We start from the raw sequence: 72,089 nt of genomic DNA on the forward strand, positions 1-72,089 counted from the left end.
ATAATGTTAATCAACCATTGGTACTAGCACCCATAGTAATTTACCTATCTGTTAATGTCATCCCCTAACCTCCCTATATAATAAACCAATCAGCTGCTTGCTCCCACTAGTGTAGGATATGTGCATATTCTTTTTCAGCAAGGGATACCAAGAGAACAAAGCACATTTGAAAATAGAAGTGAATTTAAAAGTGTCTTTAAATGACATGCTCTATCTGAATCATGTAAGTTTTTTTAACATTTACCTGCAGTTTATTTGCAAACATTGAATTGTTTTATTAAAACAGTATATTGCTACAGGTATTCTTTTTTGGGTAACTGCCTCAAGGACTGGCAATTTGCAGCATCTAAAGGATCCAGTTTGAAGCATACATTTGTTATTTCAGTGTAATTAAACATTTGAAAGGGTATGTTTTCTCACAAACCTTGCAAATAATAGCACAGGTAAACTATGAGTTATTTCAATAAAATTTCCCAAAATGATGCTTAATTCTATTTACATCCTGGTATAATGATTATTTGTGTATTATTCATTATTTTATTATTACAAGTTACTATGATAGTTTGTACAAAGATGGATAAATGAACCGGTTCCTTTATTTGGAGTCTAAGAATATTGCCTGAGAAACACAAAACACACAAACAGGGTGTTACAGTGTAGTATGCACCCAATAGACTGTCAGAGTGAAAGTAAAACAGTAATTAGTTCAGCAAATGAGAAAGGGAAAGGCAAGGAGGGGATAACATTCTGGGTGGAGACAAATTTCAGGAAGTGCCTGAAAAAATACACTTGAACAAGTCTTTAACATAATCAGAGTGACACGGTTATTGTTACTTTACCAGCTACAATTAAACAGCAGTGAATATCATTTACACAATAAACCCCTGGGCAGGAAAACTAAGAAAATACAAAGTTGGGGAACAGATCATCGTGACCATGGCAAGCTCACCACAGCAAGGCACAGAAGGTGAGTGAATCTTAGCACTGCTAGCAGGCTGGAAAACAAGCTTGGGTCCTGGGGGAAGACAAAGGAACAAAGGATAACACTGCTGTAACGTTTATAATCTAAGCAGCAGAGGGGGTGCAGTGTAATTTATAATCATAGTATTTTTTAACTCTAACAAGTTGTATATATATCTATGTGTCTCATGTATTCATAATCAGAACACATGTAACGATGTCTTCTTATAAAATAAGCTGCCTTATCATTGTGTGCAACGGAATAATTGAGGAAAAGTATTTCTTTGCTTTACAGTCACTAACTCGTGACTTGTCGTTATGCCAAATTCTTAGCTGGAAATACCTTGTTTTTCAGTACTCAATATTGTTACTCTGCTGCTAAGGTTATCTGTAATGTGTGTTTGTCTATGACATCCTGATAAACCAGTTGCTCAGTATTTTTCATTGTTGTAGGGTAAGCACTTGTGCAGGCTTGTATATGCCTCTCACCAGTAAATATATCAATCATATATGATTGTAGAACACTGGCCATGTACACAACACTATACTATACAAAGAATATAGGTAGATTTCACCTTTTTGCTGGTGATCAATTTGACACCCCTGTGCTAAAATGGTTTTTTAGATGCTTGCACTCATCGAATTAAAGGGATAGTAAACAACAACAATTTTATTGTTTAAAAAGATAAACAATACCTTTATTTACCATTCCCGAGTTTTGCATAACCAACACTGTTATCGAAATATACTTTTTACCTCTGTGATTACCTTGTATCTAAGCTTCTGCTGACTGCCTTCTTATCTCAGATCTTTTGACAGACTTGCAGTTCAGGCAATTAGTGCTGACTCTTAAATAACTCCATGTGCATAAGCACAATTGTTATCTATTTGAAATGCATGAACTAACACCCGTTAGCTGTGAAAAACTGTCAAATGCATTCAGATGAAAGGCGGCCTTCAAGGGCTTAGAAATTCGCATATGAGCCTACCAAAATTTAGCTTTCAACTACGAATAGCAAGAGAAGAAAGCAAATTTGATGATACAAGTAAATTAGAAAGTTGTTTAAAATTGCATGCCCTATCTGAATCATGGAAGTTTAATTTAGACTTTACTATCCCTTTAATCATTTTTAGTGCTTGTTTGTAAGTTACATAAATCATATTGATTTTTTTTCCAGTAGACCAAGCACTTTTACATTTAGTTTATGTAAAAACAAATAAATACATAAAAAACAAATTAGTAGAAATAGACTACTAACTATACAATTATTGGATACATTTTAAGTGACCCAATACTCTTAATAGGGACAGTGTACTTACTGTAAAATGTTCTCCCCTTTCATGTGTTCTAAGTAATTTATTTACTAAAGTTTATTAAAGTATTTACACATAGCACACTTATCTTTATTTTGTCACTTGAAATAGCCAATTTTGCCTGTTGTGCCCACCATCTATGCTGAAATTTTTTATATTTAAAGGGACATTTGTACTCTGAAATTTTATCCTTTGTAGTGTGTTCCCAAAGGTCAGTTTTACCTGCTAGAGTGTATTTAATTATTTGCAAACAGCTCATTTACCATTAATTGTTATTAAAAATAGCTGATTGTGTCTTTGTATATCTTCCAATACTAAAAATATGAGTAAACATTTTTTTCACTGTAGGAAAACTATGTAAAGACAAGACAACAGCACTGATAAATGTCGGAGGGGGGATATGAGAGAGAGATATTTTGTATGTGAAATAGCTGCTTATTCAACCCCCCAGCCATAATTAACATTTCAATAACTAACATTAATAACATTAGTAGGTCTGCTTTACTTACAGGCTCAGCCCATCTTATCGACATGTCATGTAGATGGTTAGAAGTTGTGTAAACATAGTCAGCAGAAGAAATAACCCTCCCAGTGAGGGGTGAGAGTAAAATGTACTAGAATGTTACCTTGTGAGCTGTTTATCCTGCTTTGCAAGATTCTTAGTGCAAAGGAAAGACACATACATTTACAATATAATGCTATAAAAAAAACGACACATATTTGGCATAATTTCTCTGCATGCTGGCGAGTTTTTGATCATCAGGCCCTAAGTACTGGGCATCGCTATACAGATAAGTCAAGTAAGCATTTCTGTTTGTAGAATGTTATAAGATTATGAGGATGTCTGATTTCTCTTCATGTTCAGTCCCTTTTAATGGGTTGTGGTTTAAGAGTACAACTACTATTTCATATACATAAATAAACATAATGGGATATTTTCCCATACATTTTTACTCTGCAGCTGATATAACAATTCATTAAAAACACATTAAGGGGAAAACTATTTTACAGTACGCTGCTCCTTTAATTCACAGAAGGGTAACAACTTTGATTAGGTATGTATATTACCTTCCCTTTCAAAGCTCAAACACCAAACATTTGAAAGTGTGGTCACTTGCCCCATAGTGTTTATATGGGGGATCTATGGTCCACTTTAGAGTTCAGACTACCCAAAAAGTCACTTAGTAGACTGGTTATTAGCATCATGTGCTACCTAGATTGGCACGAGACCCCTCATTTAAAAGAGGGTAATGCCCTATTTCACATGAGGGATATTGTGTGTATGTGTTGTCTTTAGATAATAGAGAGCCCTTATTCCATAGGTAGGTTATTTGCCATTTTCACGGCAATCACCTACCAGTTAGAGGTAGGATTTTTTCAAGTACCCCAAATGTTAGTACCCCAAATGTTTATATATATATATATATATATATATATATATATATATATATATTAGCTTTATATTGATTTAAGGCACTCCTTGTATAATTTTGTAGCAATTTATTATCTGAGTTTTTTTTTTATTTTTTATTAAACAGATAGTAAAGTAGTCCAGGCTTGCTGTTGTTATTTTGTCTATTCCATTGCTTTTTCCCATTGTTTTGTAGTTCCTTATTATCTCAACTAGGGGCAATTAGGGACAGGTATGTGGTAGGGATAGGCTTGTGGAATATGCAGTGTGCACTTCTCAGAAGTGGAAAACCTACATTACAGAAACAGGTCAAAAATAGCAAAGGTTGACTGCAAAGCTCATATCTCTAAAAACAATCTTAAAAATGTTTTAAAAGTTAGTTTTGTCTCCTATGGTTATTCCATATTACACAATGAACATATTGAAATTTCTGATTTTCAGAGAAAGACTATGCAGATAGTTTACAGGAAGCCTAAATGATTTATCAGTTATATTATGACAGATAAAATTGCCCTAAGCTATAAAGTCTTCCAGTCACCTAATAATTATTACATTGTAACATTACTCAACTGTTTTTATTATTTAGATGTTGCTGACTCAAGAACAAGTCTTTCAAGTTAATTCCAGGTTTATTTCTATTCACTAACATGACACAAGCACAACTTGTAAGATCTATCTATATTCACTCTTACGTTAGTGGAAAGAGCATTATTCCTGCACAGGACGCTATTCATATTAATTTAGTAGAAATGTCTACCATGTTTGCCTTTGTTTAAAAGAATTCACCATTTTGAAAATGAAAATAAAACTTATATAGAGCAGGATACAAAGTATCTCTCTGTGGAAAGATTGTACACACACACAAGTACTAAAGTAGAAAGTAGGAGATTGGAGGGGGCACTTTTGTGTGCATACAGTCTACTGCAGCAGTGTTTCTCAACCGTAGTCCTCAATTACCCCCAACAGGCCAGGTTTTCATTATAGCTGAACTAGAGCACAGGTGAAATAATCAGCTGATCGATAACCATGGTTACTAACCTGCTCTCACCCATCAGCTGATTATTTCACTTGTGCTCTAGTTCAGCTAAAAAGAAAATCTGGCCTGTTGGGGTTACTTGAGGCCCCCAGTTGAGAAACACTGTACTACAGAATTATTGCTTAAAAAGATAGATAATCCCTTTATTACCATTCCCCAGTTTTACATAACCAACACTGATATAGTAATACAGCTATACCTCACTATACAGCGCTTCGCTTTGTGAAGCTGAAGTTCAACCTCCAAAGATTTTGAAACGGTGCAGTAATCATCGTGAGATTGTGAGAAAAGTGACTGGCACCATTGTGTTATGATTAGTTCACTCCATTTACAGCATTACAGTGCAATCTGTGTCTCAGTGTTTGGAAAATGTTACTACAGTAATTGTCACTATTTTACAGGTACAGTATTTATTGAATACTAATTGAATTGAACAGTGCTGTGCTAGTGTTAAACTAAACGTAGCACTATTGCACCCCTGATATATGTTAGTTCAAACATGTTCTCAAGTTCTTAAACAGACTGGCAAGTGAAAAGAAACCTAAAACCACCTTGTTTCACTTTACAGCGGGGCTCCGGTCCCTAACCCGCTGTATGAGTGAGGTATACCTGTATACTTTTTACCTATGTGATTACCTTGTCTTTAAGCTTCTGCAGACTGCCCCCTTATTTCAGTTCTTTTGACAGACTTGCATTTTAGCCAATTGGTGCCCTGTCATAAATAAGTCCACGGGTGTGAGCGTAATGTTATCTATATGGCACACATGAACTAATGCCCTCTAGCTTTGAAAAACTCTGTCAAATGCATTCAGATAAGAGACAGCCTTCAAGGGCTTAAAAATGTGAATATGATTCTCAACCTACCTAGGTTAGCTTTCAATAAAGAATACCAAGAGAGCAAATCAAAATTTATGATAAAAGTAAATGGGAAAGCTGTTTAAAGGGACAGTCTACACTAGAATTGTTATTGTTTTAAAAGATAGATAATCCCTTTATTACCCATTTCCCAGTTTTGCATAAAAACACACTTTTTACCTCTCTGATTACCTTGTATCTAAGCATCTTCTGACAGCCCCCTGATCACATGACTTTTTATTTATCTATTGACTTGCATTTTAGCCAATTAGTGCTGTGCCCACTCTTAACTCCATGGGCGTGAGCACAATGTTATCTATATGGCCCACATGAACCAGCAGTCTCCTGTTGTGAAAAGCAAATAAAAAAAGCATGTGATAAGAGGCTGTAGTTGCTTAGAAACAAGCAGAAATTTAGAGGTTTAAATGGTATAAAGTATATTAATATAACAATATTGGTTGTGCAAAGCGGGGAATGGGTAGTAAAGGCGTTGTCTATCTTTTTAAACAATAACTATTTTAGTGTTTACTGTCCCTTTAATGGTATTGATATTTCTCCTTATCCTATTAAATAAAAGGCCAAGTGTGTTTGTCCGAAGCTGTCATGCGCAGTAGAGACAGCACGAGGAAAAACACACCTGGCCTTACCTGACAATCCAAGCTGTTTGCGGCGAAAGTGGGCATGGCCGGGCGTGGCCGGACGGGACCGGGGCGAGGTCGGCGCAACAGAGAGGGGAAAGTGTAGAAGATAGGGGGGAGAGAGAGGGGAGAGAGACAGAGCAGAAGAGAAGGGGAGAGAGACAGAGCAAAAGAGAAGGGGAGAGAGACAGAGCAAAAGAGAGGGGGGAGAGACAGGGCAAAAGAGAGGGGGGAGAGACAGGGCAAAAGAGAGGGGGGAGAGACAGAGCAAAAGAGAGGGGGGAGAGACAGAGCAAAAGAGAGGGGGGAGAGACAGAGCAAAAGAGAGGGGGGAGAGACAGAGCAAAAGAGAGGGGGGAGAGACAGAGCAAAAGAGAGGGGGGAGAGAGAGCGCAAAAGAGAGGGGGAGAGAGAGCGCAAAAGAGAGGGGGGGAGAGAGAGCGCAAAAGAGAGGGGGGAGAGAGAGCGCAAAAGAGAGGGGGGAGAGAGAGCGCAAAAGAGAGGGGGAGAGAGAGCGCAAAAGAGAGGGGGGAGAGAGAGCGCAAAAGAGAGGGGGGAGAGAGAGCGCAAAAGAGAGGGGGAGAGAGAGCGCAAAAGAGAGGGGGAGAGAGAGCGCAAAAGAGAGGGGGAGAGAGAGCACAAAAGAGAGGGGGAGAGAGAGCGCAAAAGAGAGGGGGAGAGAGAGCGCAAAAGAGAGGGGGAGAGAGCGCGCAAAAGAGAGGGGGAGAGAGCGCGCAAAAGAGAGGGAGAGAGAGAGAGCGCAAAAGAGAGGGAGAGAGAGAGAGAGAGAGCGCAAAAGAGAGGGAGAGAGAGAGAGCGCGCAAAAGAGGGGAGGTAAAGAGAGAGTGTAAAAGAGAGGGGGAGAGGGAACAAAAGAGAGGGGGAGAGAGAGGGCAAAAGAGAGGGGGAGAGGGAACAAAAGAGAGGGGGAGAGAGAGGGCAAAAGAGAGGGGGAGAGGGAACAAAAGAGAGGGGGAGAGAGAGGGCAAAAGAGAGGGGGAGAGAGCGCAAAAGAGAGGGGGAGAGAGAGAGCGCAAAAGAGAGGGGGAGAGAGAGAGCGCAAAAGAGAGGGGGAGAGAGAGAGCGCAAAAGAGAGGGGGAGAGAGAGAGCGCAAAAGAGAGGGGGAGAGAGAGAGCGCAAAAGAGAGGGGGAGAGAGAGAGCGCAAAAGAGAGGGAGAGAGAGAGAGCGCAAAAGAGAGGGAGAGAGAGAGAGCGCGCAAAAGAGAGGGGGAGAGAGAGAGAGCGCAAAAGAGGGGGGTAAAGAGAGAGTGTAAAAGAGAGGGGGAGAGGGAACAAAAGAGAGGGGGAGAGAGAGCGCAAAAGAGAGGGGGAGAGAGCGCAAAAGAGAGGGGGGAGAGAGAGCAAAAGAGAGGGGGGAGAGAGAGGGCAAAAGAGAGGTGGAGCGAGAGAGAGCACAAAAGAGAGGGGGAGAGAGAGAGCAAGGGGTGGGACCGCTGTACTGCAAAAAATGGCCCGTGGGGGGCGGAGCTAACCGCCAAGGAGACAAGATGCATATGACAATAGCTCCTGTCTTTGCCTTATGTTTTTTAGGGGTTAATCTTACCCTATGAGCTCACAAATACTGAGGATGTGATTTACCCCTAACTGAGACCCTGCTATACGAGGTGGAGAAAGACTGAAGATTAAGGAGCGCTTCCCCAGTTTTCTATCTGCCACGAGGCGGTATAAATATAGAGGTCTCTCGCATGGGTATATTGGCCCTTTTTTAGGAACACCACCGTAATCTACTATGCAGACTGGACCGGCTAATATTGATTAGCAGACGCTCGGGCTCGGAGGGAGATAGGCCTCCTGTGACTCCCAATATCTGTGAGGGCCCTACCCAAGAGAATACCTCCAGCCACTATGCGTTAGAGATGGAGTTTCCCGGGCCCCAAAGAGTGGTTGGTGTGAGACCGGATGCTTGTGAGCCTTCCCTGCTCCCCTTAGCCCTCACCCGAGAAGCTGCTGCGGACGCTTTTGATGATGGAGGCAGTCCGAGAGCGGAGATGGCAACTGGGGAGGATCTGCATGCTCAGCCTGACCTGATGCCGCTGCAACACTTCTCACCTCATACTAGCGCTGCCTGGTCCCTATACGGGGGTGAGGTCATCTGGCTGGATGCGGGAACTTGCCTTCGCGACCCATCTGTGTTACATGCCGACCAGCTTCCCCAGGACGTATCCGTCCTCCCAGCTGTTCAGACGGGAATTAAAAGCTGGCGAGTAGGAGTGGGTTAGTTTGAGTATTTTACCCTGGGACCCAAGACATCCATTTACCCGGTCCTTTTCAGATATATATACCTTAATACAGTCTTGGCTACCGCTATGTACAATATTAATTGACTCCAGAAAAAGAACTGTTTTTTACTCTTAGGGATGTCTTTTCTACCTGGCAATTTGAAGCAGCATAAGAGAGTCCTCCTACTTTAACTCCACTACCTATCTTATGCTAAGAGACCATATATGCATAAATCTACTGTCACTATGCCTCTTAATGGGGTAATACATGCTATAGCCCGTCTATTTTATCTTTAAACGCACGCAGCTGGACACATAACTTGCAAATGCCTTGTGAATGTTTATTTATCTTACAATGTCTGTATCTTGAGTATTATACTGATCGATGCTGGGAAGTCCTGTTCTTTTGAAACTATATTGTAGTGGGGAAAGGGGCATTTTATCTTATGCTTGTTGCGCAAATTAAGCCCGACTTACCTATATGCGGCCATGTACTGAAACCTTCTTGCTTCTCTTTTAAAAGTGGCATCCTAGAAACAGTTGGATGTATTGTTTTAGTGGTTGTGGGTATGCTGGGTACTGAAGAGGCAAGGGAGGAAGATAAGGGTGACACTGGTTGGGTACCCTCACACCTGCGCATATATTTAGTGGGTTGGTGAGTCTGATATGCTCCTGGGGTGCTCAAGACTGCTCTATATTTTATCATACTTTTGTTAAGCCATCTAGTGAGAGCTGTGGCTCCTTCCATGGATTGGGGCCCACATTTTACTTGTCCAGAAGCTCTGTTGGCTCCTAAATTTTCTTCTACTTAGTGTCAACAAAGGAATGTATGTCAGTCTGTGGGCTGCCTCTCTTGAAGTATACACTAATTACTTGAGGTACTAACCTACCCCTATCAGGAATAAAACACCCCCTTCTATATTTTTACTGAGCCCTTATGCATCTGATTAGTATCTCATTTCTAATGAGGCTTCCAATTACTGCCCTATCCCACTCTCTCAAATTTTATTAAAGATTAAGTATACAGACATCCATAGAACCAGTGCGGTAAAGATTAAGTACAATACTCCTTACATCTCCCCCCCATATACTCCCTTTTGGCAGAGTTAAGTAGCCTCTGCCCTGTCCAGAGAGTCTTGGTTGCTCTCTGGGCCCTAACACGGATAAAGTAGCTCTATTTACATACGCACTGTTTGCTACATATAGTTTACCAGTTGTGGTATTTCTCCCTTACTTATACCTTAACCTAAAGTTTGTCTAAGTTGAGATTGTTCTTTAGTTTTCTCTGTGTGACTTAAATTGAAATTGTTATTACATATGCCCTCTCCTAATCAACGGAGTAATTGAACCCACCTGTGGTTCAGGTAACCTGTGTTGGCACATTACTTAATTCTATCTAAACTGATAATTTTGTTAATATCTATGCTACTGGAATGTTGTAAGGTAATACCAACTAGATTTACCCTGGCAGCGGGAGATTCTTCTGGCACAGCATATGTCTCAGCCTATGGTGTCAGATGGTGATTGTCACTAACACAAATGATTTGCGGTGCCTTCCCGGTACTCTACTTTTTGAAATTACATGCAGAATCTAAAGCTTGCCTCTACTCCAAATACACTGAAACTGGTCTTTTACCGTTAGCTCTGCTCACATGCCCTCAGTGGTTCACTACTGTGTCTGGTCCCTTGAGCGGACCTGTATGTTTGGAGGGCGCTATGAACTTATTAAAAAATGAGGTACCTGGATTAACATGTCAGGTTGGATACTTATGTGTTGATGTCTGTATAGAATGTTTTGCACTGTTATTTCTCTTTTATGACATCGGAAAATTGTAATCTGTCTGAACTGACTGTTTGTATATGTTGTTCTTTCCTCAACAAAAATAAAAAGTTTAAAAAAAAATAAAACAAAAAAAAATTAAAAAAAATGGCCCGTGTGAATGGGCTTTAGGACTAGTTCAATATAAAGTAAATACAGTAAGTACCTTTATTCCTGGATCCAATACAGACTTTACTTAGGCACACTCCAACAAGTGCCGAGTTTACAGCACCCCAGCTTTATTCTGAGAGTGCGAACTTCTTACCCCTTTGTGTCACAGGCCACAAGCCCTGGGGGATGTAGACAGGGACAGACACTGCAATAAGGCTCCCCTAGACAAGGGCCCCTAAGGATCCTTCAAGCAGGTCAGACAAAACTTTTCTTTTTTCAAGGTGGGAAAAGAGAAGCCGACTCCTTGGCCACCCATGTAAGGGCTTCACCGCTGGCGCAGCAATCCTGCATTTTTTGCTGGGCCTCACACCCTACCTCCACAGGTGTGATGCCAGCAGGAACTCAACATGACTCTCGGGCTTACCGCATTTGGCGTGCGGCCTGTGAGGCCTTCTTGTCATAATCAGCCCTCACAGCACTGCTCACATGCTGTTGTGCTTAAAGGGACACTGAACCCAAATTTTTTCTTTTGTGATTCAGATAGAGCATGCAATTTTAAGCAACTTTCTAATTTACTCCTATTATCATTTTTTCTTCATTCTCTTGCTATCTTTATTTGAAAAAGAAGACATCTAAGCTACTTTTTTGGTTCAGGACACTGGACGGCACTTGTTTATTGGTGAACAAACCAGGTTCACCAATAATGGGTCGGCATCTAAACTTACATTCTTGCATTTCAAATAAAGATTCCAGGAGAATGAAGAAAATATGATAATAGGAGTAAATTAGAAAGTTGCTTAAAATTGCATGCTCTATCTGAATCACAAAAGAAAAAAATTGGGTTTAGTTTCTTTTTACCGTGATCTGCAGCACCGCCCTCTGCTGGAAGGTCTCTAAACCCAAAAAGCATTACACATTTAGTGCTGTGTTGTGCTGACTCTTAAATAACTCCACGTGCGTGAAAACAATGTTATCTATATGGCCCACATGAATTAGCAGTCTCCTGTTATAAAAAGCAAGTAAAAAAGCATGAGATAAGAGGCGGTCTATAGTGGCTTAGAAACAGGCAGAATCTTAAAGGTTTAAATGTTATAAAGTATATTGATATAACAGTGTTGGTTGTGCCAAGCTGGGGAATGGGTAGTAAAGGCATTATCTATGTTTTTAAACAATAACAATTTTAGTGTAGACTGTCCCTTTAAGCTTGAAAAAGCTGGAGGACATCTGGCAAAACTTTCGTTTGGATATTTGTTTTTAAGGACTGAAAGACTCACTGAAAGCAATACAGCGCAAGATTACAGCCTAGTAAACGCCTTGATAGCCTGCTAAATATAGAATTGTTTGCTAACTTATACAGCTTAGCGGTGGGACGATCTTGTTAACAGTATATATACATCTTGAAGCAGTGATCCTGTAATTACTGGAGTAGCTGAGGGGCTTTGAAACCTATCTGTCTGGAAACTTAAACCTGAGTTATAAGCTCTGTAAAGTGTGAGTAAGATTCACTATTGTGTGTGTGTGTGTGTGTTTTTCTTTTGAGATACAGCGCTGGAGAAATGACCCCATTGGCCTTAAAGGCACAAACCACTCTTTAATTCAAATCCACCTATCCTTTTTGGAAAATCCACAAAATATATTCACTTATATTGTTTCACACTGTTGTTGTTTTTTAGCCATAAATTTTAATTGTATATGATTATTGCAGTTATACTTTTTCTTCTAATTACTTGATTATCATTGGATGATTTTGTATGTATCATTTTAGTGGAATAAGGGGACAGTAAAGTCAAAATTAAAATAGGATGATTCAGATAGAGCAGTGGTCAGCAGCCATCCAATTTTCCAATTTACTTCTATTACCAAATTTTGTTCTCTTGGAATCCTTTTTTGAAATGCATGCCTAGGTAGGCTCAGGAGCTTTTTGCATCTTGCTCCTCATATTCTGTCATAGCTTGTGTTTCACTTCTTTTTCTACAGTGTGTAAGAAAGGTAATTAGCTACCACTGAGCCTGGGGCAAAATTGGGGCAGAGATCTATCACCCACCCCTTTTAGCACCCAACATTTCACAACAGTAATGAGACACTCCAGAGAGAAGCACTTCAGTCACATAAAACATTTTTTTAAAGTGTAATGTGTTTGTGTATGTGTGTGTGTTCTCCCTGACTAACAGATCTGACAACCCTACTAACTAATACATACAGTCGTATGCAAAAGTTTAGGCACCCCTGACAATTTCCATGATTTTCCTTTATAAATAATTGTGTGTTTGGATCAGCAATTTCATTTTGATCTATCAAATAACTGAATGACACAGTAATATTTCAGTAGTGAAATGAGGTTTATTGGATTAACAGAAATGTGCAATATGCATCAAAACGAAATTAGACAGGTGCATAAATTTGGACACCCCAACAGAAATATTGCATCAATATTTAGTAGAGCCTCCTTTAGCAGAAATAACAGCCTCTAGATGCTTCCTATAGCCTGTAATGAGTGTCTGGATTCTGGATGAAGGTATTTTGGACCATTCCTCCTTGCAAAACATCTCCAGTTTAGTTAGGTTTGATGGTTGCCAAGCATGGACAGCCCACTTCAAATCACCCCACAGATTTTCAATGATTTTCTGGTCTGGGGACTGGGATGGCCATTCCAGAACTATGTACTTGTTCCTCTGCATAAATGCCAGAGTCAATTTTGAGCAGTGTTTTGGGTCGTTGTCTTGTTAAAATATCCAGCCTTGGTGTAACTTCAACTTTGTGACTGATTCCTCAACATTATTCTCAAATATCTTCTGATATTGAGTGGAATTCATGCGACCCTCAACTTTAACAAGATTCCCAGTACCGGCACTGGCCACACAGCCCCACAGCATGATGGAACATCCACCAAATTTTACTGTGGCTAGCAAGTGTTTGTCTTGGAACGCTGTGTTCTTTTGCCGCCATGCATAACACCCCTTGTTATGACCAAATAACTCAATCTTTGTTTCATCAGTCCACAGTACCTTCTTCCAAAATGAAGCTGGCTTGTCCAAATGTGTGTTTGCATACCTCAAGCGACTCTGTTTGTGGTGTGTGTGCGCAGAGGAGGCTTCTTCCGCATCACTCTCCCATACACTGAATTGTTGAACGATGCACAGTGACACCATCTGCAGCAAGATGATGTTGGAGGTGGTCTGTGGGCTGCTTTGACCGTTCTCACCATCCTTTGCCTCTCCGATATTTTACTTCTGGCCTCAACAAGAACTGTACCTGTGGTCTTCCATTTCCTCACTGTGTTCTTTACAGTGGACAATGACAGCTTAAATCTCTGTGATAGCTTTTTGTAGCCTTCCCCTAAACCATAATGTTGAACAATCTTTGTTTTCAGGTTATTTGAGAGTTGTTTTGAGGCCCCCATGTTGCCACTCTTCAGAGGAGAGTCAAAGAGAACAACAATTTGCAATTGGCCACCTTAAATACCTTTTCTCATGATTGGATGCACCTGTCTATGAAGTTCAAGGCTTAATGGGTTCACCAAACCAATTGTGTGTTCTAATTAATCAGTGCTAGGTAGTTACAGGTATTCAAATCAACAAAATGACAAGGGTGCCCCAATTTATGCACCTGCCTAATTTTGTTTTGATGCATATTGCACATTTTCTGTTAATCCAAGAAACCTAATTTCACTACTAAAATATTACTGTGTCCTTCAGTTATTTGATAGATCAAAATGAAATTGCTGATCCAAACGCCCAATCATTTATAAATGAAAATCATGGAAATTGTCAGGGGTGCCTAAACATTTGCATACGACTGTAGTTTACAATAATTTGCATATCTGGTGCTGTTACAGGAAGTGCCATCACTGAAATAAAACTGTTATGTACAAATAGGTTTCTCTGTATTTTCGTTATATTTGAATATAAGAAAAAAAAAAATGTTAAAGGGACGTTAAATTGAAGAAATTAGATCACACAGGAAATTTATACAAAACTGAAATTAGTGGATAAGAGTTATCCACAAGAAAGTATGCATACAGCACTCTAATGCCCAGACTTAGAAATTGACGGTATTCCTAGAGTTAAAACATAACTTTTAATTAAATCAGTTAAAAAAGTAAGTACTCCATCAAACCATTCATACTATTAAAATGTCTAAACTCTGTGTTAAGAGAAATTACAGTTTAAGAAGATGAACTTGGTCCAATATCGGTGGCCTTGTCCACAATTATAGACACCTTCTTCTGTAATCCAATGTAATGTATAAGAAATGACAAGAAGAAAACAGCGCATCCACGAATCACAGCAGCGTTTATTCAAGTCCTAGGTAGCTTATAGCTCTCAGCCCCATGTCCTGCATGTTCAGTATCTCCGAGATACTGCAACGGGATACACATAGCTGGAGTTCCGTGATTCATCAGCTGCTCCTGTAAGGATCCTTCAGCATATATTCCATCAGACCAACTGGACATTACCACGTCGGATTTGCCGTGTATGCACATTTACTGAACAAACTTTGCCTCCATCTGGTTCAGCTAAGTTAACACACCAATCCTGCTACAATCAGTCTATATGCTTTTTGTGTGACTTAAACCAGCTACGGTTTTGGGACTGTTTTATTTTGGGACTGTTGTATTTTCACATATCTGTTGTGTACGTCGGTGATTGTATTTATGTCCCATATGTTTATACTATAGGGGAGTGGTTGTGTGTCTTCTGAGAAACAGATATTAGATACACCCCGTTTTTACTTTTTGATTATTTTTTTAAAGGGGAAGTTCTACGGGTGCCCCACCTGATTCAGTGTAGCGCTGTCATTTTCTCCTGTTTTTGTTTCCAATGTAATGTATAGCTAATCAGTTGGTCTTTGAGTGAATATAAGTAAACTAACTTGTTAGTTCTAAATTAGTACGATCATTACACTCGGTCATCAAAATGCATGGTCTAGATATGTGAAATCAAATTCTCCACACGTGTTTCTAAGGGTTAAATACCAGAGTGTTGGAGATTCACATATATTTCTAGACTATCTAAATATGCAACCTGTATAGGAATAGGGAATAGACGGGGGTTCATAGATAAGTAAATAATTGGAGAATATGTGATGTTTGGTAATACCTAGATCAGTTTAACACTGTGGTGGCCAGTATATAAATCACTAATAACTGTACTCTGGCGAGTAATCAAGTGAATCTTACTGGGAATCTATCACCGCATCAAGACTTTGAATTTAAGTACATGCTCCTAATGCCTCGATGTGAGGTTCGGGTGTATCTGATACTGTTTATACTGTTGGTCTTTATGTGTAGACCAAAGATTACTATTGTGTCAGTACAAAACACAGGCACTATGTACTTTATTAACAACACATCTGAGTAGAGTGTATCTCTATATTCATACTAATGTTAATTGCGCCTGCATTGACTGGATATTAGAAGGGCAAATGGCTCACTTATGTGCCCTTAGTTCATAGGGGTTAATTTGTTGTGTGTTGTGCTTAGACATGTGTGCTGTTACATTGGGTTATCCTAGAGAGCGAGCTTAAACAGGACAAGAATATGTTGGTATTGGTATTGTACTATATGACACTTATATTGTGCCCTGTGTACTAGTTGTCAGTTATATTAGTTCGGAACATTGCTTTTTTTTAAAAAAATTTTTATTGAGAGCACAGATGGGATACAAAAAAGAAAAAAAGTAAAGACAATAGCAGTGGGGAACAGTATCATCATCATAACCATGAAAGAAATATCTGTCATGGCGTTCCCATCTAAGAAAAGAAGGAGACCATGGACATTGACAAGAAAATCCATAAACCAAACATTAAACAAATCATAACATTAAACTCTGTAGCTAGAATAAACTGAGCTCTTCACTATCTGTCCCGACTGTGTCTTTCAATATGTCTCAACTGTGAGCTTATTTTCTAATAAGGATTGCTGGACAACACATAAAACTGAATCAAAACATAAAAAACAAACTAACAAACAAATAAACAAGTAAACAAACAAACAAACAAACAAGAGAAAAAAAAATAAAAAAATACATTCGCATAAATTTATATATTCATATCAGCCTTCAAATTAACGATCACATTCAATTCACTTTGGTAATGACTTGTTATACCTGCGGCAGTTCCCCTCTTAATATTGCATTCATAACGTAATCTGTCGATCTTAGCAGATAAATAATTTTCTTCTGTGTATCTATTGCCTGGGAGTATATAAAGATTTCCCATTTTTTTTAAAAACTCTCAACTTCATTACTTTTATCTTGTTCTATCGTACATTGTTCTAGTGTCATTTGTTTAAAGATAAAGTTACTCACTTCTGCTATGGATGGTAGTTTTTTTGAGATCCAAGTTCTCAGCAATAGGAACCTAGCCACCCCTATAACTAATTCAATGAATAGTTTATTTTTTATTCTGGAGTCTGCTTGAAATAGGAAAAAGACTGTGTCTCGAGAGACTGTTATCCCTGTTTTTAATATCCTTGAGAGTAGAAAACTTATTTTATTCCAATACTGTCTAACTAATGTACATTCCCAAAAATAGTGTACAATATAAGCCCCTCTGTCACCACATTTCGCACATTTATCCTTAATTTGGCTGTTCCATCTTGACATGACACTTGGTGTCAGATATGTTTGATTAAGCAGGAAGATATGTGCTTCTCTAAAATTGGTAGAAGTGAAGATCTTGTTTATTTTATTAATACTATTATATATGCAGTCTTCATTGCATTCTCTAAACCCCTTCAGTTGCCATTTATTGACAATAAGTTTTAAGTTTAAACTACCCTCCTGTCTCAAAGATTCATTGTACCATTTTCTAATCGAGAAATCTCCTGCTTTACTTAAATTGAGGTTCAGCATAAGTGAGGGCCAATCCCAGTCCTTATTTTGGAGGTGTAATAGCTTATTAGCTAGACTCCTTATTTGTTACTAAGCAAAAAAAATTTTATTGGGTAAGTCAAATTTAACTCTTAATTCCTCAAACGTTTTAATGTGCGGATTTTCTGTATTGAAATTAATCATTTGACCAATATATATCAATCCCTTACTTTTCCACCTATGGAAGACTGCAGATTTTAACGCTTCCGGGAAAAGGGGGTATCCAATAATTGTTAAATAATTAGATATTGTATAATTAACTTTTAATTTTTTGCAATACTGCTGCCACGCTTTTATAATACCCATGACTGAGCTGATTTTTTTGATCTTCTTAGGTATATCTGCAACTTTAGTATGTAAAAGAGCCTTTAGAGAGTAGGGTTTCACTATTCCCTCTTCCAATGGCCTTGCTGTATAATATTCCTTATCTAACAGCCATTCAGCTGCAATTTTAACAAGGCATGCTAAGTTATATTTTCCTATATCTGGAAGTGCAAATCCTCCAGATTCCTTTAAAAGAGAAAGTATTTTGAGAGAGATTTTTTTTCTTTTCTTACCCCACAGAAAATCGATTATATTTTTATTAAATACTTTAATATCTGAGGACTTAATGAGTAATGATAGATTCTGCATTTTGTATAGTATCTTTGGGAAAATAATCATTTTAATTAAGCTAATTTTGCCTGACAAGGCCAAGGGAATATATTTCCACACATTTAACTGGTCAATAATTTTCTGTAAAATTGGTTTAACATTCAAGTCATACCATAACTTAGGGTTCTTACTAAGATTAATTCCTAGATATGTGATCTGATCTACTACTTTATAGGGAAATAGAGTATTAGATTCTTTTTGTTTATTAAGCCATAGGAGTTCAGTTTTATTAAAATTAACTCTATAACCCGAAAAGGAGCTATATAGCTCTATTATATCCATTAGTTGTGGGATACTTTGTTTGCTGTTTCTCAAGAATATCAAAACATCATCAGCATATAGTAAGATCTTTTCCTCTATATTATTACAAACAATCCCTTGCATCTCTTGACGGATTTTAATAGCTAATGATTCGATAGACAAATTAAACAAGAAAGGTGACAAGGGACAACCTTGTCTTGTACCTCTTTTCAGGGCAATATCTGCAGATTCCACTCCATTCACTGAAATTACAGATATCGGATTTTTATATATTGCTTTGATATAGTTTAGAAAGGGGCCCGAGAAACCAAACTTAGACAGTGATGTGAAAAGATGATCCCACTGTACCGCATCAAAAGCTTTTTCTGCATCTATGGCTATTAAGGCTGCATCTTCTCTTATCTCTTGATGTTTATCTGTCAGATCATTAAAATATTCAATAATAATGCAAGCTTTGCGTATATTAACCACAGAACTTCGATTGTTCATAAACCCTACCTGATTTGTATGTATGATATTACCAAAAAATGTTTTTAATCTTTCCGCGACTATTATTGCTAAAATCTTATAGTCCACGTTTAGTAGGGAAATAGGTCTGTACGCGTCTGGCTTCTCAGGGTCCCTTCCTTTTTTATATATCAAGATTGTATTTGCTTTAGTGAAGTTCTTTGACATGCTAGAATTTTCGGAATAATACCAGTTATATAATTTGGTCAAATATGGTGCAATTTCTTTTTTTTTAAATTTTATAAAACTCGGCTGGTAAATGATCCGGCCCGGGTGCTTTATTTAATTTAATCTTATTAATTGTTGTTTCTACTTCTTCTATCGTGATAGGCTGGTTAATTGTATTAGCTTCTTCCAGTGTTATTTTAGGGGTAGTTATTGAATCCCAAAACCGCTTTTTATTCGAGCTGTCTAACTCACATGCCCCATAGAAATTGCTATATATTTGGTAAAAGATCTCATTTATTTCTGACGGGTCATGTATATATGTATCTTCCACTTTTATTGCCGATATTATATTAGATTTTTTTTCAGATTTAACTACTTTCGCTAAGAGACTACCTGTTTTATTTCCGAATTTCATAAACTTTGCTTTACTTTTGAGATCTTCTCTAATAGTTTCTTGTGTATAAAATGTGTCCCTTTCTTGTTTTGCCTGGGTATATCTGAACCAGTTGTTTTTTGTAGTGCTTGATAGGTATCTATTGTAGGAATTTATAACTTGATTCGTTAATTGTTCTTCCCTTCTCTTTCTTTTCTTTTTAAATATGGCCATATAGCTTATTATTTCTCCCCTTAACACCGATTTGGCTGTTTCCCACAGTATTTCTATCCTATCTAGATATTCTCTATTCAGATTTAAAAAAATATTGAATTTTTCTCTTAACATAGCTACAAAAGATGCATTTTTCAGCATATATTTCGGGAAGTGAAAAAAGTTTCTTTTAGGAACTCTTATTAATGTTTCCTCTAGGGTAAGTTCTAGAGTAATAGGAGCGTGATCAGATATAATCACATCTTTTATGTCTGCCTTTGGGTTAGCCAACAATAAGGGCTCAGATATCAGGAAAAAGTCAATCCTCGATAGTGATTCTAGTGATTTTGATAAGCATGTGAATCTTTTTAGATCTGGATATTGGAGTCTCCAAATATCATGGACTTTAAGTGATTTTTTGAATATATGCAGAATTCTCATTTCCTTCGATATTCTAGAATCCTTTTTCCTACCTTTTGTGCTTTTCCTGTCTAATGGGAATCTAGGTGTTAAATTAAAATCACCAGCAATTATTAAATTTTTTTCATTATACTTTAACATTAATACCTGCAATTTATTCCAAAATTCCAGGTCCAAATTATTTGGGCCATAGACATTACACAATGTATACATCTTTTTTTTTTATTTCTATTTCAATAATAATATAACGTGCATTGTCATCTTTTTTAACTTCAAGAATTTTGTATTCTAGATTCTTACCAAGTAGTATAGCTACGCCCTTTTTCCTTTCTAGACATGGAGTGGCAACTACTTCTTTTACCCAGTTAACTTTTAATTTAGCTAATTCTGTTGCCGACAACCTGACTTCCTGGAGAAAGGCAATATCAGTATTTAATTTTTTAAGATGCTTTAAGATTGTCTTTCTTTTGATAGGGGACACAATACCACCAACATTCCACGATGTAAGACCTAGTAAATTCCTTATACCCCGTATCCTAGTTTTATTCTATACAGACTACCAACCACCGTTTTTCCATCACTACTAGACATATCCTTAATTTTGTGAAGGCTGATAAGACAAAAAAAAAAACACAAAAAAAAACAGAAAAGGGAAAATACAAATCCACACCAGTTAAAATGTTAACGCTGTTCTCCTTTAAGTCATAAATCCTGACAAACTGTGACATAATATTGTTTAGCTTCTTCACTGTTCTGAAAGGATTTAAAGCCATCCTTACCTCCTACTTTCAAAATAGCAGGATAGACTACAAATGCCTGTAGCCCCTTTTGAATGAATTGCGAGCACATTTGTGACATTATTTTCCTTTTATTCGAGGTTTCCAATGAAAAGTCTTGAAAGATAAGGACTTTCCTGTCATCCAACAGGAGGGGTTCTGAAAGTTTTTTAAAATATTTTAAGATTTCAACTTTGTCCTTATAGTTCAAGAATTTTGCTATCACTGGCCTAGTGCGGGATCTACCCGTAGGGTCTTCACCCAAGTATTGCTTACTTAAACCCAGTCTGTGTATCCGCTCAGCTATAATTTCTAATCCATCCCTTTGCATACCCAGTTTCCTTGGTATTTCTTTGGTAATAAGTGCTTCTAAATCTCTATTTACATATTTTTCAGATATGCCTATGAACCTTAGATTATTTCTTCTTGATCTATCTTCTGCAACATCTGCTCTGTCTTGTAATTTTGCAATTTGTCCGGTCAATTCTTCAATCCTATTACTTTTAATAGTCAGTTGATCCTCTAGGTTTGAAATTCTATTTTCTATTTCTCCTATTCTTGCATTAAAATGTTTTAACTCATTCGATACCGTTGATATTTCTAGTCTGAGATTATCAAACTGTGGCATCAGTAAAGCAGAAATTTTAGTTATTAACATTTGTGTGTCTATATTTACATGTGGTGTGTTCGCGCTATCTAAATTCTCTTGTATGGGTTCAATTATATTCTTGTTCTTATTTCTTTCCCTAGTTTTGGCTGACATTATAGCTGGGGACTTATCTTTTGAATTCTGGATAAACTTATCCATTAAGAATCACTTGTTCTTATGAGAATATACCACAAAAAGAAAAAAAAAAAAAAAAAAAAAGGGGGAAAGTGTGTAAATAAAAACTAATGTGAAAAAGTATTAATAGTGAGTATGAGCCTCTCGGGCAAGTGTAAATCTAAGGGATCAGGGACTAAGCCAAACTCTACAATGAAAAAAAAAAGAAATAAAAGGTGTGAAAGGGTGTCTTAGGTCAATAGTGAATAGTTAGTGTAGAAGTGTGTGAGAGGAGAGGGAGAGAAAGAAAGAAAAAAAAATCTATGTATCAAGTACCCAACAAGGGATAGTTTATGATGTTAAGCAGTATACAATTTTCTGAGCTAATTTATTTCTTTGAGTTTTAATCTCTTAACTACTTGTAATCATTGTGGAGCCTTCAATCTAAGAGAAAACAGAATTCAGTTCACTTTGCACTCTTCTGTTTTAACAACCTGGCCTATCAAGCCTTCCAGAGACCAATTTAAACCAACTGCCAGATATTTCACTAGAATCCTTGCATTCTGTTCACAACACAGACCCTCTGGATCAGGGTCCCAGACTTATACCCTAGCCACACTGTATATTCTTCACAGTGGTAAAAACATAGATGTTTTACAACAGATAACAAACTCTAAAGCTTAATCAAATACAGCTCAGTTGGTCATAGATTAATTCCTAATATATATCTTTGTCAGAAGAAATTATCAGTCTTTCCAAGTGTCACCAGGTACCTAGTTCTTCACTGGGTTAACCATATTTAACACAACACAGTCCACTTGCATGCTAATCCCAGGCTTGCACACTAGGCAATCTGATTTTTTCTTCCTGTTAGTATAGTGAAACTTTTAATCAGATTGGTATTGCAACTCAAGATCAGTGTCCACTGTCAGTATATTCCAAATACCATCTAGTACCAGTTTCTTCACTGGGAACTTCAGGCTTCAAGCACGGCACAGACCTCTTGCATACTTATCCCAGACTTACACACTAGGCACACAGTATATTCTTCAGTATAGTATATTATGGTATATTGCAATTAAGTCCCCTCAAACTCAGGCTTTGCTTAATGCCTATAGAGTTACACTTTTATGTACATTACAGTTCTGAGCTATATAGTTAACCCCAGGGTTTTCTTTTCCTTTTATATCTGTATTCTTTCTCTTTATTTTTCCTTTTTTACAGCGAGATGAGTTCAGATATAGAAATGTGGAGTTTGTTGACTCAATTTTGTGTGTAACAGTTTTCTTCACTGGGGCAACGTATAGCACCTGCCTGTAGGGGAAATAAACAGCCTGTTGGATTCCAAAGACCTAAGTGGGTGACTCTCTTTATAATGTCACACAGATATGGGCCTTCACATCAACTTCCCCCTGTATAGTACCAGAACCAGGGATCACGTTTTCAGCTGAGTTATTTGTCTAGTTTTTTTTTTCTTTTTCCCCAGCCAACAGTGACAAAAATTAGGCAGGTGGAACAGATAAATACCTCAGGCCTTGATGTTATCTCAATTATTACCAGGTATCAGTCACGAACTTCCCTGCACCCAGACTTATAAAACTGCACACAGCCTATTCACATCCTTATAGTCAGAAAAAGAGAGTAACCTTGCAGCGGCTTTTACAGCACATAGTCTGATGTATAAGTACTTATCTGAAAGGATGGCTTTCTCCTCTGATATATCGTCAGCCTTGTAGCTCCATGTCCATATCCATGAGCATTTCCATGAACAGCGTTGCTCCTGCCAAAGAGCTTTACTAGCTGTGGGAGATATTCGGTGGAGTGCCTTTGTTACTTCTGTGTCACGTACCCGCTGAGCGTAGCCTGCTAAGGCTTCACGATAGTCGGTGAGAAGCGCTCCCTATCTGGTACTCTTTACTCGGCTCTTTTTGGGCCTAGAGCCTGTGACTGGCGGTTGGAGTATACTCGGAGCAAACGCTAGCTGCGCGCCACTCCGATGTTACCGCCCACCGGAAATCCCCCAGTTCGGAACATTGCTAATATAAGTCAGTTAACTGTCTCTGGTCTCGATCAGTTCACTCCCAGTATGTGTCGAGCTGTTAGTCTAGCAAGTATAGTTGGTTCTGTCCTTTGTATAAGTCAGTTGTTGTGTATCAGTATCCTATCAACTACAGTCCCTAACTTAGTATAGGAAACCAGTGTGATATCACGTTGTCTCTTGTATCAATACTGTTCATAAGTTTACCATCATGTTATTATACTGACTGTAGTTAAATAATCAATGGTTAAATGTTATTGCGATCATGACAATTATGTTATATTGTCAGATCGATTAAATGAGTACCCATATTAATGTGAACTTAATGCTATGCGTTATACTGTTTCACGATTCACTACTTGTGAATATTAATATAATAGCCACCTTGTCTGGGATCAGTTAGACATTGCAGTTAACACCGTAACAATAACACTTCTTGTAACTCACGCCTACTGAGTCTCCCTATTGGATAGACGAGTGCGTGACAAAGTTTATCTTGTATTCAAGTGACTGTATACTCGCTGGTCGGGTGCTGCTTAGCCCTTTCTAAACTCACTGTTTGTTGCTTAAAAATTATATTATGGCAAATACTTATAATAAAGATTCACATGGTTTTGTGCTCTCAGTGTTGAATCATTATTATTTGCTTGGGTAAATAATGTAGTGGGTTGCAGAATAACGACCGCGATACAATTGACACAGTGTCTATACTTTAGATATAAATATCACATCACCATACACAGAGGCTATGTAAATAGTTGCTCAATTAAATTTCCAACTAGTTTAGTACTATATTCATAATTACTTTTTGCCCCCTCTAACTCCCAGTATCGTGTCAATGACCGCAGCTAGGTAGACATATTGTACTGCATATGGAAGTTAGTTACACTCAAAGATTCTAATTTAACAACAGAGTTTTTTAAACTAAAAGAACGTCCGTGCTGCTGACGCGTTTCGCCCGTGAGGGCTTTGTCAAAGGCAAAGGAAATTTATACAGTCTGATATTTCATTGTGTGACTTTACTGATTCTTAGTGTGATCTAGAGAACAGACCTTTAAAAGCATGTCACATTGTTTCATAGGGGGATATTTGCAGATTTTGAGGTTTTGTGGTACAGCAACCACAAATTTAAGAAGCAACAATTGCTTCTTTAGCCTTGTCACCAAATCAGAGGTAGCAAGATCAAACAGCCCGATACTTACTGTTTTGGGGTGACTGACATGCCTTGCTCTTGATCAATCGGTTGTGCAAGAGAAGGGGGGTGCCATTGCACAAGGATGCTGCATTGCAAGGGGCATTTGCAGGTGGACAGGTTTTTTTATCTTGATATTTTTTTCTAATGTATAGCTTGATATTTCTGATATAATTCCAAGGATATAGATGCATTCTTGTGCTGCTATAATCCCCTGGTCTCATAAATTGCCACAGTTTAACAATAGAAATAACATAATTTATGCTTACCTGATAAATTTATTTCTCTTGTAGTATATCCAGTCCACGGATCATCCATTACTTATGGAATATTCTCCTTCCCAACAGGAAGTTGCAAGAGTCCACCCACAGCAAAGCTGCTATATAGCTCCTCCCCTAACTGCCATATTCAGTGATTCGACCGAAAACATGCAGAGAAAGGAAACCATAGGGTGCAGTGGTGACTGTAGTTCAAATGAAAAAATGACCTGCCTTAAAGTGACAGGGCGGGCCGTGGACTGGATACACTACAAGAGAATTAAATTTATCAGGTAAGCATAAATTATGTTTTCTCTTGTTAAGTGTATCCAGTCCACGGATCATCCATTACTTATGGAATACCAATACCAAAGCTAAAGTACACGGATGATGGGAGGGACAAGGCAGGTACTTAAACAGAAGTTACCACTGCCTGTAAAAAACCCTTTCTCCCAAAAATAGCCTCCAAAGAAGTAAGGTATCAAATTTGTTAAATTTGAAAAAGTATGAAGCGCAGACCAAGACTCCGTCTTGTAAATCTGTTCAACAGAAGCCAAATTTAAAAAAGGCCCAAGTGAAAACCACAGCTCTAGTAGAATGAGCTGTAATCCCTTCAGGAGGCTGCTGTCCAGCAGTCTCATAAGCTAAATGAATTATGCTTTTTAACCAAAAAGACAGAGAGGCTGCTGAAGTCTTTTGACCTCTCCTCTGTCCAGAATAGACAACAAACAAGGTGAACGTTTGATGAAAACTGTAGTAGCTTGTAAGTAAAACTTTAAAGCACAAACCACGTCCAATATTGTGTAATAGACGTTCCTTCTTTGAGGAAGGATTAGGATACAAGCATGGAACAACTATCTCTTGAGTGATGTTCTTGTTAGATACCACCTTAGGAAAAAACCCAGGTTGGTACGCAGGACTACCTTATCCATACGAAGGACCAGATAAGGAGAATCACATTGTAACACAGATAACTTGGAGACTCTACGAGTCGAGGAAATAGCTACCCAAAAAGAACTTTCCAAGATAAAGATTGATATCTATGGAACAAAAAAGGTTCAAACGGAACTTCTTGAAGGACCTTAAGAACCAGGTTTAAGCTCCATGGCGGAGCAACAGTTTTAAACACAGGCTTGGATCTAACCAAAGCCTGACCAAATGCCTGAACGTCTAGAAAACCTGCCAGACGCTTGTGCAAAAAAATAGACAGAGTAAAAATCTGTCCCTTTTAAGGAATTAGCTGACAACCCTTTTCTCAAAAACATCTTGGAGAAAAGATAATATCCTGGGAATCCAGACTTTACTCCATGAGTAACCCTTGGATTCATAAAAATCAGATATTTATGTTCAATTTTCCTAGAGACAGGCTTTCATGTCTGTATTAAGGTATCAATGACTTACTCGGAGAAGCCATGCTTTGATAACATCAAGCGTTCAGTCTCCAGGCAGTCCATCTCAGATTGATTCTATTTAGATGGTTGAAAGGACCCTGAGGTAGAGGGACCTGTCTCAGAAGCAGAGACCGTGATGGAAAGGATGACATGTCCACCAGATCTGCATACCAGGTCCTGCGTGGCTACGCAGGCGCTGTCAAAAACACCAAAGCCCTCTCCTGCTTGGTCTTGACCTCCGGAGGAATCCCACTCCCCCGGAAGAAAAGTCTGACGACTTAGAAAATCCACCTCCCAGTTCTCAACACCTGGGATATGGATAGCTGATAGACAAGAGTGAGTCTCTGTCCAGTGAATTATTGTAAGACTTCTAACATCGCTAGGGAACTTCTGTTCCCCCTTGATGGCTGATGTAAGCCACAGTCGTGTATATTGTCCGACTGAGTATGATGTACCTCAGAGTTGCTAACTGAGGCCAAGTCTGAAGAGCATGGAATATCACTCCCAATTCCAGATTATTTATTAGAAGGAGGGTCTCCTCCTAAGTCCCCTATCCCTGAGCCTTCAGGGAGTTCCAGACTGCATCCCAACCTAAAAGGCTGGCATCTATTGTAACAATTGTCCCATCTGACCTGCGGGAGGTCATACCCTTGGACAGAAGGACCCGACATAGTCACCAGAGAAGAGAATCTCTGGTCTCTTGGTCCAGGTTTAACAGGGGGACAAATCTGTGTAATCCCCGTTCCTCTGACTGAGCATGCATAGTTGCAGCGGTCTGAAATGTAGACGTGCAAACGGTACTATGTCCCTTGCCGCTACCATTAAGCCGATTTCATTCATGTACTGAGCCACCGAAGGGCGCGGATGGAATGAAAAACACGGCAGAAATTTTGAAACTTTGACAACCTGGACTCCGTCAGATAAATTTTCATTTCTACAGAATCTATCAGAGTCCCTAGGAGGGAAACCCTTGAGATTGGGGATAGAGAACTCTTTCCTTGTTCAATTTCCACCCAAGTGATCTCAGAAATGCCAGTACTACGTCCGTATGAGACTTGGCAATTTGGATGTTTGACGCCTGTATCAGGATGTCGTCTAAATAAGGGGTCACTTCTATGCCCCGCGGCCTAAGGACCGCCAAAGCGACCCCAGAACCTCCATAAAGGTTCTTGGGGCTGTAGATATCCCAAAGGAAAGAGCTACAAACTGGTAATGCCTGTCTAGAAAGGCAAACCTGAAAAATGATGGTGATCTTTATGCATCACAATGTGAGGATAAGCATCCTTCAAATCCATTGTAGTCCTCTATTGACTCTCCTGGATCATAGTTAAGATGGTACGAATAGTTTCCATCTTAAATGACGGAATTCTGAGGAATTTGTTTAAGATCTTTAGATCCAAATTAGGTCTGAAGGTTCCCTTCCTTGGGAACCACAAACAGATTTGAGTAAAAACTCTGTCCCTGTTCCTCTCTTGGAACTGGATGGATCTCGTACACAATGTAAGAATGCCTCCTTCTTTATCTGGTTTGCAGATAATTGTGAAAGGCGAAATCTCCCCTTTTTTGGGGGGGGAATCTTTGAAAACCAGAAGATATCTCTGGGATATAAATTCCAATGCCTAGGGATCCTGGGCATCTCTTGCCCACGCCTGGGCGAAGAATGAAAGTCTGCCCCCTATAGGATCCGTTACCGGATAGGGGTCCGTTCCTTCATGCTGCCTTAAAGGCAGCAGCAGGCTCCTTGGCCTACTTATCTTTGTTCCAGGTCCGATTGTCTCCAGACCACCTTGGACTGAGCAAAAATTCCCTCTTGTTTTGCCTTAGAGGAAGTGGATGCCACCCTCCAGTGATATAAGCAATAATCTCCTTCAAACCAGGCCCGAATAGGGTCTGCCCCTTGAAGGGAAGTTAAGTAGCTTATTTATTAAAGTCACGACAGCTGACCATGATATAAGCCATAGCGCTCTGCGCGCCAGTATAGTAAAAAACAGAATTCTTAGCCGTTAGTCTAGTCAAATGAACAAAGGCATCAGAAAACAAAGGAATTTGGCTAGCATAAGCTTGTCAAATATATTCATCCAATGGAGTCGCTAACTGTAAAGCCTCATCAAGAGACTCAACCCAGAACGCCGCAGCAGCAGTGACAGAAGCAATGTATGCAAGGGGCTGCAGGATAAAACCCTGTTGAATAAATATTTTTTATCCATTGGATCTAAAAAGCACAACTGTCCTCGCCAGAGGTAGTGGTACGCTTAGCTAGAGTAGAAACTCTTCTCTCCACCTTAGGAACTGTCTGCCAGAAGTCCCGTGTGGTGGTAACTATTAGAAAACATTCTTCTAAAAAATAGGAGGGGAAGAGAACGGCACACCTGGTCTATCCCATTCCTTATTAAAAAATTTGTAGTAAACCTCTTTAGGTATTGGAAAAACATCAGTACACACCGGCACTGCATATTATTTATCCAGTCTACACAATTTCTCTGGCCCTGCGATTGTACACATTCATTCAGAGCAGCCAAAGCCTCCCTGAGCAACAAGTGGAGGTTCTCAAGCATAAATTTTAAATGTAGAAATATCAGAATCAGGTTAAATCATCTTCCCTGAGTCAAAAAAATCACCCACAGACTAAGCATATTGTGAGGTAGTATCATACATGGTTCTTAAAGCGTCTGTATGCTCTGTATCTACCCCCAGAGCTATCTGCTTTCCTTTAATTTCAGGTAGTCTGACTAATACTGCTGCCAGAGTATTATTCACCACCTTTGTCATGTCTTGTAAAATAAACGCTATGGGCGCCCTTGATGTACTTGGCGCCCTTTGAGCGTGAGTCCCTGAAGCGGGAGTCGAAGGGTCTGACACGTGGGGAGAGTTAGTCGGCATAACTTTCCCCTCGACAGAATCCCCTGGTAAAATAAACGCTATGGGTGCCCTTGATGTACTTGGCGCCATTTGAGCGTGAGTCCCTAAAGCGGGAGTCAAAAGGTCTGACACGTGGGGAGAGTTAGTCGGCATAACTACCCCCATGACAGAATCCTCTGGTGATAATGTTTTTAAAGACAAAAAAATGATCTTTATTGTTTAACATGAAATCAGTACATCTGGTACACATTCTAAGATGGGGTTCCACCATGGCTTTAAAACATAATGAACACAGAGCTTCCTCTATGTCAGACATGTTAGAACAGACTAATAATGAGACTAGTAAGCTTGGAAAACACTTTAAATCAAGTTAACAAGCAAATATATAAAACGTTACTGTGCCTTTAAGAGAAACAAATTTTGTCAAAATTTGAAAAAGTGAAAAAAGGCACTAAAACAAACGAAATTTTTACAGTACATGTAATAAGGTAACAGAGCATTGCATCCACTTGCAAATGGATGATTAACCCCTTAATGCAAAAAAACAGATAAAAAAAAAAAAAACTACATAGACGTTTTTTAAAAACAGACACAACAAAACTGCCACAGCAGAGCTGTGGATTACCTTCCCTATAAACGATTTTGGAAGTCTTTTTAGCCCTTTAGAAATGTCCTGTAGTATTCATGGGACTGCTGAGGGAATCTGGATGATTCATTTTGTAATTTTAACTGCGCAAAAAAGCGCTAAATTAGGCCCCTCCCACTCATATTACAACAGTGGGAAGCTTCAGATAACTGTTTCTATGCAAAATTTAAGCCAGCCATGTGGAAAAAACTTAGGCCCCAATAAGTTTTATCACCAAACATGTTAAAAAACGATTAAACATGCCAGCAAACGTTTTAAAACACATTTTTACAAGAGTATGTATCTCTATTAATAAGCCTGATATCAGTCGCTTTTACTGCATTTAAGGCTATACCAACATTACAGTGTTATCACCAATGTACGTTAAAAAACCATTAAACATGCGAGCAAACGTTTTAAAACACATTTTTATAAGAGTATGTATCTCTATTAATAAGCCTGATACCAGTCGCTATCGCTGCATTTAAGGCTTTACTTACATTACTTCGGTATCAGCAGTATTTTCTTAGTCAATTCCATTCCTAGAAAAATATTTTACTGCACATACCTTATCTGCAGGAAAACCTGCACGCCATTCCCCCTCTGAAGTACCTCACTCCTCAGAATGTGTGAGAACAGCAAATGGATCTTAGTTACGTCTGCTAAGATCATAGAAAAAACGCAGGCAGATTCTTCTTCCAAATACTGCCTGAGATAAACAGCACACTCCGGTGCCATTTAAAAATAACAAACTTTTGATTGAAGAATAAACTAAGTATAAAAAACCACAGACTCTCACGACCTCCTATCTATGTTGAGGCTTGCAAGAGAATGACTGAATATGGCAGTTAGGGGAGGAGCTATATAGCAGCTTTGCTGTGGGTGGACTCTTGCAACTTCCTGTTGGGAAGGAGAATATTCCATAAGTAATGGATGATCCGTGGACTGGATACACTTAACAAGAGAAATAAACATTATCCTTGCATGTTATGTTTGAAGTGGATTTACAATTGTGTAACTGAAACTATAGATGGTTACGTGCAACTACATCTAGATCCACAGGGGGCTCTCTGTATATAGGTGCATGAAACTGTCTGTAGTGGGCAAATTGTGTTCCTTGGTCATTTAGGTCTGTTGTCTGGATGACTTTTTAAATTAATACTTTCTTACTCTTTCTTACTATGGTCATCATACAAAAGCCAAGCATCAAAATAGTTTTGGTCTCCCCACCCTATATTTTCAACACCTCTGTTCCCAGCAGTATTGCCCAGAGCAAGATATTATCACGGTTGCCACAAATACGAGCATATAAATTATGCCATAGCAAACAAACCATTAACCCTTTACCCAAACATAAAAAATCCCCTTTCAGAACTGTGATGCACAGCTATAATTTTCAGCCTTCTCCCAAAACATATCTAAAAATCCTCTTTCAGAACTGTGATACCAAATGGGCCCTGGACCCATTGCCATTTTGTGTCTATCCCCAGAACTGTGATTCACAGCTGCAATTAGCAGCCTTCTAATCACCAAAACCAATGACAAGCCCATACATGTCTGCTATTTCTGAACAAAGGGGCTCCCAGGGTAGCTTTACTACCAAGTTTGTTATGGGTGCATAATCTCTGTTTAAATAATGCCAGTGAGAAACCTAAAGTTTGTGACAAAAGTTAACATTTATTTTTATATAATCACATACATCAGACGTCCAAATTGTGTCATGAAATATACCAAACTAAGACTAGATTATTAACTTGGGTTGTCTACTTTAAAAATAAATATAGATTTTGGGGTACATTTTGAGAATTCATGACATTATGCAATACCAAATGAGCTAAATATCTGCTAATTCTGAACACAGGAGACCCCAGAGAAGCTTTTGCAACCATTTGTCTTAAGACTGCACAATTTGTGTGTAAATATTTTCAGAGACAAACCCAAAATTTGTGAAAAAGTTAATGATCTTTTTGTATGATCACATTTGGCACACATCTGACTGCCAACTGGGTTGCATGAATATGCAAATATGCTAAATTAATAGTGTGAGATTGTTCTGCTACACCAAATTAAAGTTATCCAATTGCATTTTAGAACATGATAAACATAGCTGCAGATAAAATTATCAAAACTAATAAAACAAAATATGCATATTTGCTCTTAACTGAATCAGAAGATGCCAATGAACACATTTTGAAGGTTTTTTTTTCTACAATTAGAAAGCTGCATGTTTTGCGGCAAGTGATAATGAATCTTGTTATACACTTTTTTTTACAATAATCTCTTAATTCTGTAAATAACTAGCTAGCTAGAACCCCTGAAAGCTCTTTTTATGCTGAACAAATATGTATAGTTTTCATAGGTAAATAAAAAACTAAAAACAAAGGCACTTTTATCTGTTTAAATGGAGAGATAGCTAGAATGCTAAAAATTCTGTATTTTGGGTGTTTTTCTCTAAAATCTCCAATAATGAAGGGGTTAAAGTGACATGAAACACAGATAGAGCATGTATTTTTAAACAACTTTGTAATTTACTTATAATATCTAATTTTCTTCATTCTCTTGGTATCTTTTGTTGAAAAGCAGGGATGTAAGCTCATGAGCGTGCACATATCTGGAGCACTATATGACAATGTTATCCATTTGCAAGCGCACTAGATGGCAGCTCTATTTCCTGCCATGTAGTTCTTCAGACAAATACCTAGGTATCTCTTCAACAAAGAATACCATGGGAACGAAGAAAATGTGACACTAAAAGTGAATTGGAAACTATATTAAAATTATATGCTCTGTGTGATTCACAAATAAAATAAATAAGGTTTTAATTCTCTTTGAGTTTAATTTTGCCTTTAATGTCCCTTTTAACATACAAGTAATGCTAATATATTATTTTTATGGTGGCTATCAAATACATTTCTTTAATTAAGGGTTTCTTAAATGTATTTTAGAACTAACATACAACTACATACAACAAAACAACAGGACTGAGAATTGTAGTTAGAGTCAGTACATAGATTTTAGGTCTGCATATAAAACTAATGATAAGTGCCCCTTTAAATGTATTTAGAGTGTGTATAAATTGTATGGTAACATTAAATAAACAGTACTAAAACTATTACAGCCCTCTAAATTTGTGTTTTCATTTTCAGTACATGTTGAAATCGATAGCAGAAATGTCTCTGAGGGCAAAGGTAAAGTATGTGTTGACTGTATTTTATCTATAAATATGTATTTATTTAAACCAAATTCCCTCTTCCCTACACTGGACACTCCTACAGTGACGTGCGGTGAGGTCAGAGGCTGGTGAGGCACTGGTTGTGATACGCCCGAGAAACATAGACACACACACATAGTGTGTGTATGCATGTATATATATATATATATATATATATATATATATATATATATATATATATATATATATATATATATATATATATATATATACACTAACTCTCTCTCACACTCACTCTTTCTCTCTCACTCACACTCTCTCTCTCACACACACACACACAATCTTTCTCACACTCTCTCTCAAACACTCTCTCACACTCTCTCTCTCACACTCTCTCTCTCTCACACTCACTCTCTCACACTCTCACACTCACAGTGTACTCTTACACTCACAAACTCTCTCTCACACACTCTCTCTCACACGCTCTCTCTCACACGCTCTCTCTCTCTCACACTCTCTCTCACACTCTCTCGCTCACACTCTCTCTCACACACACACTCTATCTCTCACACACTGTATCTCCTTATGCTCTCCTTGCAAATTCAGCCCATTAAAATGGGTTGTGGTTTCGATTAGCAAAACCCATTATTGTATATACAAAAATAAACCTAAAACGTTTCCTATACAGTTAACACTCTACAGCTGGTTTTAAAATGAATTGGAAACACATTTAGGAGGAAAAATGTTCAGCACACTCACTGTAAAAATCACAAAGATATTACGTTCAGTGTGTATTAACTACTGTGTATTTTTATGTTTGTGCACTTGAAAACATAGGTCAGGTTAAATTAAAGGACTAGAAGATGCTAAGATTTCAATGCTACATACACACAGAAGTTTCTTCTTGAGACCAGCAGTGTTCTGCGGCTTTTGAGCAGAACTTTAATTATGTATTTAACCCCATTGCCGGAGTTATATGCAAATGAAAGCATGTACTTTTTTGTCATTATTATGGTCATTTGATAAGAATCAATAAGGGCAAGATGTGTAATTTTGTCAACAAACCCCTCCTAAGTTTTTTTAGATGCATTATTATTATTATTTGTTTAATGTTTGTAATTAATAATGTATTTTGTATTGTGTATTTTCTGAAATGTATACTACAAGGTACATGACTGTTCATCTCTTGTTATTATTTGACAAGACTATGCCTACTTATGTTATCTAGAAATTTAAAGGGAAGTTTAAAGGGACATGAAACTCACCATTTTTCTTTTGTGATTCTGATAGAGCATACACGTTTAAGCAACTTTAACATTTACTTCTTTTATTAAATTTGCTACATTCTTTTGGTATCCTTTGTTGAAGGAAAAGCAATGCACCATTGAGATCTTGTTGATGACATGTGGTGAACCAATGACAAGAGGCATATATATTCAACCACCAATCAGCAGCTAGCTTCCAGTAATGCATTTCTGCTCCTGAACCTATCTAGGATGCTGTTCAACAAAGGACTCCAATAGAGCAAAGCAAATTAAATAATAAAAGTAAAGTGGAAAGTTGTTTAAAATTCCATGCTCTGTCTCAATCATAAAAGAAAATATTTGAATTTACTTTAACATTTAACCCCTTAACGACCGAGGACGTGCAGGGTACGTCCTCAGAAAAAAGGCAGTTAATGCCTGAGAACGTACCCTGCACGTCCTCGGTTTGGAAAGCAGCTGGAAGCGATCCTGATCACTTCCAGCTGCTTTCCGGTTATTGCAGGATGCCTCGATATCGAGGCATCCTGCAATAACAATTTTTGCCCCTCCGGTGCAGAGAGAGCCACTCTGTGGCCCTCTCTGCACCGGACATCGATGGCCGCATTCGTTGGTGGGTGGGAGCGTAAATGGGAGGTGGGTGGGCGGCCATCGATGGCTTCTTAGTCAGAGAGGGGGGCGGGATCGGGGGCGGGATCGCCGGGGGGCGCGCACAGGGGGCGGCGGGAGGGCGCGTGCACGGGGAGGGAGCGGGGTGGGAACCGCTTACACTACAGAAACTTGTACATATTTTTGTACAAAATAATAAAAATAAAACGTAATGGAAGGGATCTGGGAGGGGGTGGGGGATTGATCGGGGGGGGGAGCTACACTACAGAAAAAACTGAAATAAATAAAAAAAAACCACTTTTATATGCAAACTGGGTACTGGCAGACAGCTGCCAGTACCCAAGATGGCCCCCAATAAGGCAGTGGGGGGGGGGGGGGTAGAGAGCTGTTTTGGGGGGGATCAGAGAGGTTGGGGGCTAAGGGGGGATCCTACATAGCAGCATATGTAAATATGCTTAAAAAAAAAAAAGTAAAAAAAAAAACCTTTTATTTTAGTACTGGCAGACTTTCTGCCAGTACTTAAGATGGCGGGGACAATTGTGGGGTGGGGGAGGGAAGAGAGCTCTATGGGAGGGATCAGGGGGTCTGATGTGTCAGGTGGGAAGCTGATCTCTACACTAAAGCTAAAATTAACCCTGCAAGCTCCCTACAAGCTACCTAATTAACCCCTTCACTGCTGGGCATAATTCACGTTTTGTGCGCAGTGGCATTTAGCGGCCTTTTAATTACCAAAAAGCAACACCAAAGCCATATATGTCTGCTATTTCTGAACAACGGGGATCCCAGAGAATCATTTACAACCATTTGTACCATAATTGCACAAGTTGTTTCTAAATAATTTCAGTGAGAAACCTAAAGTTTGTGAAAAAGTTGACTATTTTTTTTAATTTAATCGTATTTGGCGGTGAAATGGTGGCCTGAAATATACCAAAATGGGCCTAAATCAATACTTGGGGTTGTCTACTACACTACACTAAAGCTAAAATTAACCCTACAAGCTCCCTACAAGTTCCCTAATTAACCCCTGCACTGCTGAGCATAATACACTTGTGGTGTGCAGCAGCATTTAGCGGACTTCTAATTACTTAAAAACAACGCCAAAGCGATATATGTCTGCTATTTCTGAACAAAGGGGATCCCAGAGAAGCATTTACAACCATTTGTGCCATAATTGCACAAAATGTTTGTTAATGATTTCAGTGAGAAACCTAAAATTTGGAAAAATTTTACTTTTTTTTTTTATTTGATCGCATTTGGCGGTGAAATGGTGGCATGAAATATACCAAAATGGGCCTAGATCAATACTTTGGGATGTCTTCTAAAAAAATATATATACATGTCAAGGGATATTCAGGGATTCCTGAAAGATATCAGTGTTCCAATGTAACTAGCGCTAATTTTGAAAAAAAGTGGTTTGGAAATAGCAAAGTGCTACTTATATTTATGGCCCTATAACTTGCAAAAAAAGCAAAGAACATGTAAACACTGGGTATTTATAAACTCTGGACAAAATTTAGAAACTATTTAGCATGGGTGTTTTTTGGTGGTTGTAGATGTGTAACAGATTTTGGGGGTCAAAGTTAGAAAAAGTGTGTTTTTTTTTCCATTTTTTCCTCATATTTTATAATTTTTTTTATAGTAAATTATAAGATATGATGAAAATAATGGTATCTTTAGAAAGTCCATTTAATGGCGAGAAAAACGGTATATAATATGTGTGGGTACAGTAAATGAGTAAGAGGGAAATTACAGCTAAACACAAAGACCGCAAAAATGTAAAAATAGCTTTGGTCCCAAACGGACAGAAAATGGAAAAGTGCTGTGGTCATTAAGGGGTTAAATTAAAATTTTCTATCATGCATATAAAAAATTAATTTTCTTAAAATATTGTTTTGCATAAATATAGGTTGATACAGACAGCCATAGAAACATATATTTATATTTCCTCAGTATAGAAACATGTCTTACAGAAAGAAAATACAAAACGTATTACATTTAAAAAAAAACGCTCTAAGATTCATAACAGAAAAAAATGACTTTAATGCCCTCTAATAGTACAGCCTATATTGTAAATAATTGTTATACTACATAATTCACAAGAGATGTCATGTGCGGTGCCCTTGTCTTACTGAACTGGTTTTCTTTGATATATTTCATTACTATGAACTTGAAGTTCGAACCTACTTGATAACTGCACATTTCTGGAGAGGAAAGCATGTTTGTAACTTATCTTAGATTATTTCCTATATTGGAAATTCTAATTTTGCTGATCGCTGTTATAAGCATGAAAGTTCTACATATTAAATAGTTAATAGGATTTGCACATAGAGGCTATTTATATACATCAGTTAGGACTGTTAGGTAGTGTGATGTGAGATATTCTAACATTTAAATTATGGTCTCTAATAATAGCTGTTAGCATTAGCAGATTGCTTAATAAAATTATATAAGTAAATCAACCACCATTATATAGATATTAAAGGTTCATGCTGTGATGTCATGTGAGATATTCTTCTAACATCACAGCATTAGCCTTTGATATCCTGTGGCTGCTTTACTTATATAATTTTAATATTAAGCAATCTGCTTACTAATGCTATCACTAACAGTTAAGACTGAGTGATGAAAAGGCAATAAGGCAGGCATAGCATACGTTACTCAAATTGCTGGTAATGGGCTGGGCACTGAGTGGGCAGCTGAGCTCCGGAGACAACTCATTTAAACACCACAAGTCCGCAACTGGCAATGGCACCCTCCTTTCTCTCTCAGTCAGCTCTCTCCTGCTGTAACAACAGTACAAACAGTCTTGTTCACAGCACTATTTTCTCAAATTATCTTTATTTTCTGTTAGATTACAGACATAAAATAGCAGAGCACTAATCTCCGGTTTGTTGCTGTACTGCCAAGTTGCTACACTGCTGTAACAACACAGTGACGGGTCTACTCTCTCTCACTCACTACTGACCAACAACGACACAGGCCACACTGACAGTGACACATGAGTACTCAACACTCGCAGCAGCTCCCTCCTGCTTCACTAGTGTTCCCGCCAACCGACACCAGTATCAATCCGCATCCGATGTCACTCACCAAACCCAGCACGCCTCCCCGGCAGTGCTGAAATCTGATTGGCTGTCCAGATTAGCTCCATCATAGAGGCGGTTTGAAGAACCGCCTCTATTGGAGCGTGGTATGGTCCTGGTGAGATACCACTGGGTGCTAGCTCATAGTGAGCTAATAACACTAGGAAGCATCCATGTTGCGCAATCAATGGAGGGCAGCTGAACGGCTCACTGCCTCTCCTCTTTAATTGCGCAACATGGATAATGAATTTATGGGATTATATGGATCACATCTGGTGGCGCTGGCGGAGGGAGGGGGTGGGGGGTAGCTGGGGGGGCGTGGTCAAAAAAATTAACAATGAATACAACTCAACTTTTTTTTTTAATTTATCATTAAAAAAACTTTTGTTTTATGATTTGACAGGGGAGGCTCTGCCTCCCCTGCCTCCTATTACTGCACGTCACTGCATTCCTATAACAGTAGAGTGTGTTATCTCTTATTAAAATAAATAAAACAATAAACATTATTCTTTTTATAGATGCAAAGTATTGTAATACTGACATCAATATTAAATGTACATATCCTAGAAGAACAATAACTCACTGTAATAATTTCCTTGCAGTGCTACTTTCTTATAATGCAGAAGTGCAAATCTCAACCAAGGCAGATTAATAGATCCTAACCAATTGAAGAAAGGCAGGGAGAATTAGATAAATTTTTAGCAACAACAAAAAAAAGAGTTTTGCAAGGTTCTAAAATATATTTGGATGGAACATATGGCAACATTTATGAGCCCCTTGTTTCCACTCAAACATACCCCCTTGTCAACAAGACTTGCCCAATTGCCACCCAAAGGTACAGCTTAAACTCCCAGGATTCTCTTATTTAGACCAACAACAAGACAACTTTGCAGACATTTTTTTCCTTCAAACCTCATCTGTTAACTCATATTTGTGTATGCAGCCTGTGTAATTTAAATATCTTTATTTGTATATCACCAACAAGTTTAACATGCTATTTTTTTTTTTAATACTAGATCATGAAGAAAACATGATCGAAACTGATGCATTTATCTCCAGGTAAGTTTAGAAAACTGATGCCTCTGTATCTAGGTATAAAGAGTGACATTTTGCATCAGAGTACCTCTGCTTCTTTACTTAAGGTGGATTACTTTATTCCAGCCATCTCTCTCTCTCTTTTTTTTTTTTTTTTTAGTATTTTTCTTCCTTTTGTCCTCTAGTTCTTTACATGAAAAACTTGAATCTTCCTCATTTCTCTTTCTTTCTCTGCATTTTCTTATTTGGTCACCTGTTCATTGGTTGAATCCATTACAGTTTTGTTATAATCTTGGTTATATCAGAGCAATTTATCTAATTTTTTTATTTAATTAATGTGATAGTGAATTTGTTTTCTGAGCTGTTTTTATAGAGACTTTTCATTCTTAAAATACACCCCAAGGACTGGGCACTTGTCATATGTCATTGAACAATAAGATTTTGTAACACATGTTCGATATTTTGGACTAAAAATAGAAAAAAATTGAAAGTGTATAAAAAATGTATATACTTTATTAGTTAGTCCATTAAAAGCCACGTCATGGAGTGGGGTATAAAAGTCTGACCAGTTTCGGTCTGTCGACTGTAATCATAGACTTATCATCGGCATATGTTGCCAACACTTTTAAAAGACCGGATACGTGATTGGTAAAATGCAAACCACTCCTGATTAACCCCATAAACAGACTAGTGACAAGTGAGAATTATTAGATGATGGGTAAATAGGGAATTACTAGAACATATCATATATAACAAATACAAACAGTATTGACAATTTGATTTTCATAGTTAGAAATCGCAAGATATATTTTACATACCTATAACCAGGCTTAAAGTATATATAAGTAAAAAACAGCGCAAGTGTCATATGCAACAAAATAACACTTATTTAAACTCTTCAGTTATGGGAATACCAATATCTGTATATGTGTAAGAGGTTAGATACAGGCAAGTCAAATCAATAAAATAAAGGCAAAAAGGCACACATGTTATAGCACATACCAAAATGTACATATATAACTGCTCTCAAAAAAGCAAATGAAGACAAAAGAACAAAAGGGGGATATATATATATATATATATATATATATATATATATATATATATATATATATATATATATATATATATATATATAAAGTTTCAAATAATTAAGCACTCACTGGACTGCAGACATCAGTGGTAAATCCAATCTTTATTATGTGATGTTTCGGGACAAACAGCGTCTCTTCCTTTGACGCTGTTTGTCCCGAAAAGTCACATAATAAAGATTGGATTTACCACTGATGTCTGCAGTCCAGTGAGTGCTTAATTCTTTGAAACTTTGTATACCTGGCTAAAGCACCCTGGCAAGTTAAAGTCTGTTGGTGGGAGTGCATATACTACACGCTTTGGATCATATATATATATACACAGTATCTCACAAATGTGAGTACACCCCTCACATTTTTGTAAATATTTTATTATATCTTTTCATGTGACAACACTGAAGAAATGACACTTTGCTACAATGTAAAGTAGTGAGTGTACAGCCTGTATAACAGTTTAAATTTGCTGTCCCCTCAAAATAACTCAACACACAGCCATTAATGTCTAAACCGTTGGCAACAAAACTGAGTACACCACTAAGTGGAAATGTCCAAATTGGGCCCAAAGTGTGGTTGTGTTTGGGGTCGTTATCATGTTGGAAGGGAGGGGATCATGCTCTGCTTCAGTATGTCACAGTACATGTTGGCATTCATGGTTCCCTCAATGAACTGTAGCTCCACTGTGCCGGTAGCACTCATGCAGGCCCAGACCATGACACTCCCACCACAATGCTTGACTGTAGGCAAGACACACTTGTCTTTGTACTCCTCACCTGTTTGCCGCCACACACGCTTGACACCATCTGAACCAAATAAGTTTATCTTGGTCTCATCGAACCACAGAACATGGTTCCATGTCCTTAGTCTGCTTGTCTTCAGAAAACTGATAGAATTCTATCAGCCAATCGGAATGTAAGGGACGCCACCTTGGATGACATACCTTTAAAGGGAAACTTCATTCTTCGTTAACCATCGCAAGAAGAGGATGCTCTGCGCCGGATGTCTTGAAGATGGACTCGCGCCGGATGGATAAAGATAGATGTCGGATGGATGAAGATAGAAGATGCCGTCTGGATGAAGAATTCTGCTTGCTTGGATGAGGACTTCTGCCGCTTGGATGAGGATGGATGTCCGGTCTTCGAAAACTGTAAGTGGATCGTCGGGGGTTAGTGTTAGGTTTTTTTTAAGGGTTTATTGGGTGGGTTTTCTTTTTAGCTTAGGGTTTGGGCAGTAAAAGTGCTAAATGCCCTTTTAAGGGCAATGCCCATCCAAATGTCCTTTTCAGGGCAATGGTTAGCTTAGGTTTATTTAGATAGGTTTTATTTGGGGGGGTTTGGTTGTGTGGGTGGTGGGTTTTACTGTTGGGGGGTTGTTTGTATTTTTTTTTTTGCAGGTAAAAGAGCTGATTTCTTTGGGGCAATGCCCTGCAAAAGGCCCTTTTTAAGGGCCATTGGCAGTTTAGTTTAGACTAGGGTTTTTTTTATTTTGGGGGGCTTTTTATTTTCATATGGCTATTAGATTATTTTTGATAATTTCGTTTTTTATTTTGTGTAATTTAGTGTTTATTTTTTTGTAATTTAGATAAATGTATTATATCAATTTAATTTATTTTATTGTAATGTGGGCGGACGGCAGATTAGGGGTTAATAATCTTTAAATAGTGTTTGCGATGCGGGAGGGCGGCGTTTTAGGGGTTAATAACTAATGTATGTGGCGGCGATGTTAGGGGCAGCAGATTAGGGGTTAATAGTTTTATTTATGTGGCGGCGATGTTAGGGGCAGCAGATTAGTGGTGTTTGGACTCGGGGTTTATGTTAGGTGTTAGGTTTAAACATAACTTTTTCTTTCCCCATAGACATCAATGGGACTGCATTATGGAGCTTTTGTTTCCACGATCGCAGGTGTTAGGCTTTTTTTTGCCGGCTCTCCCCATTAATGTCTAAGGGGAAATCGTGCACGAGCATGTCAAAGCAGCACTTGTATTTGGGTGAGGTATGGAGCTCAACGCAACCATATCGCCCGCACAAGCCTGCTTTTTACAAACCTGTAATAGCAGCGCTATGAAAGGTGAGCAGTGAAAATAACGTACAGGTAATTAGCGAGCAGCCATAACGCAAAACTCGTAATCTGGCTGTTTGTTAGAAGAATATTCATTGTTGGGTAGGCCCAGGACACTTCCCTTGTCAAGCTTCATTAAAGGGACACTAAACCCAAATGTTTTCTTTAATGATTCAGATAGAGCAGGCAATTTTTAAGCAACTTTCTAATTTACTCCTATTATCCATTTTTCTTTGTTCTCTTGCTATCTTGTTTTTCAAAAAGTAGGAATGTAAAGTCGGCCCATTTTTGGTTCAGAACCTGAGTTACGCCTGCTTATTGGCGGCTAAATGTAGTCACCAATAAGCAAGTGCTATCCAGGGCGCTGAACCTAAAATGGGCTAGCTCCTATGCTTTAAATTCCTTCTTTTTAAATAAAGATAGCAAGAGAACGAAGAAAAATTGATAGTAGGAGTAAATTAGAAAGTTGCTTAAAATTGCATGGTCTATCTGAATCATGAAAGAAAAAAATGGGTTTAGTATCCCTTTAATATTTTTTATCTTACTTCCCTTCCCGTGGCCAGTAACGTAAGGGCCAGCACATATCAACCAATCACAGTGCAGCATGCAGGGGTGCATTCCAGCCTCTCTGGAGGGGAATAGAAATAATACAATTTACAGGAAAAGCAGGCAAAATAAACAATGAAAGTGCATTGCAAAGTTTTTAAACTAATAACCACAATCATAAATAGATTTTATGTGGAATGAAATTTTGATTTTTGTGTTATTTGAAATAGTTTTACTAACTGTTGTCTACTCTTGTAAAATATTAACCCTGATGCCTTTTTAAGTATGCTTAGATTACACAAATTATATTCTTTTCCATTTAAATGATTTATTTTTTCATAGATTGGATCCAGCTGCAGAGTATAATATGAAGCACAAAAGACGAGGACTTGCCCTCATATTTAATCATGAATGGTTCTATTGGCAATTAACGCTAACAGAGAGACGTGGTACTAATGCTGACAGAGATAACCTCGAAAATAGGTAATAGTACATGAAAAATACTTTATAGGTTTTATTTTATATCCATCTATTATTTTTCCCTTTAATTATAGTTCATGAACATACAGTAGTTATAAAGCAAAGGAAAAACATTCATCATGTAATGGAGGTTATAAACGATCTGTTATATTTCTCTAACATCCATATTATTCAGAGTACAAATGCAACATCCACTTACAAAAATCTCAGAGACGCAGCCAGAAAATGAAATGTATTTGTGTGAGTTTGTGTGTGTGTGTGTGTGTGTATATATATATATATATATATATATATATATATATATATATATATATATATATATATATATATATATATATATATATATATATATATATATATATATATATATATATATATATATATATATATATATATATATATATTTCAGAGAATATGAATGATAACAAAAAACTTTTCTTTCACTCATGGTTATTATTTGGCTGAATCATAATGACAACAGAAACTACGTAAATGACCCTGATCAAAAGTTTACATACCCTGGTGATTTTGGCCTGATAACATGCACACAATTTGGCACAAAGGGGTTTGAATGGCTATTAAAGGTAACCATCCCCACCTGTGATCTGTTTGCTTGTAATTAGTGTGTGTGTATAAAAGGTCAATGAGTTTCTGTACTCCTGACAGACCCTTGCATCTTTCATCCAGTGTTGCACTGACGTTTCTGGATTCTTAGTCATGGGGAAAGAAAAATAATTGTCAAAGGATCTGTGGGAAAAGCTAGTATAACTGTATGAAACAGGAAACGGATATAAAAAGATATCCAAGGAATTGAGAATGCAAATCAGCAGTGTTCAAACTCTAATGAAGAAGTGGAAAATAAGGTGTTCTATTCGATGACATACTGCATTCATCTTGCCATCAATTCTGACCAAATTTCCTGTGCCTTTGTAGCTCACACATCCCCAAAACATCAGCGATCCACCTCCGTGTTTCACAGTAGGAATGGTATACCTTTTATCATAGGCCTTGTTGACTCCTCTCCAAAAAGCTCAATTTTGGTCTCATCACTCCAAATGACTTTGTGCCAAAAGGTTTGAGGCTGGTCTCTGTGCTGTTTGGCGTATTGTAAGCGGGATACTTTGTGGCATTTGCGTAGTAATGGCTTTCTACTGGCGACTCGACCATACAGCCCATCTTTCTTCAAGTGCCTCCATATTGTACATCTTGAAACAGCCACACCACATGTCCTGTATTTCACCTGAAGTTATTTGTGGGTTTGTCTTTGCATCCTCAACAATTTTCCTGGCAGTTGTGGCTGAAATTTTAGTTGTCACAGTTCCAAAATACAGCAGCACATTTAAGCAAAGGAGTCACAGGGCAAGATGGTAAAATACAAATTTACCTTTATTTAGAACATAATTAAAAACGTACACAGCTCCAAACTCCCTGACTAGTTTCGTGCTCAATTGAGCACTTAATCATAGGTGAGTTAGTTAGGTGTTAGCCCCTATTTAAAGGGACAGATACACCTGAAAGTGATAAAATACAATGACATACAAATGTTTAAAAATACAAATATACGTATACATCACAGTGAATTTACACAATACTACATGCACTGTGTTAATAAGGAATAAAGGAATGACCAAACAAGCCTACCTAGCAGTACTTAGGAAAAAACTGTAAATCTAGAATAAACTATAGTTTTAGATCAAAAGCTACACAAACAAGCTCTGTGGAGTATATCAAAAGAGCATGTTTTATGTTGTAATCCAAGAGGTAAATATAAACACAGTTAAACAGTATGAAATTTACGATGTTACCAAAGATTACTGAAATCCTTATAACAAAGACTACCAAAATTACCAAGAGTTGCAAAAATTACAAAAATTACAGACTATAAAAAATATATCATATATGAACAATAATAAAAATAAAACCATGAATGTAAGTGTCTACAATCAATATATATGTGGACTATTTAATATTACAAAACAATGTCCTCATGTCATGTAAATCAAACAATCAATGGTCAGTAGATCATTCCTACTGTAAATTACATTATGTTCAAACAATTCATTAAATTAGTTTGTAATAGTTGATGAAAATTCATTCATTTCATTTGTTTCCTATTTGTGTTTTTTAGTTGGTCTACCTGACCATGGTTTGGTTTCAACGGAACCCCTCATTTTCCACTTCTTTATTAGAGTTTGAACACTGCTGATTTGCATTCTCAATTCCTTGGATATCTTTTTATATCCCTTTCCTGTTTTATACAGTTCAACTACCTTTTCCCACAGATTCTTTTGACAATTATTTTGCTTTCCCCATGACTCAGAATCCAGAATCGTCAGTGCAGCACTGGATGAAAGATGCAAGGGTCTATATATATATATATATATATATATACACACTTACGTACTTTTTAGGTATTTTTGTAGGATACTTTACAGGGCCTAAATTACATTAGTGACACAACAGACTGTGACTGATCTGTAAAGAAGCAACTTTAAGAGACATTAAAAAAAAAAAACAACAACTTTCTCATGGTACTAGAAGCTTGTACCCTAAAACTACTTTAGAAGTATTAACATTTTCTTCCCTTCTTCCTCCTCTTTAATCTTAAAGGGATACTAAACCCAATGTTTTTTCTTTTCTTGTTCAGATAGAGCATGCAATTTTAAGCAACTTTCTAATTTACTCCTATTATAAATTTTTCTTCGTTCACTTGCCATCTTTATTTGAAAATGCAGAAAAGTAAGGTTAGGAGCTGGCCCATTTTTGGTTCAGAACATGGGTGGAGCTTGCTGATAAGTTTGCTACATTTATCCACCAATCAACAAGCGCTATACAGGTGCTGAACCAAAAATGGGCCGGCTCTTAAGCTTACATTTCTACTTTGTCAAATAAAGATAGCACGAGAACGGATAAAAATTGATAATAGGAGAAAATTAGAAAGTTGCTTAAAATTGCATGCTCTATCTGAATCAGTAAAGAAAAAATGTGGGTTTAGTATCCCTTTAATGTGTGTCCTTCCCCTTCTTCTTTCTTGACCCACATTATTCCTATATTCTCTAATGAGTTATGAATATATGTGCTATATAAGTGGAAGAGACCTTGATGTGGTACCTGGGCATGTCCCATTTGGCCAAATGCGGTAACAAACTCTTCCGGTTTTGCTTTTCGATCCTAGCTGAGAGCTTGTTTGTGAGTGCTGGACTTAATTTGTGTTGTATTGTATTGTCTGTTTCTGTAATTCTCCCTAAGGACCTGCACCCTGGCAGGCCCGGGGTTAACTGGCTGTGACTCTGCAGATAGAGGAGCTTTATGTGAGTGCGATAGCAACCAAAGCTGAGCCTGTTTGTGGGTCATGGGATGTGTATCCGGTCCGGTCTGGTCTGGATGTGCTGTCCTTATCCCAGGAAAATGATGAAAGAAAAAAAAGGATCCACCTATTTCTACTTAGAAGACATGAGAAAAGTAAAAATGGTCTCCTCTATTAAAAACAGGTTAAAATATTGTTAATAAACACTTTTGACCTGTGGAACATGATCCTGCTTGTTAAAGAGGTGGCTGTGTTGCAATTTATGGGTAGATAGAGGCCCTGATGTTCCTCCAGTCTTTGAAAAAGCAATACAGGCACATATTTCTACTAATTATCAGGCAGTTTTCCAATAGTCACCTGACATAATGAAACAGTCCTTTTCTAATTAGTAATCTATTTTTTCTTTTAATTTTTTTGTTTTTTCTTTATTTCTTTATTTTTGCTGGGAAGGTGTAATACAATCTTCACAAAATAAATGAGTGTTATCCAATGATATTGTTCCATAACAAAACAGCGTAATAATAACATGAACAAGGAGAAAAGATTAAAAAAAAGAAACAAACAGAATAGGTGTACTTACTATTATTATACCATTTTATATAAAGCCCTTGTCTTGTGCACTTTTTATTTTTTCTAATTTTATGCCTTTCATTTTTAATATTTCTTTTCCCCACTAATTAGTAATTTATTTTAGAGATATTATAAATTATACTGACAAGTGATTCTGTAAAGCTTATCTCTTGTTCCAGTTTTTCTGCAATTAATTGGTTCTCCTTTATTTTTTTGAGGGAGTGGGAGAGTTGACATGCAAGATATTTGTTACAATTCACCAGTGTCTGTTGCCGGCCCATTAAAGGAATTGTGATGACGATGTCTCTTTAATTTTCTTATCCTTTTTGGAAAAACTGTAAATTAAATTATTTTCTTTTAGGTTAACTGAGCTTGGATTTGAAGTTCAAAGCTATAATAACCTCAAAACAGAGGAGGTATTCCAAAAGATTCATGACGGTAAGTTAGTGGTCATGTATTACCATATAAGTCTGTTGCAGGGGAAATATATTATAGAAAACGGAAACTGTTCTTCCTAATGTGAAAGTAGCATAACGTTTGATAATAGAAGTAAATTGGAAAGTTAATTAAAATGTCATACTCTTAAAGGGTAAACTCCTTGTATTTCTGTTGTGTTGCTATAGAATAACATATCAGCCAAATCTTAACATTTTAAAACAAATTAACATCCTTTTTCCTACAATTATTTTTCAATAGCTAAACTCCACCCACCATTTGCTTTATTTAGAGGAGCCAATCTGGGCTTTAGTCTTCAGACAACAAGGCTAACCACAGTCATAAAGTTAGTATAAAGTACTCTGTTTTGCAGTTGTTATCAGTTAAAGCCAATTAGAAACAGATATGTAACCGAGTTAGCTTTGAGAAGTAAGCAGGGTGCTTTTCATGTTCTGAGAATTAGAAATTGCTCAATTTTTAGAGCTAAATTACATGAAAAGGAGGCAAAATAAATCATGAAAACAACATATTTCAAAATTGTTTCATTATGCATAACTAAACACCGATGTTGTATATTTATGGACTCACAATTCTGTTTCGTAGCATCAACAAGAGACCATAGTGATGCTGACTCTTTTTCATCTGTGTTTTCTTGAGCCATGGGGAAGATAATCACATTTTCACATATGATGCTAAAATTGAAATTGAGAAGCTGACTCACTTATTCAAGGGGGACAAATGTCCGAGCTTAGTAGGAAAACCAAAGATATTTATTATACAGGTAACTTTTTTTTTTTAAACTGTTTCAGTGCTTTTTGAATCATTCACACAAATCATTTGGGGTTCCGCATGGTAAAACACTTTTATAAAATACCCAGAGTTTACTAAAGTATCCCAAAATGACAAAATTATGCTGTATGGAAAGAAAAGTATTATTGTCTATAGTTTATATGGTAAACAACAGCAAAGGAGTCAATATTTCACATGCAGCATTAGTTACCTTCCTAAAAACACAAAGGGCCAGATTACAAGTGGAGCGCTATTGTTAGTGCGAGGAGCATAAACACAATCGCGAGATTGCGGTGTTCTTTACAATCTAATCCATATTACAAGTGGTGCGCTGTTTAAATTACTTCAAATTTGTTTGCGAGAACTTACGGTAATTTACACTTCCCATATTTTTTATGGGTGTCATTGAGCGGCAATGTCCACTCGTATTACAAGTTGACGGTACCTTAACCCCTTAATGACCGGACCATTTTTCAAATTTCTTACCCTTAATGACAATGGCTATTTTTACATTTCTGCGGTGTTTGTGTTTAGCTGTAATTTTCCTCTTACTCATTTACTGTACCCACACATATTATATACCGTTTTTCTCGCCATTAAATGGACTTTCTAAAGATACCATTATTTTCATCATGTCTTATAATTTACTACAAAAAAATAATAAAATATGAGGAAAAAATGGAAAAAAACACACTTTTTCTAACTTTGACCCCCAAAATCTGTTACACATCTACAATCACCAAAAAACACCCATGCTAAATAGTTTCTAAATTTTGTCCTGAGTTTAGAAATACCCAATGTTTACATGTTTTTTGCTTTTTTTTGCAAGTTATAGGGCCATAAATACAAGTAGCACTTCGCTATTTCCAAACCACTTTTTTTCAAAATTAGCACTAGTTACATTGGAACCCTGATATCTGTCAGGAATACCTGAATATCCCTTGACATGTATATATTTTTTGTTAGAAGACAACCCAAAGTATTGATCTAGGCACATTTTGGTATATTTTATGCCACCATTTCACCGCCAAATGCGAGCAAATAAAAAAAAACAGCTCTCTTCCCTCCCCCACCCCACAAATGTCCCCGCCATCTTAAGTACTGGCAGAAAGTCTGCCAGTACTAAATAAAAGGAGTTTTTTTTTTTTTTTTTAATAAAAAAAATAAAATATTTTAGCTGTGATGGACTCCTGCCTTAGCCCCAACCTCCATGATCCCCCCCCCCCCAGCTCTCTAACCCTCTCCCCTATCTAATTGCGGCCATCTTGGGTACTGGCAGCTGTCTGCCAGTACCCAATTTGCCCCAAAAACAAAAGTGTTTTTTGTTCTTTTGTTTTTTTTTATGTTTTCTGTAGTGTAGCAGCCCCCCCAATACCCCACAATACCCCTATCCCCCTCCCCTTCTCAGATCCTTTTATATTATTTTATTAAAACATCTTCCCCCCCCCCCCCCCCTCTTCCCTCCTCATTGGTGTCAGTGTCAGTGCCAGGTATTGCGCGCGCACATGCACGCGCACGCACGCTCCCGGCACCCGGCGTGCACATTGCACTTCTAGGAACCGGATGCCGGGTAGCGATGAGCCGCCCACCCGCCTCCCTGTTACGCTCCCACCCACCAACGAATCGGCACCATCGCTACCGGTGCAGAGAGGGCCACAGAGTGGCTCTCTCTGCATCGGAGTCTTCTAAAAAGGTATTGCAGGATGCCTCCATATGGAGGCATCACTGCAATACCCTGAGAGCTGCTGGAAGCGATTGCGATCGCTTCCAGCACTCTCTTAGACAACTGACGTACCAGGTACGTCCATTGTCATTAACTACTTGTTAATGCATGACGTACCTGGTACGTCAGTTGTCATTAAGGGGTTAAAAAAAAAAAAAAATACCATTACAGAAAAAAACCAAAATAAATTAGCAATATTCTAAAACTAAAGCCCCACTTAAAAACAAAAACAATAAACCCACCCCCAAAAAACAACAACATACTAACATTAAAATATAGCGATAGCCCTTAAAAATGATTTTTGTAGTGCATTGCCCTGAAGTGACAACTCTTTTTCAAACAAATAAAACCCCAACACCATTCTACAAGTAACCCCCCCCCCCAAAAAAAAAAGGCTATCTAAAGAAAAACACTCTAAAAATGCATTTGGCTAAGCATTGCCCTTAGAAGGGCATTTGGCTCTTTTGCTGCCTAAAGAGTAAAATACAAAACCCTAATCTAAAAAAATTAAACTTACCCTATCACTAAACCCCAATGATGGTACTCACCAAAGTTGAATCCGAGCAGCGGTGCTCCATCTTCATCCTGGCGGCAGTCTTCTATCTTTATCAATCTTATGTTCGGTTGCCGACATTCCCTCTTCATGCAGTCACCCGCCGCATACTGAATTTTGAATTCAAGGTACTCCCTTTATATAGGGGTACCCTTGCAATCCTATTGGCTGATTTTCTTATTCAAATTAACCAATAGAAAAAGCTTTCATTCTATTGGCTGATTTGAATTTGAAAATCAGCCAATAGAAATGCAAGGGTACCCCTATATAAAGGGGGTATCTCACATTCAAAAATAGGCATTTTCTTTTTGCTAATTTGTTTGTTTTATCTGTAATGTTGTTTTTTTGTTTTGTTTTTTTAAGGTACTGTTAGTTGGGGGGTTTTCAGGTAAGGTTAGTTTTTTCTTGAGGTAACTTAGGGTGTGTTAGGTTGCGGGGGGCTAATAGTGTAGTGGGATAGTTTGCGATATGAGGGTGTGGTGGTTAAGGGGGTGCAATGGTACTGTTAGGTGTTTTTATGAAGGTACTGTTAGGGTTTTTTTTTTTTCAAATAAGGTTTGTTTTTTCTTGGGGTAACTTAGGGGGTGTTTGTTTAGGGGGTTAGGTATTTTAGATGTTAGTGGTTACAATCTGTGTTGTATATTATTCTAAAACCTGGTATTATTCTTCAGTTATACATGCAATCTAATATTGTGTTCCCAGGTTTAGGTAAAAATACATTTTGGAAAATCAATCACATCAATAGTTTTACTGTCTTATAGGCATGTCGAGGAGACAAACATGATGACCCAGTTGAAACTGATGCCACTGACGGCTCTACACCAGCTCCCGATGTTAATCAAGTTGAAGTGGATGCTGCTTCAGTATATACCCTGCCTGCTGGTGCTGATTTCCTTATGTGCTATTCTGTTGCCCAAGGTACTTCTGTTCTTCCTTTCTATGATAATTTTTATTAGTTATTGCAGGTTGTTGTTGTTGTTGTTGTTGTTTTTTCTTGTTTTAAAGAAAGAGAAAAAAAAAGAACCAAAAGTCTATTCTAAATCTGCTTATTTTGCTGATTACTATATTGTAAAGTAAGTGCCTCTCCGTCACATAAAAATATACATGAACTCCCATTATTGTGACACACAGTTCTCTAGGTAAAAACTACTTTTAGAACAATCCCTGAGGGGCATCATAATTTTTTTTTTATGGTTTAAGGGCCTGGTTTCGTAAGTTTAAGCATGATCTTGGCCTCGACCCTTCCTTGCTCTTGACGGACTAGACCTTTTTTGGAGGCTCCTTATGTGATTACACGATTGCCTCACCTGTTTCACATCACCTTCTTATTTCAACGTGTCACATCACTATTAGTCCTAAATTGCCCCTCTCCCAACTTTTTTGGAAGGTGTTGCAGTCATCAGATGTGAAATGAGTGTATATTTTCAAAAATACATTAAATTCACAGAGTAAAACATCAAATAATGTGCTAATAATGTGTTTTCAATATAGTACAGGGTGAATTGAATTTCCAAATGACTCTTTTTGTTTGTTTTTTGCATTTTCCATACTGTCCCAACTTTTTTGGAATAGGGGTTGTAGGTCAATTGCCACGTCTTGGGCTTTCAAGAATGAGTCTTTAGTTGATCAGGTTTGCAAGGCAGCTACTTGGTCATCTTTGCATACTTTTACTAAATCCTACCATTTTGATGTTTTTGCTTCTTCTGAAGCAGCCTTTGGTAGATAGATTCTTCAGGCAGTTGTCTCAGTTTGCTTTTTTTGCCTAAGTGATTTATTTAAGTGTCACTGTCTGTAACAATCTGGCAATTTGCTTTCATATGGTATTGGAGCACCGATTGTGCTCCGTTACCTCATGAAGGCAGATGCTGGAAGCCCACAAGCAGCATGTCTCAGTTGTCACTTGACAAACGAGACTGCTTGGGCTTCAAGCATGTTGGACACAGATCAACGTTATGCGGTACGATGGGCTATGTACCGCATGATGTAGATCTACGTCCGAATCGCGCAATGGGTTAATGTATGATGTGTTTGGTGCATTTTTTTTTTAACCCTTACACTTTACGATGCGCAAACCCAACGAGAGGAAATTTAGTTTGCGTTTGAGCGAACGCGTTTATTTTCACACTTGGAAGTTAGTTGCGATATTGCTTATCTAATCTAGCCCATGGTTGGGTACATGGTTAAACAATTATACCAAACGTGCAAATGATAATCAATTTAATAGTTTGAAACAAAATCATAAACGGAAAAAGAAACAACTGTGTAGGAGGAATAAAAGTTGGTGAGGAGGAGCCAAACTCTGTTAACAAGGTGAGGTTGCTGAAAACAGTTTAGTGTCAAAAGTCATACTCCATGTAAAGACGGAGCACAGCAACAAGACCCCCATGTAGGATCCCTCCCACTCCCTCCCTTTCCACTGCTGGGACGACCTCCTGCCTTCTATTCCACAACTCTCGCCGGCACCAACGGATATTGTTACAGACCATGACACAGACTGTGTCACTGTCTGTAACAATCTAGCAATCTACTTTCATATGGTATTGGAGCACCGATTGTGTTCCATTACCATATGAAGGCAGATGCTGGAAGCCCACAAGCAGCATGTCTCAGTTGTCACTTGACAACCGAGACTGCTTGGGCTTCAAGCATGTCAGACGCAGATCAACGTTATGCGGTATGATGGGCTATGTACCGCATGATGTAGATCTACGTCCGAATGGCACAAGGGGTTAATGTATGTTGTGTTTGGAGCATTTTTTTTAACCATTACACAAGGGCCTCTATTCAACAAGGTCTGGTGGACCTGATCTGACAGTGCGGATCAGGTCCACCAGACCTCGCTGAATACGGCGAGCAATACGCTCTCTGTATTCAGCATTGCACCAGCAGCTCACAAGAGCTGCTGGTGCAACGCCGCCCCCTGCAGACTCGTGGCCAATGGGCCGCCAGCAGGGGGGTGTCAATCAACCCGATCGTACTCGATCGGGTTGATCTCCGGCGATGTCTGTCCGCCTGCTCAGAGCAGGCAGACAGGTTATGGAGCAGCGGTCTTTGTGAAAGAGCCGTCAAGCTCCTTTCAGAGCTTGATAGATAGGCCCCATGGTCTTCACTTGCGTGAACCTGACGAGAACAAATTTAGTTTGAGCGAACTCGTTTATTTTCAACTTGTAATACACTCAGAATTTAGTGTGGTTGCGATATTGCTTATATAATCTAGCCCCTGGTTGAGTGCATAGTTACACAATTATACCAAACATGCAAATGATAATCAATTTAATAGTTTGAAACACAGTCATAAACTTAAACATAAACAGCTGTGTAGCAGGAATAAAAGTTGGTGAGGGAGAACCAAACTCAAGGTGAGGTTGCTGAAAACTGTTTAATGTCAAGTCATACACCAAGTAAAGACTGAGCACAGCAACAAGAAACAAGGTAATTACATTGCATCACCAAGATCTCTCCCAGGCACACATTTCAAGGCAGAAAGGGGTTTCCAGATGTGCTGTCCAAGCTCTTCTGAAGAAGCACAAAGAAACGGGCAACGCTCAGGACTGTAGATACAGTAGTCAACCAAGGAAACTTAGTGCAGCAGATGAAACACACATCATGCTTATTTCCCTTCACAATCAGAAGATGTCCAGCAGTGCCATCAGCTCAGAACTGGCGGAAACCAGTGGGACCCTTGTACACCTATCTACGGTCCAGAGAAGTCTTGTCAGAAGTGGTCTTAATGGAAGACTTGCGGCCAAAAAACAAGGACAAGAGACTTAAGTATTCTTGAAAACACAGGAACTGGGGTGCAGAAAAATGGCAGCAGGTGCAGTTTGTTTGTTGAAGGGCTGGAAGGCGGTGCAAGAATGAGTGTCTGCAGGCAGCAGTGAAGCATGGTGGAGGTTCCTTGCAAGTTTGGGAAAGCATTTCTGCAAATGGAGTGAAGGGATTTGGACAGATTGAATGGTCTCCTCAATGCGGAGAAGTACAGGCAGATATTTATCCATCATGCAATACCATCAGGGAGGCCATCTAATTGACCCAAACTTATTCTGCAGCATGACAACAATCCCAAACATACATTCAAAGTCATTAAAGGGACATGAAACCCAATTTTTTTCTTTTATGATTTAGAAAGAGCATGCAATTTGTAATATCCTTCTAATTTACTTCTATTATCTAATTTGCTTTATTCTCTTGATATACTGTGCTGAAAAGCATATCTAGATATGCTCAGTAGCTGCTGATTGGTTGCTGTACATATATGCCTCATATGATTGGCTCACCCATGTGCATTGCTATTTCTTCAACAGAGGATAGCTAAATAATGAAGCAAACTAGATAATAGAAGTAAATTGGAATGATGTTTAAAATTGTATTCTCTACTTGAATCATGAAAGAAATTTTTTGGGTGTAGTGTCCCTTTAACCCCTTAATGACCACAGCACTTTTCCATTTTCTGTCCGTTTGGGACCAAGGCTATTTTTACATTTTTGAGGTGTTTGTGTTTAGCTGTAATTTTCCTCTTACTCCTTTACTGTACCCACACATATTATATACCGTTTTTCTCTCCATTAAATGGACTTCCTAAAGATACCATTATTTTCATCATATCTTATAATTTACTATAAAAAAAAATTATAAAATATGAGGAAAAAATGGAAAAAAAACACACTTTTTCTAACTTTGTCCCCCTAAATCTGTTACACATCTACAACCACCAAAAAACACCCATGCTAAATAGCTTATAAATTTTGTCCTGAGTTTAGAAATACCCAATGTTTACATCTTCTTTGCTTTTTTTGTAAACTATAGGGCCATAAATCTAAGTAGCAGTTTGCTATTTCCAAACCATTTCTTTTCAAAATTAGCGCTAGTTACATTAGAACACTAATATCTTTCAGGAATCCCTGAATATCCATTGACATGTATATATTTTTTTTTTAGTAGACATCCCAAAGTATTGATCTAGGCCCATTTTGGTATATTTCATGCCACCATTTCACCGCCAAATGAGATCAAATACAAAAAATCGTTCACTTTTCACAAATTTTTTCACAAACTTTTGGTTTCTAACTTAAATTATTTACAAACAGCTTGTGCAAATTATGGCATAAATGGTTGTAAATTCTTCTCTGGGATCCCCTTTGTTCAGAAATAGCAGACATATATGACTTTGGCGTTGCTTTTTGGTAATTAGAAGGCCGCTAAATGCCACTGCGCACCACACGTGTATTATGCCCAGCAGTGAAGGGGTTAATTAGGGAGCATGTAGGGAGCTTTTTGGGGTAGTTTTAGCTTTAGTGTAGTGTAGTAGACAACCCCAAGTATTGATCTAGGCCAATTTTGGTATATTTCATGCCACCATTTCACCGCCAAATGCGATCAAATTAAAAAAAACGTAAATTTTTTCTCAATTTTAGGTTTCTCACTGAAATTATTTACAAACAGCTTGTGCAATTATGGCACAAATGGTTGTAAATGCTTCTCTGGGATCCCCTTTGTTCAGAAATAGCAGACATATATGGCTTTGGCATTGCTTTTTGGTAATTAGAAGGCCTCTAAATGCCGCTGCGCATCACACGTGTATTATGGCTAGCAGTGAAGGGGTTAATTATGTAGCTTGTAGGGAGCTTGCAGGGTTAATTTTAGCTTTAGTGTAGAGCTCAGCCTCCCACCTGAAACATCAGACCCCCTGATCCCTCCCAAACAGCTCTCTTCCCTCCCCCACCCCACAATTGTCCCCGCCATCTTCAGTACTGGCAGAAACTCTGCCAGTACTAAAATAAAAGGTATTTGGCCCTTTAAAAAAAAAAAAAAAAAAAAAGCATATTTACATATGCTGATGTGTAGGATCCCCCCTTAGACCCCAACCTCACTGATCCCCCACCAAACAGCTCTCTAACCCTTCCCCTCTGCCTTAATGGGCGCCATCTTGGGTACTGGCAGCTGTCTGCCAGTACCCAGTTTTGTAAAAAAATGTGCCTTTTGTTTTAAAAAATGCCCTTTTCTGTAGTGTAGCTTCCCCCCCCCACACCAAGACCAACCCCCAACCCCTTCCAGGTCCCTTAGAATACATTTTTAATATTTAGATTTATTTATTTTTTTAAGCTTTTAACTTTTTTTTTTTCTGTAGTGTAGCAGTTCCCACCCGCTCCCGCCCCGTGCACGCGCCCGCCACCCCCCGTGCACGCGCGCGCTCCCGTGCGTGCCCCCGTAGATCCCGCCCCCCTCCACTTCAAACTGAGCACCGATGGCCGCCCACCCGCCTCCCACGTAAGCTCCCACCCACCAACGATACCGGCCATCGATGTCCGGTGCAGAGAGGGCCACAGAGTGGCTCTCTCTGCATCGGATGGCCAAGGGGGGTTATTGCAGGATGCCTCCATATCGAGGCATCACTGCAATAACCGGAAAGCAGCTGGAAGCGAGCAGGATCGCTTCCAGCTGCTTTCCAGACCAAGGACGTACGCCACACGTCCTCGGTCATTAACTGTATTTTTTTGGAGGACGTGTGGCGTACGTCCTTGGTCGTTAAGGGGTTAAGAAGTATTTTCAGCATAAAGAAGAACAAAGAGTGATGGTATGGCCTTCACAGAGCCCTGGTCTCAACATCGAGTCTGTCAGGGATTGCATGAAGAGACAGAAGCAACTGAGGCTGCCTAAATTCACAGAACTGTGCTTCGTTATTCAAGATGTTGGGAACAACCTACCTGCCAAGTTACTTAAACTGTGTGCAAATGTACTTAGAAGAATGTGTGCTGTTTTGAAGGCAAAGGGTGCTGACACAAAATATTGATTTGATTTAGATTTTTCTTCTGTTCACTGCATTTTTTTTCATTATTATTATTTTTATTTATTTTTTGCATGTCAAGGACCAACCTATATATAGCCTTTCCATTGTGTTTATCTTCTCTCCTTTGCTGTAGCCAGTTAGGGACAAATAAAAATGAGATGCTGCACTGATCTAACTGTAGAAAATCAGAATCTACAGCACACATCCTGCTTTCATGTTAAAACATTCTTCTTTTATTAACAATGTTCAGTAAAACCTAATACTTAATGCATTATGTTTTACTGAACAGTCAGTTATGAAGTTTATATGATGAACTTTGCCTCTCTCAGGAGGAGAGGGAAAACAACAACATTCTGAACAAAATAACAAGACAATCACACACAATTATTGAATCTGAATTGTAGATACATGGTTGTGATGGCAAATGTTTTAGGGTTGCATAGTGGTCTTCACTATGTCCCCTGCCTCGATGCATAGTCAATCTAAGTCACACCATTCTATCCTGACACACTGGTTTAACTTTTTAAACTAGTTTGAAATCTGAAACTTCCTTCTCAGGTTGACATTACGGAATAGTAGCCATCCAATCATAGTGGCAGTTCAGTCTTGGTGACTGATCTGTCTCATCAAGGGTATAGGGTACTTTATTTATTCTGGTGTAAGAATTTATTTCATAAATGTTTGTGTCTTTTCTTGTCTAGAACAAATTACCTCTTTTTTTAACCGTTTGCTTCCACTTTTCTTACAGGGTACTATTCTCATCGTGAAACTATATTTGGCTCTTGGTACATTCAGGATCTCTGTGAATTACTTAAAACGTATGGAACAGCCCTGGAATTTACAGAGCTGCTCACACTGGTCAACAGAAAAGTGTCAATGCGCTCAGTTGGCAACTGTTTGGATCGTAACGCAATTGGAAAAAAACAAGTCCCATGTTTTGCTTCTATGTTAACGAAAAAGCTTTACTTAAAACCAAAGTTAAAACAGTCTTGTATTGAATAGTTTTCAATTTCTGTTGATTTTTTTTTAAGGGGAAACTATTTTCATATTTCATTCTGTTCAGATTGATCCTATAGAATCCTTCAAGGGACAGGAAACGTCAATATTTACTTTCATGATTTGGATAGAACAAACGGTTTTAAACAACTTTCCAATTTACTTCTATTATCAAATTTGCTTCATTCTCTTGTTTTCCTTTGCTGAAGGAACAACATTGCACTACTGGCAGCTAGCTGAACACATCTAGTTAGCCAATCACAAGAGACAAATGTGTGCAGGCACCAATCAACAGCTAGCTCCCACTAGTGTATGATATGTGCGTATTCTTATTCAACAAAGAATACCAAGAAAATGAAGCACATTTGAAAATAGAAGTGAATTTGAAAGTGTCTTAAATTGACATGCTCTATATGAATCATGCTAGTTTAAATTTCACTTTCCTATCCCTTTAAGGGTATTTTTGTGAACTTGCTTTGCCTTATCCTAAATGTATTTTATGTAATGTTTTTTGAAAAAGGGAACAAATAATCCATTACCGGCAATTAATTTTTCTTCTTACCATTCCTGATTCTTTGTAAAATAACTGTTCCTGTGAGCTATTCTAGGGATATATATTTCTACTGATTGTACTTTTTTTTTACTTTTCTAAAACTGATATCTGCAAGTTTACATTAGTCAAATACATATTTTTTTAGAGCAGAAAATGTATTTTTATTTCTCAGTGCACTAATAAATTTTTTGAATAACTGCTTTTTGTTTTAGGATTTTTTTTGGAGTATATGACTGTCGAGATATAGTAAAAAAATAATGAAACACTGTTTTTATTATCCCAAATAGGTGATTAATATTTTCATTATCCGGGACAAGCACTGTATTTCACAGAAATGATTGTAGTCAGTACATAAATAATGGTGCTCTGACAAAATGCAGAAGGACATTTGGCCGACAGCATTCTATCCAACGGACATTTGGCCAATGGACAGAATGCCCAAGCATGTTCTGAGTTTGGCCGAGGGCAAATACGCTCCAGAGTGTTCTGTTCTAATCAGAGCCTCGGGCCGACAGCATTCTATCCAACGGACATTTGGCCAATGGACAGAATGCCCAAGCATGTTCTGAGTTTGGCCGAGGGCAAATACGCTCCAGAGTGTTCTGTTCTAATCAGAGCCTCGGGCGCCGCAACCGCCTCTGGGAACCTAGCCATGGGTCCCAGCCCGCACGTTTTGTAATTGTCTGTTTGGGAAATTATCTATCTATCTATCTATTGAATGTATCTATCAAATCTATTTATTTATCTATCTAATCTATCTATCAAATCTATCTTGTGGCCAGACTGTTATCTGACAGCCACTTGTGTGTCAGACTATTATTCGTCGGCCAAATGTCCGTCGGCCAAATATCCGTTGGCTAACAGTCAGGCCACAATAAATAATAGGTCCTGCACAGCCTCCTACCTGAGCTAGGGAATATAATATTAGCGCTTTCTGCAATGAGAGGATAAACGTTATGTTGACTGATCAAAATCCCTTTCTGTAGATAAATATGTGTTCAGGGCTAAGAAAGATTTGGTTTCAAGTAATAATAAACCTATTTTTTTTTTTCTTTAATGATTCAGATAATTTTATGCAACTTTCTAATTATACTCTTTTTATTCAATTTTTCTTTTTTCTCTTGATATCTTATTTTAAAAAAGCAGGAATGTGAAGCTTAGGAGCCGGCCCATTTTTGGGTTCAGAAACCTGGGTTACGCTTGCTTATTGGTGCTAAATGTAGCCACCAATAATCGAGCGCTATCCGCTCATTGCTTAAAATTGCATGTGCTATCTTAATCATGAAAGAAAAAATTTGGGTTTAGGTGTCCCTTAATTCTGTATGCAATAACATTTGTTTTTGAAATAAAACTATGGTATGAGTATAGTAGAAGTACCATGGCACTCTACTACTATTTGGTGTACAGACCCATGCACAACCATTAGTGTATTAAAGGGACATAATACTCATATGCTAAATCACTTGAAAACTGATGCTGTATAACTGTAGAAAAGCTGACAGGAAAAATATCACCTGAGGAATCTCTATGTAAAAAAGGAAGATATTTTACCTCACAATCTCCTCAGCTCAGCAGAGTTAAGTTCTGTGTAAAAAGTTATATCTCAGTTACTGCGCCAGCAGCAGGTAAAAAATAAATAAATGAAGAAAATGAAACAGCAGCCAATCAGCATCAGCAGTGTGCTGAGGTCATGAACTCTTTTAACTGTGATCTCATGAGATTTCACTTAACTCTCATGGGGGATTTCATTGTAAACTTCCTTACACTGAATAGGTAATAAGATGAGTGTGCACGAATGCACGCCTTCTTCCGCTGTCCCGACAGACAGTACTGATTTTGCTGATTAGAAGTCCTTTACAGATGGGATGTGGCTACTGAGGAATTTTTGAGGTAAAATATCTTTCTTTTTTACATAGAGATGTTCAGGTGATATATTCCTGTCAGCTTTTTACAGCTATGCTGCATCACTTTCAAGTGTTTAAACATTTGGGTATTATGGCCCTTTAATAGATCTTTCAGAAACAATTTTTTTAGTGTATAGTGTGTGCATGAAAGGGAAAAAAAGGATAACGTAATACGCATAGAAAAATAGTAATAGGATTGTTTTGTCCATCACACGTAAGTCATTGACTGAACTGAAACTCTAGAAGTAGGCACTACATTAAAATTTATCTTAAAATACCAATTAAAAGCATTTACTTTTTACTCTAAATGCACTGTTTTTCAAACCTGTACCATAGGCCCTCCCTAACGAGGCCAGATTTTGAGGATATCAGAACTGGAGCACAGGTGAAATAATCAGCTGATTATTAACATGGATTATTTTACCTCGCTCTATCCAAGGTAATCCTGAAAATCTCTAGCAAAATTAGGTTATTTTTACATCGTCATATATAAACTAGATGCTCACGTGACCCATGATTTGAAGAAACCTAGGAGAGGGTGCTGCATACGAGATGATTGAATTTTTTTTCCATTTTCATAAACCTTAAAGAGAAAGGAAACCACAAATTTTTCTTTCATGATTCAGAGCCGAGCATATACAGTTTTAAACATCTTTCCAATTTACTTCTATTATCTAATTTGCTTTATTCTCCTGGTATCCTTTGTTGAAGAAGCAACAATGCACTACTGGGAGGTAAACCAGTGACAAGAAGCATATATGTGCAGCTGCCAATCAGCAGCTCCTGAGCCTACCTTAGGTATTCTTTTTAGCAAAGTATACCAAAAGAATGAAACAAATTAGATAATAGAAGTAAATTAGAAAGCTGTTTAAAAACCCATGCTTCTATCTGAATTGTGAAAGAGAAAAAAATTGGGTTTCATGTCCCTTTATGCATAACAGTCTAGAGGGTGTATGCAACCCTCTCATTTGTAACAGGATTTCTTTCTGTTTCAAATAAGGAGTTCCCATGGATGTATGGAAGCAACGTCCCCTTTTAATTGTCTAAATGGTTATATTCAATTGCACATTTTTACTTTGAAAGAAATTATTTTTATTTAACCCCTTAACGACGCATGTCATTTCAGGGTACGTCGCACACAACCTGGGTCTTAAAAGACCAGCAACGTACCCAGTAGCGACATTAGGGGTTAAGAGCGGCTGGAAGCGATCCTGCTCGCTTCCAGCCGTTTTAGGTTATTGCAGGGGGATGCCTCGATATCAAGGCATCCTGCAATAACACCCCTGGGCCATCCGAAGCAGAGAGAGCCACTCTGTGGCCCTCTCTGCACCGGACATCGATGGCCGGTATCGTCGGTGGGTGGGTGCCGACTTGGGAGGCGGGTGGGCGGCCATCGATGGGCGGTGGTAATGTAGAGGGGGGGCGTGGCAGATGGGGGCGTGCACGGGGGGGCGGCGGGCAGGCGCGTGCACGGGGCGGGGAGCGGGTGGGAACCGCTACACTACAGAAAAGTTTTGTTTGTATAAGTGGGAGAAAGGGGTATTTTAATGTTTTTAAAAAAACAATTGAAGGTATCTAGGAGGGGGTGGGGGGGTTGGTCTTTGGTGGGGGGGGGGGAGCTACACTACAGAAAATGGGAACATTTTTAAAAAAAACTACAATTTTATTCTAAACTGGGTACTGGCAGACAGCTGCCAGTACCCAAGATGGCGCCCATTAAGGCAGAGGGGGAGGGTTAGAGAGCTGTTTGGTAGGGGATCAGTCAGGTTGGGGGCTAAGGGGGGGTCCTACACATCAGCATATGTAAATATGCTTTAAAAAAAAAAAGCCTAAATATACCTTTTATTTTAGTACTGGCAGAGTTGCTGCCAGTACTAAAGATGGCGGGGACAATTGTGGGGTGGGGGCGGGAAGAGAGCTGTTTGGGAGGGATCAAGGGGTCTGATGTTTCAGGTGGGAGGCTGAGCTCTACACTAAAGCTAAAATTAACCCTGCAAACTCCCTACAAGCTACATAATTAACCCCTTCACTGCTAGCCATAATACACGTGTGATGCGCAGCGGCATTTAGCGGCCTTCTAAGTACCAAAAAGCAATGCCAAAGCCATATATGTCTGCTATTTCTGAACAAAGGGGATCCCAGAGAAGCATTTACAACCATTTGTGCCATAATTGCACAAGCTATTTGTAAATGATTTCAGTGAGAAACCTAAAATTGTGAAAAATTTAAAGTTTTTTTTTAATTTGATCGCATTTGGCGGTGAAATGGTGGCATGAAATATACCAAAATGGGCTTAGATCAATACTTGGGGTTGTCTACTACACTACACTAAAGCTAAAATTACCCCAAAAAGCTCCCTACATGCTCCCTAATTAACCCCTTCACTGCTGGGCATAATACACGTGTGGTGCACAGTGGCATTTAGCGGCCTTCTATTTACCAAAAAGCAACGCCAAAGCCATATATGTCTGCTATTTCTGAACAAAGGGGATCCCAGAGAAAAATTTACAACCATTTATGCCATAATTGCACAAGCTGTTTGTAAATAATATCAGTGAGAAACCAAAAGTTTGTGAAAAAATTTGTGAAACAGTGAACTATTTTTTTGTATTTGATCGCATTTGGCGGTGAAATGGTGGCATGAAATATACCAAAATTGGCCTAGATCAATACTTTGGGATGTCTACTAAAAAAAAATATATACATGTCAATGGATATTCAGGGATTCCTGAAAGATATTAGTGTTCTAATGTAACTAGCGCTAATTTTGAAAATAGCAAAGTGCTACTTGTATTTATGGCCCTATAACTTGCAAAAAAAGCAAAGAACATGTAAACATTGGGTATTTCTAAACTCAGGACAAAATTTAGAAACTATTTAGCATGAGTGTTTTTTGGTGGTTGTAGATGTGTAACAGATTTTGGGGTCAAAGTTAGAAAAAGTGTGTTTTTTTCCATTTTTTTTCTCATATTTTATAAAAATTTTTATAGTAAATTATAAGATATGATGAAAATAATGGTATCTCTAGAAAGTCCATTTAATGGCGAGAAAAACTGTATATAATATGTGTGGGTACAATAAATAAGTAAGAGGAAAATTACAGCTAAACACAAACACAGCAAAAATTTAAAAATAGCCTTGGTCCCAAACGGACAGAAAATGGAAAAGTGCTGTGGTCATTAAGGGGTTAATAAACTTCCTTGTGGGCTTATGGATTTCTTTTTAGCTGAGATAGAAGACACAAGCTCCAGAGCCCCTCCCACATGTATTACTCTAAAACTTCTTTCCAGTGAGAGATAATATGCCCTTTTAAAAGCTGACTCCAGGGGCTCTCTTACTGGCTATTCAGAAGGATCAGACTCTCATACCACCCAACATCTGCCAGATTATTTCCGGGATGTAAGAGGATAGAGGTTTGTGGGCAGAATTATGTAGAGGTGCAGGGTTATGGGAGGTCCATGACCTCAGATTGGAGTTTTTGACAAATTGGAGTTCTCGACAGAACACCAGTGTTCTAAAATAAGTTGTCTACCGTGTAGGAATGTGTCTACCAAGTCACTCCGGGGGACGTGAATCAGCTGCTTGAGGTTGTGGTGCTCACTGCGCATGCGCTAGAGGCGCAACCTCTTTAAAACAGCTGATTTACACGGGTCGAGGAAATATATGGCACCACATTCCTGAGCGCCGCTCGTTTACTGTGTGCAATATCAGACAGAACAAGCTGTCTGTCATCGATTTTGTAACCAGAAAGTGTGGCAGACGGGTCGTAGAATCTGTACACCACCACACAAACGACTTGCACAGCTATTAACCCCTTATACTCAGTCAACAAGTTCACCAGTCCCTTCACTGTGTAACAATCTGAGGGGGGAGTATTTGAAACAAGGTTATCTATTCTTGCGAATAAGAAAAGATGATTGACAGAGGTGACTGAGACTCACAAAAAGAAATAACTTGTTTCAAATACTCCCCCCCCCCAAGATTGTTACACAGTGAAGGGGACTGTGGCTGAACTTGTTGACTTAGTATAAGGGGTTAATAGCTGTGCAAGTTGTTGCAGACATTGTGTGGTGGTTTACAGATTCTGCAACCCGTCTGGCGCACTTTCTGGTTAAAAAATCCATCTTCAATGCAAGGGGAGCCTTTTCAAAATGGCTGATTGATTTTTGAAATTCAAATTAGCCAATAGGATGAAAGCTACTGAAATCCTATTGGCTGTTCAAATCAGCCAATAGGATGAGGGCTACTGAAATTCTATTGGTTGATTTGAATAGCAAAAAGAAAAAAAAAAAGACTTCTGGGAACTTCTGGGGTAGGAGCTAAGCGCAAGTCATATAGCGCTACTCTCCAAAACTCCTGCACCTGCTACCTTAGGCGGAGGACTCGCCTGGTGCCCGAGTGACTGGGGCTGCAGTGCGGTGGTATAGATCACCTAGTAGTGGAAGTAGCTGGTGCAAAGTAACGGCGCTATCCGCCATAGTCAATGGCGGTCGAGGAAGAGCCAAGTTGAGAACGATCGACGCTGGGAATCAACTGGTGTGTTCCGGATAATCCTCCCTCCCACCGGTGCTGCGTGAGGGGGGCCGACAAACTTAGCATCAGTGATCTGCCAGGAGCGACTTGTGTCACATAGGGGTCACTTCTTGCTGAAAGAACAGCTGAGGAAAGGATGTGATGGTGGTTGGATATGAGGCCATAGGTGCTCTCTCCTTTTTTAATTGCAGCGGAAGGAACGCCTGGCCCTTTGAAAAGCTGGAGCTCTGATCCTTGACAAGCTGTGACTGGCTGGCTGTTACTCTACTGGGGTCTATCCTCTTGGAGGATAGTTTGTCACCCTGCAACCGGGAAGGATAAACAGCAAGTATTATCTTAAGAGTTCCTTCAGCTGAGTAATACTGGCACGTGTTATGCTCTGTTACTTGCTATTCATATATGTCTCCCCCAGAAACTGTTGTTTCTGAACTCTGCTTGCACTATTCTTACTCCTAAGCTAATAAAGCCTTTTTACAAGTGTTGCTTATTGCTCTTATGAACGTTAAACCTGCTTGGCTACTTGGCTGTCTTTGCATTTATTTTTGCTTAGAATCGCATTGCTTATGCTGGCTGTGTGAATTAGCTTGCTTGCTTACTGAAGCTTTGTTACAGCCTGTGGCAACATTTTCATTGATCAATAAATTTGGTCTGAATATTAGCTCGCTCTTGTAAACCTGACAAATTCAAGTAAAAGTCAAAGGGCAGATATACATTAAATGATAAGCAAGCTTAAACCATAAAATATGTACCTTAGTTAGCTCAGGAAAAAATCTCTCAAAAGTAATGGTGCAGACCCAAAATACTATATTAGGTAGACACTAAAGATATGAAAGTCTTAGTGTAAAGGAAAGGGAATTCAGCACTCATTTCAAATATATAATCATGTTTATTATCCTATAATATAAAAGGCCAAGTGTGTTTATTTTGAAGCTGTCATTGCGCTGTAGACAGCACAAGGACAAACACACCTGGCCTTAGAGTCCCTACCTGATCTGCGTGCGGGCAGAAGTGGGCGTGAAGAGGGTGGGCGCAGTCGCGCACATCGCGAGATAGAGGGGGAGAGAGATAGAGAGGGGGGGAGAAATAGAAAGAGGGGAGAGATAGAAAGAGGGGGAGAGAACAAAAGAGATGGGAAAGAGCTAAAGATAGGATAAGAGGGGGGAAAGAGAGCAAAATAGAGGGGGAGAGAGAAAATAAGAGGGGAAAAGAGAGGGGAAGAGGGGAGGGGGGAGAAGGAGGGGGAGAGAGGGCAAAGGCGCAAAAGAGAGGGAGTGAGAGAGCGCAAAAGAGAGGGGGAGAGAGAGAGGGGGAGAGAGTGCAAAAGAGAGGGGGAGAGAGAGAGCGTAAAAGAGAGGGGGAGAGAGCGCAAAAGAGAGGGGGAGAGAGCACAAAAGAGAGGGGGAAGAGAGAGAGCGCAAAAGAGAGGGGGGAGAGAGAGAGCGCAAAAGAGAGGGGGGAGATAGAGAGTGCAAAAGAGAGGGGGAGAGAGAGAGCGCAAAAGAGAGGGGGGGAGAGAGTTCACAAAAGAGAGGGGGGAGAGAGAGAGCTCAAAAGAGAGAGAGCGCAAAAGAGAGGGGGAGAGAGAGAGAGCAAAAGAGAGGGGGGAGGGAGAGAACGCAAGGGGTGGGACCACTGTACTGCAAAAAATGGCCGCGTGTGAACGGGCTTTAGGACTAGTATTCTTATATTAAATGAGGAATATCTTGTCATCATAGCAAATATACACACATCTTATCACCTGTAAAGTGCAGCTATAGAAAAAGTGCTAAAACATTTATAAACACATGTACATAAACATAAAATGTATGTATATGTGCTTATAAATGGTTTAGCACTTTTTCTATAGCTGCACTTTACAGGTGATAAGATGTGTGTATATTTGCTATGATTACAGGATATTCCTCATTTAATATAATATAAAAATATAATAAACTTGATTATATATTTGAAAAGAGTGCTGAATTCCCTTTCTTTTACACTAAGACTTACATATCTTTAGTGTCTTCCTTTGCAAATTTAAAGTAATAAAAGTCAAAGAGCCTGTATTTTTCTTTCAGTCACTTTCTGAACAGACAACAATTAGTACGTCAGGTGACACCAACGTCACCAGAGTACTACTAAGAGGTGCCTAGGGCAGATATGACACAATATAAAATCTTCAATATAATACAATTTAGACAAAAATTACCATAGATGCTGTGAATGGTAAGGATGCTGTACAAAGATAGATAAAGCAGCAATACTAGGTGATCAATACAGGGATCCTAAATCCTAAAAGTTAGATGCAAAATTACAAAGGACAATTCCAAAGATAGACATGGATCAGAGGATTATAATTATATGAATATATAGGAACTATATTAGTCCAGTATAAATGGTTAGTTTGTCAAGTCCAGCAAAGTCCAATTATTAATACCCAAAGGATATATATCCTCCAGAGTGTTATGCCAGGAACACAGGTAGAAAATCTAGGAGAAAATAGAGGGTGCCACATGGTGCAGATCATATGAGATAAAAACAAAACAACAGTATGATCAAAAAAATCCTACTCACAAGTTTTGGCGCACATAAGAGTGCAGTAATCGCAGTCCGGAACCACACGTCGTCCGGTAGACCACAATAGGTAGATTTCACCGATGGAGGTCCTCGTCTCACCAGGGAGGGAGAGTCCAGGGATACCCAAGAAATATAGTAGGTGTGGATCAGTGCTCCAAAGATCCAACAGGGAATCTGACAAGATGCTTAGGAAGGTGCGAAATGGATATATTAGGCCAAAATTCAAAAAAGAAAAAGTGTAGTCGGCAGCAGATAGAGAATTAAAAATGTATAAAAGTTTAATAACAATAAAAACAATAGCAACGCGTTTCTCAGTGTAACACACTTTCATCAGGCTATACAAACATTTCTCTGAGCTGCCATATTTAAAATAAATGAGAACCAATCAATGATCATAAAAAATCACACACCCCTTATGAGGCATACCAATATACAAATAGTGAAGTCAGTAATACAAAAGTTAATTAAAAATACAATAAGTATACAATAATATAGGTCATGCAAACAATCACTTGCCAAAAACAACATATCATTGATATACAAATATTTAAAATAATGTATTATAAAGCATTACATAATTTAGTTAAGCTGTGCAAAAATATGTAATACTACACTGAGCCCCAAGGCAGAGACTGAATGGTATAAGCCTCTCTTGGGCAATAAGCTGTTTCTATTCTACAATGTTGGTATAGTTTATATGTATGGCCATTGACTAAAAAACTAAAAAGCTATTGTCAACAGAAGTTTTAAAGATATTAATAACATTAATAATGAAATGCCTATATAGCATAAATGACATTTTTATATTGGTTTCGTAAGTGCAATGGTGTCAGAGAGGGGCGTAACTGACTACGCTGCATATGGAAATACACATAAGATGAAATCAATAGGAAACCTAACTACGAAATGACATTATAGAAAAAGACTGCAAGATGACTAAAATTGCAGTGGTGCAAGATAAGCCGTCACAAGTATCATTAATAATTGCGATCGGTGTCATAAATAGACAGGAAGGCTTGATCCGGGAGAATGGGGTGTGTAGCATGATCAGCCAATCGCGTGTGACTAATATAATAACAAAGGGGCGTAAATCACAGTCTAGAACGTGGCGTGGTTCAGAGTGGGCAATACTATCAATGACAGTAGCGATTGGAATCGTAAGTGTAGAGGGAGGAATGAGACAATGTGATAGGTGAATGTTATAGGGTCAGCCAATAGCATATGGCTGGAGTGTAAACAGGGGGCGTGATTGACAATCAGTGACTTGACGTTATGTCAAGATGGGCGTGACTAGCTGCGTTATATGCGGGGAATAACATCATATACATAACGAACTGCTAAATGACTTAACTATAGAATGAAATAACAATATGTGACAGTCTGGCAGGGGGAGAATATTCGTCCCAATCATCAGATAATAATGATCAAATATTGGAGGTGTGCAGGGGACGCGGATGCACTAAACGTCAATTACTCACTATAGTCAGTCTGTATAATACAGAGTGGGAAGCTAAAGGGAAAACACAGGAATAGTCCGTATAATACAGTGGCCGGTCCAGGAAATAAGGACCAGGAATAAGGACCAGAGTGGGCAATACTATCAATGACAGTAGCGATTGGAATCGTAAGTGTAGAGGGAGGAATGAGACAATGTGATGGTGAGTGTTAAATGGTCAGCCAATAGCATATGGCTGGAGTGTAAACAGGGGGCATGATAGACAATCAGTGACTTGACGTTATGTCAAGACATGCGGGGAATAACATAATATACATAACGAACTGCTAAATGACTTAACTATAGAATGAAATAGCAATATGTGACAGTATGGCAAGGGGAGAATATTCATCCCAATCATCAGATAATAATGATCAAATATCGGAGATGTGCACAAAGTGGACAAGGGGCGTGGATGCACTATACGTCAATTACTCACTATAGTCAGTCTGTATAATACAAAGTGGGATGCTAGAGGGAAAACACAGGAATAGTCCGTATAATGCAGTGGCCGGTCCAGGGAATAAGGACCAGGAAAATATAAAATATAAAATATGCTGTGTAAGAACTAATTACACAGTGGGAGAAAGATTAATTACATAAAAAAGGGATGGTAATGGGAGAAGACAAGATGAGGGTGAGATAAAGTGGTGTACCCAATCTGGATAATCGATGGAGGTGTGATGGAATGGGTCTGATGTAAGAAAGTGTAATACACGCTATCTAAATGATAATGGAATTTGCGAGATAGTGATGAATAACATAATTGCTTTTTAATGCCGTCATGTGTATTAATATTGTGATAATAGGAAGAGATGTATGCCAACACGTCAAGCGGAGGCTTGAAATTGGGACAAAGACCATTGTAATGGATGGGGATGGTAGGTACTGACTGACTAAAAAAAAGAAATAAAATTCACATATAGGGCAATAGGATATAGGGATGTTACAAAAAAAAAACATAATAAGGGTAATGGATGGAAGGGACAGATCTAACAAATAAGTGACGAGCACAATAAACTGCCCACCATCTAATAATGCATGAGTGAAGATGGGGATGTGATAATAGGATGTACATATGTACACTTGTGCAAAAAGAACACGTATATAGATGTGTATAAGGTGCCAAATGAGCAAATGAGTGAAGAAGGGGGCGCGGATGGGGTATGGACCAATAATAGCATCAAAGAGAGAAAGTGAAAAACAAGGTCTAGGGGTGTTCAACTAACAATAAGGATTCATACTAGCATACCTATAGGTACCTACTAACAAAAGAAAAATCAAAATGCTGCTAAGTCCATGTTAAAGGGACACTGAACCCAAATTTTTTCTTTTGTAATTCAGACAGAGCATGCAATTTTAAGCAACTTTCTAATTTACTCCTATTTTCAATTTTTCTTCGTTCTCTTGCTATCATTATTTGAAAAAGAAGGCATCTAAGCTTTTTTTTGGTTTTAGTACTCTGGACAGCACTTTTTTATTGGTGGATGAATTTATCCACCAATCAGCAAGGACAACCCAGGTTGTTCACCAAAAATGGGCCAGCATCTAAACTTACATTTTTGCATTTCAAATAAAGATACCAAGAGAATGAAGAAAATTTGATAATAGGAGTAAATTAGAAAGTTGCTTAAAATTTCATGCTCAATCTGAATCACGAAAGAAAAATTTTGGTTACAGTGTCCCTTTAAGGTTGAGACCAGAGGGAAATAGGGTGTTTAAAGTGAAGGTAAAGTTAATCTGTCTGCCACAAAAAAATCAATATATCACTCAAAAATAATAGCATGTTCATTCATCAATTCTTATATTTTTCAATTTTACCTTTGTTATCTATTATAATGTGCTCCGATTTTGCTTCGAATAAAACAACCAGTTTTTTTTTTCTAAACAACGATCACGTTGTTTAGACAGCCAATTGATTTTTTGGCCGTTAGGCGGCCATCAATTGACAGAAGGGGATGCTTAATTGTGCGCATGCGCATTAAGCGGTTCATTTGTTTGCCAAGTCTCAACCGCATCGGATCTCATATTGCAACAATTTTGTTACATTTCAATTGCTGCATCTATTCCTATAAGCTGTTTGAGCCATATTCACACACCTATACTGTCGCTTCACAAATATAGGGCGCGATCCAATATGCAGCGTCCCCCCCCCCCTCCGCCCGAAGTTTCAGCTCGCAACTCGAGCTATCCCATATAGGGATTAGCTTAGGGGTTAATGTGTTTAATATAGGTGGCGGCGGTGTAGGGGGATTAGATTAGGGGTTAATACATTTATTATAGGTGGCAGCGGTGTAGGGGGGATTTAGATTGTAGCAAAAGAGCTGATTACTTTGTGACAAAGCCCCGCCAAAAGCCCTTTTAAGGGCTGGCAAAAGAGCAGTTTACTTTGGGGTAATGCCACGCAAAAAGCCCTTTTCAGGGCTATTTGTAGGGTTAGACTTAGGTTTAGTGTAGGGATAGTTTAGTATTTTAGGGGTTAAATAATTGAACATAACTGGCGGCGGGATAGGGGGATTAAATTAGGGGTAATCATTTTAAAATAGATGGCGGCGGGGTAGGAGCTCACTTTAGGGGGTAGGTAAGGTAGATGGCGGCGGGGTAGGAGCTCACTTTAGGGGGTAGGTAAGGTAGATGGCGGCGGTGTAAGGGGCTCACTTTAGGGGGTAGTTTAATATAGTTGGCGACGGTGTAGGGGGATCACATTAGGGGGTAGTTAATGTAGGTGGCGGCGGTGTCCGGGAGCGGCAGTTTAGGGGTTAATAACTTTATTAGGGATTGCAGCGGGGATCGCGGTTGAC

The 72,089-nt window shown here is 38.5% G+C and overlaps 1 protein-coding gene across 1 annotated transcript; it reads left to right on the forward strand.

Moving 5' to 3' along the window:
* The first annotated feature begins 758 nt into the window (after window positions 1-758).
* On the forward strand, window positions 759-58,998 carry CASP6 (caspase 6). The gene is given in 9 exon segments (XM_053703551.1): window positions 759-967; window positions 32,901-32,942; window positions 38,897-38,939; window positions 42,950-43,090; window positions 47,326-47,402; window positions 48,003-48,034; window positions 48,037-48,180; window positions 51,226-51,382; window positions 58,000-58,998. Coding segments are annotated over 9 exon segments (921 nt in total). The 5' UTR covers window positions 759-936; the 3' UTR covers window positions 58,254-58,998.
* Window positions 58,999-72,089: the final 13,091 nt, after the last annotated feature.

The sequence above is a fragment of the Bombina bombina genome, chromosome 2 (genome assembly GCF_027579735.1).
Source record: "Bombina bombina isolate aBomBom1 chromosome 2, aBomBom1.pri, whole genome shotgun sequence".
NCBI lineage: Eukaryota > Metazoa > Chordata > Amphibia > Anura > Bombinatoridae > Bombina > Bombina bombina.